The following is a 71,810-nucleotide window of genomic DNA, read 5'->3' as shown; positions in this document are numbered from 1 at the left end:
AGGGTGCTCCGGATCACGGAGAGGGGTCCATCCGCCGTTATTAGCAGTACCAACTGTCGTTAATTTCAAAGAAAACCGACCAGCCCCGTCCGACTTCACGGACACTTCATGTGAATCCCCGCTCCTCGGCTGTCTCTCGCTACGTTTTTGGTCGATGTCTCTCTTCCTCCGCTCCACCGGCAGCGCGGTTGTAAATCAACCGGAAAAACACGGGCAACGGCTCATTAGCTGGAGGCAGCTAAAGGGGAGGAGGGGGAGGGGGTAAGAACCAGGTGAGAAATGAGAAGGGCTGCAGCCACCTCACTCACCCCGGCGTTTGTATTCCGAGTACAGAGACACACAAACAAAACAAGGTAAAAGTCAAGCCGGTGGACCGTCAACAGACAGCCGCAGACTGTCCGTGCTCGGTCCCATCAGAAACAAATCCACACAAGTTAATTGCAGTGAAGAGTTCCCACTTGACTCGCCGCGGTCGCTCGTTGGCGGTTGAACAGTCCACAAAAAACAGAAATGTTTACTTCCCCATCTGAGTTTGAAGGCGTCCAAAATAGATTTCACGAAAAAACGAGGAAAGATGTAGATTTAATTACAACAACTCCCACAACGGCGGCAACAACCCACTGTCTAGCTCTGCTTTACCTCAATGGCAACTTTCTCACGCGGTTTCACGCTCCCCCAGCTAACCGAAACTGTAGGCCGGCCCACAAAAACGGCCCCGGACCAATCAGAGCCGCCGCTCCACGTGGGGACAGGGACGTAGATTATACAACTGACCAATAGCCGCTCTCTAAACTGCCCCGAGTCTGTTGACCTGGTTGAGCTACGCTGATTCTGTCCAATCAGGGCGAAGCAGGGAAGCTGCTATTCCGGAGGCGCGCAAGGCGGGCAGTGTGTGTGTGTGTGTGTGTGTGTGTGTGTGTGTGTGTGTGTGTGTGTGTGTGTGTGTGTGTGTGTGTGTGTGTGTGTGTGTGTGTGTGTGTGTGTGTGTGTGTGTGTGTGTGTGTGTGTGTGTGTGTGTGTGTGTGTGTGTGTGTGTGAGAGAAGGCAAGTCCCACCTGTCAATCAAAGTAACGTGGGCACAGTAGGAGCGGGGTTGAATATGTGCGCGTGCACATACATGTGGACACGCACATGCACGTTGATACACAAGCGAATCATCCCTCTCTCTCTCACACACACACACACACACCGAGAAAGACAAATTATTTATTTCTTAGTAGCTGCTTTGAACCTTCCTAACAAGTGCCATGGCAAATCAACTCAAATGTCTCTCTTTCTCTTCTCTCTCTCTCTCTTTATGTAACAATATAGCCTTCAGCGTGCAAATTAATTTAGTAAGACTCACTTTGTGTTCCACCTCTCTTAATAGACAACAAATCTAATCATACTGCTCATCTGTTGCTGACTATATGTTCAAGCCGTTTATTGCTGTTTTCATCTACATAGAGTGATTGCGCACAGGGAAAAACTAAAATTCCTAGTTTTAATGGAATATTGTGAGGTCCTGGTACAAGTTATGCCACTTCCAAAATGTGAATATTATTTCCACGCAAAGAAAGGGAACTTGCCAAGGGGAAATCCTGAATTGTGGTAATAAAGTTCACAAAATAGTATGTTATGTCATCCAAGCACACAAATCCAGACAGAACCCCTTAAAGGGGTTCCCAGACAAGTCAGCAGTGCACATGAAATAAGGAGAGGAGCCCAAAGAGGTGCAGGTAAGTGAAAAGGCAAATTTAATATTCTGGATTTGTGCACGAGTAGTGGCCCTAAGAAGCAACGGGAACACAGAAAGGCTAGCAGCTACTTTGGATTGAAACACATTTTAAGCCGAGAGCTCTTCCTCAGGCAGCATCAACATGCGTACACTGATGTATATCTAGAAATGAGACATAAGAATGAAGTGACATTACAACTACATCATAGCCATGAACCCGTACACATTCATACATTAGGCATGTTTCAGCTCTGTGCCAGTGTATTTAATATGCTGAGAATATTATACACTGATGAGTTGATAAAGAGGCTTTTAACAAAATTGTTTCTTCAAAATATTTAAAGTGACTCCTGTTCTTGATCCTCTGTTATCACAAGCAATGGCTGACTCTATCTGTTTCAACTTTGGTTATATATATATAATAAATATTATATATATCAGTGGAGGATTAGAACTTGTCCATTTAGTTAAGGATTACAATTTCTAGCCTTTGTCATTTTACTCTGTACTATTTTTTTAATTTACTATTTATGACCCTAACTTCCATATTTCACTGAAATACAATCAAAGCAGCTGGTGATTGTATGCCGTTGGTGTTACGGGAACCATAAACATCCTTTAAAATAAAGACTAAATCCATTGCACATAGCAATCATGAAGAATGTTATTTTGGATAACAAGATAAGAGATGTTCTCATTATTAATCTCCTTTGATCAACAGCTGTAGCGCTCGTCACCAAAACTTCAATCAACAAGCATGTGCAAGTCACAGCTGCAGTCAGAATAATGCAAAATGAGAAACTTGCACCACTCCTAGCCATGTTTTTGTGTGTGACCAGCAGTATCAAGATCTGACAAATCGGAGCAGCATACTAGCTGATGAAATACTAAGTGACTGACTAACAACAGATGGGTTAAAGTGACCATGTCATGATTGGTGAGGTGGTTGAAACTGGGTCGTAAAGCAGGTTGAGGGTTTTTCTGTGCTCCTCTTATCCCGTCTAGAGCCCCGATCACTTCACATGGAAAGCCCCTCAGCCCCTACGCTGACCTGTGATTGGCTTAGAGAGCTCAACCCCTGACCCTGTGACCTCTGACCCATGACCTCTGCAGCGGCTGATCCACTCCATATGAGAGACTCCTGACTGTGACCAGTCCTGACCTTTTTCCCAGCTCTCTCGAACACACATACACAGGTGCTATTCAGTGGGTGGTACTGTTAATCACAGATCACAGCAGCATGCACGTACACCTACATCTGTGTGTGTTTGCTAGTGTGTGCGTGTTTGTGTGTGTGTGTGTGTGTGTGTGCGTGTTTGATCCCATTTTGTCTTTCTCTGTTTGTTAACACTTGTCTTGACCTTCCCACCCTTTCTCCCTAATCTACAGCCCAAACTGGACGAAAACTGAAATCCTGCGCAGTGTTTTCTTTAGTGGCTGAATGTGTACCTTTTTTTCTGTTCTTTTTTAGTTAAACAGAATATCAAGTATAGTTTGGGCAGCATGTTCACCTCTTTTTGTTATTTAAATGAAGCTCATAAGATGGTAATTAGACACAGAATAAGAGAGCCCATGTCTCCTTCATCCCTCGTGCTTTTGATATGCTTAATAGCACTCTGGCTGCATTCCTTGCACTTCACTTGCTTATTTTACACATTTGCACTCTTAGACTCAAATTTCCATTTCCCTGCTCTAGCGTTGTGATTTAATATGTTGCTGAGGTTGTCTTTTGTATTCTGTTATGTGAACCTTGGCTGCAAAAACACTTTCCCCTAGTGGGACAATAAAGGTAACCTTGAACCCTTACAGTTTTTGAATAGAAATATTTTATTATAACCTAAAAAAGTAAGAAGGCTAATAATGTTCTAATCAAGAAAACTTTCTCTCACAGGGCAATTATTTAAACATCTCTTTTTGGTACTATGTTATTTTGAAAAATAAACAAAATATACATGTTAAAGATGATATTTAATCGTCAAATGGCTACAGGAGTCACACATCACAAGCGCAGATTTGTGAATATTCTCTTAGATTTTCTAATGATTTAGTAATGATCTGCTCATGATCCAGTGCACTGCTGGCACCACCTGAGTGTACCTGAAACTTAAACCTGAGCTCAGACAAAAATGTAGTCAAAGAACTTCTCCTCGAGAGTGTGTAAATGGAAATAAAAGCAGAACCAGAGATAATGGCTTTGTTTCCATAAAAAAACGTTTTGGTTCATTGCTTTCTCACTTCAATAAACAGTACTTGTTTTTACTGTGTCCTCTTCGACCCACACAGGAGAACATCATATCACATCTGCACTGTATTAGTTGTCCATTCAGTCACATCATCTGCAACCACCTGGTACAACGTACGCCTGGTAACATCTGTTCTTCACCCTCAGTCCTCAACTCACCTCAAAACTTCCTCATCGCCTGACAGCAGTCTATCAAACATCAAGGTGCAGTAAGTTAGCTGTGGACACATCACTCAAACTGCAACACGGCGCACTTCCTCACACCAAACAACAGCAAGACATGTAAACAAAAGTGTGAAAGCTATTTAAACTACTTCTTATGAAAAATGCAGGAAATCAGGATTTCCTGTCAGTGCTTTTTCTGCATTTTAATGATTTGTTTAAACATTTATTTGAAGTATATTAATTGAGACATATACATTATCCCATTATTTAAATGTAACTACACAGAACAATACTTTTGAAGCTTATAGAAATAAGATATTGCAAAATTATAATAAGGCCGTTTGACAGTCATCATATGTCCATGGGTAGTGGACAATATTCATTTCATTTACTTGTAAAACAAGTTGTTAGTAAACCAATACGGAAACCAAATAACATGTCACCAATATATTTTGATTCTAGAAAATGAAAAGGTGCTCAGTTTTGTGTAGTTTTTTTCACGGTGGTGTAGTGGTTAGCACTGTCGCCTCACAGCAAGAAGGTTACAGGTTCGCATCCCGGCCTGGGCCTTTCTGTGTGGAGTTTGCATGTTCTCCCAGTGTCTGCGTGGGTTTCCTCCGGGTTCTCCGGTTTCCTCCCAAAGACATGCACGGGTTTTTGACTGAAATTGCTTTGAGGAGCACGGGTTAGGTCAATTGATGACTCTAAAATTGCCTGTAGGTGTGAATGGTTGTCTGTCTCTATGTGACCTGTGAAAGACTGGCGTCCTGTCCAGGGTGTACCCCGCCTCACGCCCGATGTCAACTGGGATCAGCTCCAGCACCCCCGCGACCCCGACCCCGGGATAAGCGGTTGAAGATGAATGATTACGTAAGATGATCAGTGTACTTAATTGGAGGGTTGGTTTTATTTTTTAAGAGTTGACACACATCAAGAGGGTTTATTATTTCTTATACCAATGCTAACAGCATACTATACAAAAGATATTCACTTCAATGAATGGCTGAGTTACAGCACTGCACAGTGAGTACAATACGATTAAGGTTACAGGAATAAGTCTTCAAGGTAACCATTAATGCTGACATACAGTAGATAGACGTAGTGTGGGCCAACATTAGGAAAGGTCTTGGTATATGACGTGTGGTTGGCAACATGTCGCAGATCTGCTCATAGAGATGCAACCTGTTACGTCCAAACGTTGTCAGTGATACTTTGTGTTCTGCTTTAGTGATCAGACAGCAACATTCACCAGGCAAATAGGTAATTGCACATGAGCTCACTGGCCTCCTGATTTCCTTAACAAATAGCCCATCCCCTCATCCACTTCAGAAGTCTTTCCCTCTCCCTGAATCATTTGTTTGGAGTGGAGAAGCACACAATTAGCCTCTGCTTTGGATGGGGTACAAGAACCTGCCATATAAGCCTCATTTGGTTTGCAAATGTCCCATTTCTTTCAGATTTTAGTGGCTAAAACAAATGGCTTAGCTTTGTTTATAAAAGAGGAGGGAGAGAGTGGTGGAGAGAGGGAGAGAGAGGAGTGACATGAGGGAGAAGAGGCTATTTTAGCTGTGACCCGGTCATCTTGCCTGTAGAGGAGAGAAGAGGCTCTCCCAGATAATGACTGAACAAGCAGCTTTGTGTGGGACGACAAATGGAGTGATCCCACTCTCTCGTCCCACTTACCACAAGAAGAGCGTTGGTGGTGTAAAGTGTGCGTGTCTTTGTGTTTGTGTGTGTGTGTGTGTGTGTCTGTGTGTGTGTGTGTGTGTGTGTGTGTGTGTGTGTGTGTGTGTGTGTGTGTCTGTGTGTGTCTGTGTGTGTGTCTGTGTGTGTGTGAGAGAGAGAGAGAGAGCTTGTATGCAAATATATGTGTTTTGTTGGGCTGTGCTATTTGAATGTGTGTATATGCGCATTTGGTTAGTTTTGTTAGTGTCAATGTGGATGTGTCTGTGGATGTGTGTGTCAGGAGAGAGTGTGAAAGAGTGTATTCATAGTCATGAGGTGGTGTGTGTGTGTGTCAACAGCAGATGATTTGGGTGAGGGTTCTGGCCAAGCCGTCCCATGGAGCCCTTTTGTTTTGTTTTGACTCTTGTGTTTTTAATGGGCAACCAAGGACATAATTTGAATACCATCAACTCGGCCTGTGTGCCACTTTCTCTGTGTTCTGGTTAAGGGGAGGGCTGGGGGCGCCGGTTGGTTTCCTTTTTGGAAGAATTTGAGTCCCTTTGAGCCAAATCCATTCTTCTTGTGCCCCATTTGGATTGAGGTTCTGCGTGAGAGGAGGAGAAGAGGAGCAAGGGGTATAACTTATATTTAAGCAGAGGTTGGGGGGCACTGTCCTTGGCCAGATGTAGTCTTAATCTGTCTTCTTGAAGGAGTACACTTCACATTTAAGTGTTACGCAGGATCACCCAATGATCGAACCCATGCAGGAGGACAAAGCTAATAATCTGCAGTGTCAACAACTGTTGCCATGATGCAAACGGACCTTTGTTTGCTTCAAAACATGGCTATTTCAGTTGGCAAGTCCGCGGGACAGGCTTACCAATTTTGTTTCTCATGCTCAAATATATCGTACAATTTTTATTTAAATGGAGAGCCTTTTTTATTATAAAGCTAGTCAAGGTGCTCTATAAATGCTGTGAAAGTGTAAAATTGCTCAATCCACAGAGAAATGCACACAGCCCGTATTAAAAAACCTTGACTTTGAACCACTTGTCAGGACTTCCATTGTGATGTCACAACAATACTATGAAGGCAAGTGGCGCTAAAGTGCAATTACAGTCATTTCCCTCCTGCAATGACATTTCACTGACTACAGGTATGAACTGTTTCAGTCTGCTCCTGTACCTTAAGTAAATCTCTGCTGTCATATGTCCACAGAGTCTCTACATGCATGGGGTTTCATGGTCGACTGTACACATGACATCAACCCAACTGTCTCTGGTTTCAAGCCTTTAGAGAGTGATGTTGTGATTACTAAGAAAAACTGAAGCATCACAGGTGATGGTGATAACATATGTGAAGATGATTTAAGGCTGGATTTCACTCATCACGCTACACATTTACACACAAACATCTCCAAATCTTCAATCTGGTGTCATCCCAGTCACTCCATCGTATCCTCCCTTGATCCGTGAAGGGGTACCTTTACCTAAAGTGCAAGATAAAGTCTGAAGGAGTCACCATTCTGATTGTGGTGTCTAAATGTCTATGGTTGACACACTCTAATGCTTGGAGGCACTGTTTAATAGTTTGTGGCTGATTGCATATGGAATCTGATTTGTGTCAATATATACGGTAATCATAGAAAGTGATTCATTGATTAGCATCTGTAATGGTAGACTAGAGCACTGTGAAGTGTGCATAACACAATCTTATTTTCCAGGAAGTAAAAGGAATAGAATATAATTACATTAAAGATAAATAATCAATTATACATGCCAAATTTATTACTAAATCCATCCATCTTACATGTCGGGAATTTGTTTCTTCCTTGTGACTGTAAGGGTTTTCCTCTTATCTGTGGGGAAAATAGCCAAGAATCCATTTATTCTATAGTTCGAGGGTGTCCAAGGTCCAAGCTATGTGAAACAGGTTTTTGGCATTTGTTGAAGCCGCAGTGTGGTGTTCATTCCCAGTTTGCAGAGTACTTGTATAATTTATGACTGTGCATTAAACAGCCTAGCACCAGGCAGCCCATCATGTAAACAGATCAGGGCTTTTACAGGCAGCTTGCCGGCTGTTTAAACAGACGAAAGGAAAAGGAGAGAAGGAGGGAAATTAAAGCTAAATGGAAAACATGTGCGACTGTGTGTGTGTGTGTGTGTGTGTATGTGTGTGTGTATGGGTAAGTGTGGGGGTTGCAACTAGACGATGTGGAAGTGACACAGTGTGAGGTGAAAACGCACACAAAATCTAGCAAACACATTTAAACCACACACATACACACAGACACACACACACAAACAAACACACACACACACACACACACACACACACACACACACACACACACACACACACACACACACACATACATAAACCTATGTACCACAAAACCTCCAGTTTTATCAAGTCCAGCTGTGTGGGGAGTCGTATCAAAGGCAACATGTGGAGAAGGGCTGTGGTGCAGCAGAGGAGATCAGGTCCAGATGGGTTTCAGTCTGCCAGACAGACTCTGCTCTGGTTCACCCTGCTTTGTTACGTTAGCCACTGATCTTTTCTCCCCTGTTCTGTCCCTTTTGTTTTATCATATTATGTCTTTCCTTTGTAAGTGAAGTCAAATGGGTACAGCAGAGGTGACATGCAACAAAACCAATAAGCCGGTTGCAAACCCACAGTGTGTGCTGTGTACCTTGGCTCAGAGCCACCAGGACGTCCGTCTGCGTCTCTGATCACAAAGACAACAAGCCAAACTAGATATTGTCAGGAGAGAATAAAGAGTGTGTGTGTCGTGTGGATGTTTTTTGAGTGGTTTTGGCGGTTAATCTGTGTGTCCTAACATGGCAGTCAGAGCCATGATCTACAGCAGATGGCTGAGCGAAAGTCTAGCTAATCAAGACACACGCACGCACGCACACACGCACACACACACACACACACATACACACACACACAAACACACACAAACACACACACACACACGCGCGCACAAACATCACATACAAGTTCAAAGAACTTCGTTTGTGTGTACATATCACAGTTGATAAAACATAACAAATCACTTTAAAAGCTGAAAAATGACTCTAATAAAGACATCATGTAACTCACAGCGATTAGCACAAACCACATCTGGTCCCATTCATAGGATTTGATCTGAAGAAAGGAGTAGGTTATTAGTATGAAACTCTGAATGAATGCATGTCAGTGAAATGGACAAATATGCTTGCAATTTGTAATGGTGACATAATCGTGCTGCTGTAACAACGTAGGTATTTGCTCTGTTGAACACACGAGAAGGTGAGATTTGAATTTTTTTTTTCGTGTTTGGGGTGTAGAGTCTGCAAACTTGTAAAAGAGGCTTCTTGGGGATGGCCTCTGCTCATTGGGTAGAGAGTATGCCCCATATAGGTTCAGTCCCCAGCAGCGGCCTGGGTTTGAATCCAAGCTGCGGCCCTTTTGTGTTTCTTTCCTTTTCTCTCCCCTGTCAATCTTTAGCCGGTCTAATGAAAAGGAAATAATCATAATAATGTGCTTCACTCATCATCTTAAATGTTGCATGACCGACATCCCGACCACAGACAGCTCTGAGTAAAACAACTGAAGAGGCTGCGTTGGTGAGTCTTCATACCTCAACAACAGAATAGGGTGATTGCCAATAACTCCAAAAACAACTTTTATGACTGTTCTATGTAATGATGTAAAACGGCCGCACTGAGAGGCAAACACGTCACCGCAGAGTAACTGTAATTCACATGTACATAACATATGAACTTTTTTTACGTTGGGAAACAGAACTACTTAAGTTTAAAAAATATGTGGTTAGGGTAAGGAAAAAATCATGGATTGGCTTAAAATGAGTCATGGACGTAACTACATACGCCCTTATACGGCGTCACTCTCCTTCCTTGTATGCTCCCACGATAATTATTTTGGCCGTTAGAGGTCGCCACCTAACATCCAACGTAAATATGGGTCTTATAAGCTGCTTGCATTATTGACCTTGCACCATGGCAGTTTTTTGGGTGGGGACAGTCTGGGTGGGATGATAAAATGCAATATTTGAATGTTGGTTTAAGCATCAGATGAGTTTGAAGCCTTATCAAATATCAAAAAAGTGGTTTAATGAGTGAATTCCATTGATCTACAGACAAACATATTTTACTGAGCTGAATGGTTTCTTAAGATTTATAGGTTTAGGTTATTACAAATTTTTATTTAAAAACACAAGGAAAGGATGGGTTTAAAGTAATTTTCGCATCGTTTTTAATTCCTTATGCACCCAAAAGATATGTTTCCTGCTCTAAGAAGACGCCGACCACCATAGTTAATGAGGTCCTTTTTTAATGAGCATAGCATTGAAAATGTTACAATAAATAAGAAAATAAAAATAAAACTTGAGGGACACCATCTGAACAAGTAATAAAAAACTAAATGGTGTTATTGATTTTTGGTCTGACTTTTAAGTAATACTCAAAATAAATACTAATTACATCCCATTTGGAGCACTGAAGATACTATAGATCGAGGGAGACGTTAACAGCTCTGTTTTGTATCCCATAGGCCCATTTAGAGACACATCTGTCTGTATAATCTGTCAAATTTTTGTTACACTCTTTACCTAACATGCTCTATTGCTGCAGGAAAAGTAACTTGTGTTTTGGATGTGGGACAAAGCATCCTCCTGTTTAGCTAAAAGCTGAAGGATACTCAGACTTTAATCATTCTTGAGCAACATTTGTACATTCATTGTCGTGTTAAGTGCTTAACATATAGTCCTCCAGCATGTGCCCTCGGTTGTAAGATCTTGAGAGCATGTAAGATCAAAAGCTAAGGCTCTCCATTTGCCTTGAAATGTTCTCTGACTGCTTTGTAGGGTCTTACTCATCTATGTTCCCGTAATGTTATTCCGTATAGCACCTCGTGATTTTACAGCACCTAGGAATGTTCAAAGTCTAAAAGCAGAGTCCAACTTTACACCACTGAAGTATTTTTGATCTGTCTTTTTGATCTGCGTGTTTGATGTATCTATTCTTTTTGAAGCATCCTCCTCTGGCTTTCCTCCTCAATTTAACAAGGATAAAACAGAAAGCAGAATTGTAGCTGCCAAGTCGCTCAGCCTTTAAAACATGAAGTCTTTTATGTTTAGTGCAGAATGAAAGATTAAGTTGATCTGCTTCTGCAGCCTCTTAATTTGAGACAATATTGCCTGTTTAAATGCATTCTCTTTGTTGCTGGTTGTGTGCCTGCGTGGCCCTGCATGCACTTGCACAAAGATTTTATTATCTCTGTTGCTGTGAGTGTTTCCTTCATCTGAGTGTTTAGTTTGTGCAAGGCTGCATGCTTAGGTGTGTGTCACTCAGGAAGGAGGAGGCAAGAGTGTGTTCACAGCCATCAGGTGTGCATGTGTGTATGTGTTTTCTTACCGGGTGCTCTCAGACAATTATGTGTGGATATGAACTATTCATGGCTGGTCCTTTGTGTAAAAACGGAACAAAGATGCCTCTCTAGATACACCAACACCCGGTTTGTTTAACAGCCATGCAAACAGGCTTGGGGGAAATACCCACCACGAGTGATAATCAAAGGCTTGTTATGGTCATGGGAATGCAAATAGAAGTGTGTGTGTGTAGACACATACACACAGTGATCTGTTTTTTAAATGCAAATAGAGAGAGAGAGAGAGAGAGAGAGTGTGAGTGTGTGTGTGTGTGTGTGTGTGTGTGTGTACACTGTCCTCGGCTGCCGTGCTAATCCAAGAGACAGGCTTAGACACTGAGACTCTTGCGACCCTTTAAGTAAGCACTAATACTGTTAAACCACAACTGAGCTCTTACACACATTGAGAGAGAGGATAAAGATAGAAGAAACTTCAATGTGTGCACTCTCATTCAAACACACATGCACATATAATATAGATACACATCCTGCTCTATGAACCTCAAATGAACCTCTTACGTATTTAGCAAACCATGCCTTTCAGTTGTGGTGTTGTTGGTTTTGAACATGTGCTCTTTAGAAACCTCAACATCAAAAGCCAATCAGGTGGTACAATACAGAACGAAGACGCCTCGTCATGTCACAGCCATCCAACCTTCTCATGTGCCCTTGAGCAATTAGCACATAGTGAAAAAAGTAGAGTGAGTGTGTCACTAGTCGAACAGTTCTTGGCTAAAGATCCATCAAAATGTCCATTTAAACTACCATTATAAAATATTGTGTAAGGTTTTGAGTTCATTTAGTGGTGTAAAACGAAAGTCAACATTTTTACATTTCCAACCGAATATTATCTTCACCCTTTACTTAAGCTTTGTCTTCAAAAGAGTCAGCAAAAGGAAGCTAACACACAGTTAAATTAGCTGTTCGCTATACCCTTGGCCCTACAACCCTATCTCCTTGTCGTTATACAATTTATTTCCTAGGATGGCGAAGGCATGACCCGCCCTACTCTGCCTCTATTTTCCCTACTCAGTGTCTGATTGGCTTAGCCTGCTATGTTTGCCCCAACCCTAACCAATCCCACTCCTATTGCCTAAACCTAACAAATCCAATAAAAGTGATTTTAAAAAGCCTGTGAATGTTCTCATTTGTCCAGGTCATTGTTATCCCCAGAGCAATTTCAGTCAAAAGCAACTGGACTTGGTTATTTGTCTAGGCAACACCAATCTTCAGTATTTGACGCGTTGGGAGTAAGACTGTGTTGGTCTAGGAAGACGTTTCACCTCTGATCCAAGAGGCTTCCTCAGTTCACCAGTCCCAGCCTGGTCAGTTGTGAACATGAACTGATGAACAAATAACCAAGTCCAGTTGCTTTTGACTGAACTTGCTTTGGGGATGATTTTAAAAAGTAACTTTTGATGTGTGTGTGCACATGTGTTTCTGCATATGTAGGTGCAAGTTTATGAGCTCTTGTGTGTATTGGGGAAGTATTGAGGGATAAAGAAAAAGAGGTGGACAATATCGGAGAGATGCAGGGAAACAGTGACAGTAGAGAGATGAAGGAGGGATGGAGATGAAAAGATTAACTGATGTAGAGAGATGGAAGCTGTAAGTGATGTTAAAGAGGCTTATGAGTCCAGCATCGCTCCCACCTGCAGAACTGTGTGTGTGCGTGTGTGCGTGCGTGCGTGCGTGCGTGTGCGTGTGTGTGTGTGTGTGTGTGTGTGTGTGTGTGTGTGTGTGTGTGTGTGTGTGTTATGGAGGCTGACTTTTGCATAACTGCCAATAGGATCAGTGTGAATCAGACTGAACTAAGAACTGGCGGCTGGCTCTGGTCCTTAGTTTTATGACGGGGGAGGTACACACACACACACACCCACACTCACACGCAGAAGCATTTACAAGCACCTTAACCAAGTGGTTTTGTTGCCTTAATATAACCAAGTAGTTCTACCATATACCATATCTAACATATCTAAGACGTAGAATATCATATGAATTTTTGTGCATCACTTTTCATAACATATCGTACAAACCTATTGATGACAATACATCGCCGGGTTGAAACACTAAAGACAAATAGCCCTTTCACATCGAGGGCTCCACCAAATTAAAAGCAGTACACCAAAGTTCATGATCACAACAAAACCTGAGTAATGTTTGACGAGTGGACTGGCAGTTCTCCAGTCTGTGCAACAGCTCGGACACACTGCTCACGCTAATCCAGTGTTCAGCTCTCCTCCAGGGAAGTGAAGGAATACCATCGCCAGCAGAAATTATAGAATTACATGTAATACCCTCGTGATATCATGGCAAATTATCAGTCATAACAACTGTTACATAAAATTGCATGTTATTTCATTTCAACACTGCTGTCTAAATGTTATAGACACAGTCGTACAGTAGTTCTAGTACAAATACATTTAATGTTACTCTGTGCTTTTTAAAATAAGCTTAAGAAATGTACAGAATATGTACTATAACACGGATGCACGTTTGGGCATGCATGCCATGCTACTGCAGAATTAAACTCTTCGAACCATCAAGTCTGCTGATGGTTGTGTTTCAATTATGATATTGAAATGTTTGAAATGAAGTGGTCATAATATTACAGGCCAAACCAATTCAGATTTTTTTTTTAAATGTTGAAGGTAAGTGTGTTTATTTTTATGATGTAAAAAATAAACACACTGTACAATGAGGAATTTGATGGTGGATGTGTAAAGGCTACATGTGTTTGTGTGTGTGTGTGTGTGTGTGTGTGTGTGTGTGTGTGTGTGTGTGTGTGTGTGTGTGTGTGTGTGTGTGTGTGTTTGTGTGTAAATCCACTTAAAAAGAGCTCTCCATTCATCATCACAACACATGACAACAAAGAGAAAACAGAATGTTTTATGAAAGCACATTATCTGTGAGCTAACCACCTTAGCTAACCTCATCATAGTAACAGCTCTTTTCTTTGACCTTTTATGAACCTTGCTAACTGCTTTACAGCCTAACAGATCAATGATAAGTCTATTAGAACAGATTAAGGCAGTGTGTAATGTGTAGCCCTGAATCTATTGGGATCTCAAGTGTAAATACAGACTAGCATGAATGCCACTATTAGCATTAGGCCAGGCCGGTGCTAAAATCCATTATAAAACAGAGGTAGATTTAACAAGGTCAACACCTCTGGGCCAATGATGAGACGTAGAGAAGGTCACATGATAAAGGTGGTGAGAGGAGTGAAACTGACTGGACGACCAACATGACATATAGGTCAAAGGTGGCACACACAGAAACACAAAACACACATTAAAAAAATGCATCAGACCTGTGATTGAGAATTCAGTTGTCTTTTTGTTCACACATGCTCCCCTGAACTCACTCCTTCCCTGGCCTTTTACTCACTCAAACAGGATATTGAGTTCATTCTGAGATCTGAGATCAGAGTAGAAAAAGCAACAGCAGCGTCATTAAAGATGGTAACTGCTAAATTAAGCCTGTCGTGACAATGACGAGTGCGTTTCTCTCGTTTTCCCAATGTGAGAAATAGTTTTGAGAAAAAACATCAGTATTTTCGCATGTCCACCAGGTAGTTTGTTCCTTCGGATTAGCAAACTGATTACACACCACAACACACACACATTTAGCCAGTCAGTTCAGCAGAGCGGATACTGCTGCAACACTGTTCCTGTCATTCATGTGTGTAATGCATCACATCATTTCTGAGGATGTGCACAAACAGGATACGCATCACGCATGGGAATGTGAAGGCAAAATTATATGGTATATCTATGGCTTTGAAACTCTGATGATCCCTGAACTTTTCACCATCAGGTCAATGTTTCACTTTGTCCATCCTTTGCCTGCTAAACTATTCCCCATCAGCTGTTTTTGTGTTTAATGCTAATTAGCAAATGTTAGCTAAAATGATGAAGCCTAAAGCCTTATCAAGTGGCTAGCATAGCTGTAGCCACTTAGTTTTGTTTTTATTACGAGGCAGACATGTTACTTACCTAGTTGCCTTTTTGCTTTGATGAAAGGAAAATTAGTTGTTGCTAGGAAAGGATTCTTTCCCTTTGAGAAAACCCGAGAGAGACACTGGGTTTAAACTTTACACTGAACTTTGGGCTTTGTCAGTAAAAAAAGGCAGAGCAGTCTTAACTGATTTTCCTCTTGCATCCAAATGTTATTATTATTGAGGGGTTATATTCACAATAACAAGCTTAGTGGTTTGATCCCAACCTGTTCATGTCCAAGCAACACGCTGAGTCACAAAAATCTTCTCAAGAATTCAAAGATGTCTTATTTGTCACACCGCCTCACCACATGATGTAGACTTAGGCTTAGACTTCTCTTTATTGATCCCTTTGGGAAGACTCCTGCAAGGAAACTGGATTTCCAGCAGCTTACAAAAACACTTGTGTAGAAAATAAAGAGGAACAAAAAAGTACACTATAAGATAAACAATAAACTCTTAGCTAAATAAATATAGAATGTTAAACAGTAAACAATAAACTCTTGGTTAAATATAAAAAGTAAAACAATAAACAGTAAACAATAGACTCTTAGTTAAATATAAAAAGTAAAACAATAAACAGTAAACAATAGACTCTTAGTTAAATATAAAAAGTAAAACAATAAACAGTAAACAATAGACTCTTAGTTAAATATAAAAAGTAAAACAATAAACAGTAAACAATAAACTCTTAGTTAAATATAAAAAGTAAAACAATAAACAGTAAACAATAGACTCTTAGTTAAATATAAAAAGTAAAACAATAAACAGTAAACAATAAACTCTTAGTTAAATATAAAAAAGTAAAACAATAAACCCTTAGTTAAATATAGAATGTAAAACAATAAACAGTAAACAATAAATGTACAGTTAAATGTAAAGTCACAGGCATATCAACACATATATTTATCACTTTGGTCAAAACACATTTGCCAAATAGAAGTAATTTAGTGTTTTATGTCAATTCCAAATGTCCTGTGAAATTCCAGGAGGCGTGACGAAGGGCAGATGTCAGATGTTGAGCTCTTTCACACATAATTCAATTGGGCTCACAGTCTGTATAAAATCATGAAATGTGGCCAAGTTTCAAGGGATACATATAGACTGATGGAGATTTAGTTACAGATCCGGAAACCTGGGGGTAATTAGCAAGCCATAATGTGCAAGTTATTCAGTCCACATTGAATTGAATTAGTAGCTTATCATATATCTTTAAAAGAAATTCGGATATATAAAATGTTAATCCACTACCCATATAATCTTATTACACAACCTAATAAACAACTTCTGTTTATTACACTAAATCATACTTCATAAAACTTCCCCTTGACCTGATATTTATCATCATTTCATTTGAAAGCAACACTATGACGGAAAAAAATACGGAAAAGGTACTCTTAAAAGCTGTGAAAAGATGATTATTAATGCCCAACAGTGATTAATCACGCTGTTATCAGCATGACATGACAAGAACACAAGTGTCTCAGTATGTCTGCTGTTAGAGATCACTGAGATTACTGATTAATTGGTATCAGCCAGTAATACTGTGAATACCCATTTCCAAGGTCAGGGCAGTAGAAAAGCATCAGATGCTACCACTAACAAACAACTCCATTGTTCTCAGTGGCCGAAGGTGAAGTACATCTGTTAAGTAGTGTGTCAAAACAGTTTGATTCAAAATCCAGATTCCAGAAGAGGGACTCTGAGGTGAATTTCACCCCTCGCCAAGTCTGCTGCATGCTGGAAGAAGGAGTGACAATGAATGTTGACATGCAACATCCAAACTGTCCAGTGCTCAACAATCACATTGACACAGACGGAAAGAGACCTTAGACATCTGACTTGAGAGATGACTTTGTATTTCAGGGCCTGTATTCGCAAAACACATTAACGCTATAAGTATCTCCTAACTTGCTGATTGAAAACCTCTTTTAAAAAATGGGCATGTCAGCCCTAATTCTAAGACTCTAAACTTTTTGGTCGAAGCTTTTTTCACAATGCGTTTTAGCGCTAAAAACACCTCGAGTCAAAAGTCCTAAAATGGCTGCTACCGGCAATCCATCTCAACATTTTAGAAATCTTTAATGATGGTGGGAAAGACTCATCTATTTACAGGCATATATTTCCTCATATATTTTTTTTAGCTTTTGGCGTTTCAGCAAGTTCCCCAAATGACACTTGTTTTTTTCTTTGAGGTGTTTAATTTTTGACTCAACAAAATCCCTAGAATTCTGACAGCCTCCTTAAATCTCCCCTTAAAGTTGCATTATTCAATATTTTCTATATTAACACTAAATCAAATGACTCAGAGTCATTCCTACAATAAGTCCGAATAGCTTTGCCTCACTGTCTGCGGGTGGTCAAATAATCCTGTCAACATTCGTAATTCTAAACTTTTGCTGCTGTTGTACTTTTATTTTTTATACTGTAGGTAGCACAAGTTGGCCTGTGTTAAACTCAGAAGTAAACATGTTAGTTTGCATATGGTCCTTCTGAGGGTAAACCGTCTGTCATATAATACAGATTTTAGTGGAAAGTGTATGTGTGCTAACATGCATGCAGGCAGCGTATGTGCATATCATATTTGTGCCCTTCTGCTGCCTAATCATCCTCTGAAGCAGCAGCTGGAGCAGTCACTGTACAGTGGTGTGCGTGTGTGTGTGTGTGTGTGTGTGTGTGTGTGTGTGTGTGTGTGTGTGTGTGTGTGTGTGTGTGTGTGTGTGTGTGTGTGTGTGTGTGTGTGTGTGTGTGAGACTGTTGCACTTGCGGTAGTTAAAAAGAAATTTTCTATGTCGAGAACAAAGCTGTACAGTGGCAGAGTGAACAGCAGCAAATACACTGCTGACGCATTAAGTGGGGCTCTGTTTGTGTGTGTGTGTGTGTGTGTGTGTGTGTGTGTGTGTCGTGCGCATGTGTGTGTGTGTGTGTGTATGTGTGTTAAACACTCCTGGGGGAATTAGGGCCTAATGTAAGGCAGACAGACTTAAGTCCCAGGCAGACGTGAGGTAGCGTGACAACGTGCTAATGACTGTTTTCCCTTAAAAAGAGGCAGATTTTTTTTTTACTTTATCACAAACTCACATGAACACTTAACAGAAGAAAAATAAGAATCAACTCTTGTTTTGTACAACCCCTGCCCTGATAACATTGTGAGGGGTAAAAGTCACAATTCTCAGCCCGCAATCTGATAGCTGAAAGCACTTCAGAGTGGTTGGATGGTCGAGTGGTTAGCAATGATGCATGTGACACCGGCGATGCTCAGTTTAAACTAACCTCAGTGAAATTGCTTTTCCACAACCAAAAGCATTCCAAGAAAAAAGCTGTTGCTCAGACAACAGGATGTCCGAATGTGACAGAAATCACAATTATTTAATGTTTATATAAATGACATTTTCAATGTATCTCGAGAATTAAAACTTGTTCTTTTTGCCGATGACACAGATATATTTTACTGTAGCAATAATTATGATGAACTGGGGAATACTGTGAACAAGGAACTAAATATAATTAAAAAGTGGATGGACATGAACAAACTATCCCTCAATATAGAAAAAGCTAAATCAATGATGTTCGGCAGTCTAAAATGTAATTCCGACACTCAAATTATTATCGAAGGTATCAAAATTGAAAATGTGAATGAAAATAAATTCTTGGGAATTATAATTGATAATAAATTGTCCTGGAAACCCCACGTCAGATACATAAAAACTAAAATCTCCAAAAGCCTCTCGATTTTAAATAAAGTAAAACCTTACCTTGATCACAATTTACTCCGTACATTATACTGTACTTTGGTACTCCCATACTTTAACTATTGTGTTGAAGTGTGGGGAAACACGTACCAGAGTACTATTAACCTATTAGTCATATTTGAGAAACGAGCAGTGCGTATCATTCATAAGGTTGGGTTTCTAGATCACACTCATGAATTGTTTATCCAGTCCAAGTTACTAAAATTTAATGATCTTGTAAAATATAATACAACTATAATCCTAGACAACACAATCTACAACACTTGTTTTCAAAGAGCCCATAATCTGAGAGGATATGGAAACTTCACACTACCTAAAATTCGAACTACCCGTAAAAGCTTTTGTGTATCTGTACGAGGTGTGAAACTATGGAACAGTCTGGACGCACACCACAAGCAATGCCAAAATATTCACAGATTCAAACTTGTATACAAACATCTGGTCTGGTCACAATATACAGAGAGAGGGTCTTAATTGTTCTGTACTTCTATTGTTTATGTTATGTTATTTGTCATTTCCTTACCATTGCTGGTATTGTCTATTACCATTGCTGGTATTGTCTCTTATCATTGCTGGTATTGTCTCTTACCATTGCTGGTATTGTCTATTACCATTGCTGGTATTGTCTCTTATCATTGCTGGTATTGTCTCTTACCATTGCTGGTATTGTCTCTTACCATTATTGGTATTTGTCTCTTACCATTGTTGGTACTGTTTATTCATTACCATTGTTGGTAATTGTTGTTACTATGTAACTCTAATGTGTTACCTATGGTAACTCCAATATGTGAATACTCAAACTGTTTAATATAGTGCACAACTTTGTATGAAATTAGTCGAAAGTTGTTGATAGCCATGTGTCACAGTGAAGCTGATTTTTTGTTTAATATGTATTATGGGGGAAGGATTAAATAAGTTTTCTTCTTCCTACTCCCTTTCAGGCAACTATTTTGGTTTATTTTTTATTTTTTTCCTCTTATGAACGTTAGCAATATTTTATTTATTTTTTGTTGGAAACTATGATGGACAAGAGGTGACTTGTGCCCAATGTTTAATGTGTTCCTGAAATGAATAAATAAACAAACAAATAAACAAAACATCCTAACACTGACAAATTTTGACTTTAAAATGATAAGGTTTGAGATGTTTCTGTGGAGTACTGAGAATCATTATTTTGACTTTTATGTAGGGAAATCTATCTTTATAACTCAGCAAGACCCCAGTTGTACTTTCAAAGTGTGATATGCTATCAAAACATGCACACTTTCTTTCATAAGAGGGCTCAAAGCAAATATTCTATTTTTTGCAGATGTTGGCAATAATGTATTCCTCATATTCAGAATGTGGCTGGAGGAATAGTTTGACTTGAAGCAGAGTGGCTGACACAGGCTGTCTGAGGGGCAGGAGCAAAGAAATATATAAAGGGCACCAGCACACAGAAAGTTTACTTGCATGAGGAACCATATGGCACTGCATCACGTTTTAAAGGAAACTTAATCTACTGTAGGGGCTTGTAAATTATGATATTTTGCTTGTTACAGTTACATTTGAACTGATAGCTTGCATATTTACTGTTAACTTTTTCCTGTTTACATATTTATTGGTATTTGACAGCAAAGCTCCTTATAACAATGTCCACAACCTTAATTAAACATATTTATCAAAGTAGGAGGAAGGCAAATCATATTTTTCTGCTGCTGATTCTGTTGATATAAGTGCTGCTGAAAAGCATCCTGAAGAAGAAGAAGAAGAAGAAGAAGAAGAAGAAGAAGAAGAAGAAGAAGAAGAAGAAGAAGAAGAAGAAGAAGAAGAAGAAGACATACTTTATTTATCCAAGAGGAGAAATTACATTTTTTCACTCTGTTTTTAGACATGTTACACCCACACATAGTGTATGCAAACAGGACATACAGTATACACATTCATTAAATTGAGAGATGTCAGAGCAAGGGGGCTGCCCGTGGAAAGGCGCTCTGAGCAGTTAGGGGTTTAGTGTCTTGTCCAAGGGCCCCTCGGCAGTGCCCAAGAGGGGAAAGTGACACCTCTCCAGTCCTCCGCATACTTGGTCCACGACCACTTTGTATCAATAAACTGAAGACTCACAGATAAAACTTAAGATTTGTCGTGAAAACCTGTGCAACTTCGTGTTAGTAATTGACTACAAATGTTGCCATGTTTAGCTGTGTTCATGCTGTGCAAAATAAGCAGCTCTCAAGTAAGGCAATTCTGTGACCCTAACCCTAACTAAGGATCATTATTTTTAATCGTAAATGTACACACAGAGTAAAGTTAAATACAGGAACAATGCTGAACAAAGCAGGTATATCATGAGCCTTATGGCAAACACACACAGAGAAGGATGAGATCAGACGCCAAGGAGGGAATGATATCTGTTTACCTTGGACCTACTAATATTTTTTAATATGGTGATGGTTTTTCGGAAACTCAAATGAATGTTATAAACACTAAAGCAAAAAAGCTGCAATGAAAGAAAAATCAGGGAGATGATTGTCACTTAGAAACATTTGCTTGTATAAAAAGAACTAAATAATGTCTCTTTGAACGTAACCAGATGAGTTCATGCAGGTGTGTGTGAGTGTGTGTGTTTCCCAATTGTGGGTGGGCCCATTAGCCCACAACCTCTCATAGCTTATGGGTCAGTGGTGTAGGAAAAAATGTTCCGAACCACAACCACACTCACACACACACACACACACACACACACACACGGACTAACCACAACACACATAACCACGCCACCGTGCCAAACTACATATACAGACACACACACACTGAAAAAACACCCTGATCGTATGACACACATCATAACAAACATTGCTCACATAAACCAAACACTCTGTGTGTGTGTGTGTGTGTGTGTGTGTGTGTGTGTGTGTGTGTGTGTGTGTGTGTGTGTGTGTGTGTGTGTGTGTGTGTGTGTGTGTGTGTGTGTGTGTGTGTGTGTGTGTGTGTATGTGTGTGTTGAATGAGTCTTGCTTTATTGAAGTTTTATGATGAAACATGAAGACTGACTCTAATTCAAACCATATGACAGCACCAGTGTTTGATCTCCACACGCTCTCTGAGTCACAGAAGGGCTCACGGTGTGTGTGGTCATGCGTTCACTTTGCACATGTGAACGCACACATGCGCACACACACACACACACACAGAAAGACAGAGTAATGCAAGTGAAGAAATATAGCTGAGCGAAATACTATTTATTGGCTCAAAGGATCATACTGTTGTATTTGCATTTAGCTCATTTAGGCAATGTGCACAATGTACTTTCCTAAATTTCCCTACACTAAAGACTTCAAACTCCCTATAGTTTGTATTATCCTGACGATAATACACTCTGTTTGGTGCATTGAAGTGTGAGTTTCAGCATCCGAGCAATAAAAAGCGTTCATGAGCCCTGTTGTTCCAAAATCCAACTCAGGGGAGAACAATAAACAACAATCATTATAACCAAACATGGAATTTACTATGGTTCACTGGTGAAATTTACATCTGAAAATATAACATTGTGTTGTGTAATTTCATTACATCACATCCCATATGTAACAGGTGTGATCGCGGTATAAAGACTCCACAGGTCAGGATTCACAGTTATGCTGGTTTATTCTGGCTATAGTCAAACAGTGCGTCCACTGACTGAATTGTTCTGAAACATGTATTTTCAGCAAGTCGAAACTATGCTATTGTCCGTAGAACAGAAATTAATATGTAAATCTACAATTGCACTTTGCACTTTGTCCATATCTAACCTCCTCTAGGTACAGTATACATCGATCTAATGATACAATTATAGGTTGTGTTTATAGCTTTGTGGTGTTTTGGTACTTTCACAATATATATTTAGCTTGTCGAACTGCTTTATAACTTAAAAAAGACATGGAAATCTCAGTTTTTGCTTTATAGGACCTTTAAGTATACAAGCAAATCTGATTGTGATTATCTGGCCCATGATGGCCTGATGATGGTGTTGTGCAGCAGACAACATACAGAGACGTGTGACGTCTTTGTGTGTTCTAAAGGGAACAAGCGTATTTGAAGAAGGCTGTTTGTGTATGTTTAACCGTGGGAATGGGAACCGTACGCTCAACCTTATCTTGTTTCCACACTTGAGAAAACAAGTACACCCACTGTTGATACGGACATGTCCTCACACTCATATAGTCTACTGTATATCACATCCTCTTGAAGAATAGTTCAACTATCTGGGAAATGATTTGTCATTTGATCTTTCCCTGAGAATAAGATGGAAGGATCAATAACAGCTAGGCTGGTTCTGTCCAAAGTAAATCAAATTTTAAAAAATTACATTAATTTGTGGAAACATAGAAAACTATTTCTTAGTGAATGATCGCTGTCTGCAGTGACTGTACACAGCATCCCCAAGTCATCATCAAGCCAGTACAGAGACCAAATTCACCATCATTAGACCTTCTTCCTCGCTCCTCCTTTTTTTCCTCTCCTTTACGGCCTACCTGACATGTAACCTACCTTGTGAGATTGACGTGAACGTGCGTGATCTCGCGTTATCGCGATAATTCAGCTGCAGCGTAGGGTACCAGACATGCCCCTTCTTGCAGTTTTTCCTTTCCTCCCTTTCTCTCTTTCCCTCTCTACTCCTTCTCATGGTTTCTGTCTCTCACCAGTGATTCTTTTGTGCTGATAGTCTTTTCTCATGGGAAATCTCACAGAAGAGCAGCACAGAGGTGTAAACCCCCCATGACTCTGCCTCTGTTTCCTATCACGTCCTTACAGGATTCACAGAAAGCACACAAAGAGTACATGGCCACGCAACCATGCAATAACACAAAGACAAAGCTCCATAACGTGTGTGTGTGTGTGCGTGTGTGTGTGTGTGTGTGCATGTGTGTAATAGAGCGAAACAGAGAGAACACATCTATCTATATTTATTCCATGTTGACTCTGAGCAACTTTGTAATGATGCTTGTCATGTTCCACTGGGAAAAATGAGCTTACTCTCTCACCCACCCACTCACTCACTCACTCATACACACACATACACACACACACACACACACACACACACACACACACACACACACACACACACACACACACACACACACACACACACACACACACACACACAGCCAATACTCACAAACACAAAATAGATATGGAACATCCAAACCAGCACATGTGTTCAAGCCAATAAACAAACAAACAAACACTCATTGTTGTTCAGGCACAAAGCTGTCCGAGACTTTTGAAGGTGCTGTACTCGAAATACTGAAAAATAAGTTGCTTTCACTGCACTCAGACATTTTGGGACGTCCCTCTGTGTTTGATATCTACACACAAGGCACTCACATGCATGTCCGGACCGCCTATCACAAAAAAAAGAAGAATGGGGCGGCTGGTGGCTGAGTGGTTAGCACCCCATATAAAGAGGCTGAAGGTCCTTGAGGCAGTGGCTGTGGGTTCGACTGCGGCCCTTTGCTGCATGTCTCACCCTCTGTCTCTCGCCCCTTTTCCTGTCTGTCCTATATAATAAAAGGCTTAAAGAAAAACAAACAGAAGAACTCATATTACATCACACACAGAGGGACAGTGACTTCATTCTCTGCTCAGGACGCCATCACTCCACAATATATGTTTTTAAATGTGATTGTGAATGTGTCCCAGTGGAAATTGGTGTAGTATCTAGCTTGTGTAATGCTTGCTTTTTAGCAGCTGCAACAAAATCACAATGGTTAACGTACCTGGAGAATTGTGATGTCTGGTGCTGCTGAACTTTGTTCCTATTTGACATACTGCCACCACTGGTCATGAGCTCAAATGACACTTGCATGGTACGCAGGGCACACAGGCTACATCAGAGGCTAATGTGTTTGTTTCAGCCTATAAGTCCCCGACCACAGAGAGTCAAAAATCACAACAATAAATATACTTATGTGCTTTTATTCAGAAATTTAGAGGACCTTCAGTAGCCTAATGCTGTTTCCAACATTCGTTTAATTCAATGCAACAGCATGAAACTTTATTATCCCAAAAGGCACTATCTAAGTTCCACTTAGTGTAAAAGGGCTTTACCTGCAATTAAGCCATCTTTTCAACTCCTATTTTTTACTTTTATGAGCTCTGTATTTATTCTAGTGTTAAAATCTACAATTGGTGCGGATGCAGGCTCCCTGTAGCTTGCCTTATTTACTAGTTTTAATGTTTGGGCATAAAATCTTTAACACACAAGCCTATCAAAACTACTCTGAACACAGATGGAAGCATCTCATTTGTAACTATGTCTATTTGCAAGCTGCAGCGCAAGGGTGTTTGTGCGTGTGCCTGTACGACCATGTGTGTGTGTGTGTGTGTGTGTGTGTGTGTGTGTGTGTGTGTGTGTTTGTGGGTGCGTGTGCATAGCTCTGGGCTGATGAGGGGAGGCATGTGGTGGCTATTTAGAAGGATTAGAACTGTCAGAGACATCAAGCACGACTAATTATTCTGTTAGCACACTACACTGAAGAAATGTGTGTGCGGTGTGTGTGTGTGTGTGTGTGTGTGTGTGTGTGTGTGTGTGTGTGTGTGTGTGTGTGTGTGTGGCTGCAGGCAGGGAAAAGATGGAAGAAGAGTAAAGCTAGAAAAAGATAAAGAGAGAGATGGAAGACAGATGGAAATGAATCGAGCCAGACAAAAGAGAGCAAGAGAGGAGAACTGAGAAGTACTGTTAATACCCAGAGAAAATACTCTGTCTGTATGAAGGATGGATTGATAGGAACAGAGAGAAGGGCAGATTTGGAGGTATATTAGTGGAAAAACCCTGTGGGGAAATGTGTGGAATGCATAGAGCCAGGATTGGAAAGGAAAGACAACAGTGAAGGAGATGAAATTACAATACTATGCTGTGGAAGGGAAGATTGAGAAGGAGATGTTAAAATGAAAGGAGGGATGAGAGAGAAAGAGACAAGATGGGTGACCTACCTCATGCCTTCATGGATGACTGCGTTTGTATCCAAACATCCCAACATGCACTGCTCTGCCACTCGGGGCGAAATCAGCCTGCAGCACCCAATCAGCCGTGGCCTTTTACCACCTCGCCGTGGGGCAGAGTGTGCGCAAGCTGAGTGAGTGAGTGTATTTGTGTTTGTGTGTTTGCATGTGTGTGAGTTCAAGCGTGAGTGTACACACACATCTGTTTGTGTGTGTGTTTATGGATACAGACCTGCTCACTACACTGCCTCTCCGATTTATCTTCAAACAGACAGCTCAGCCATCTCCTCTCCCACACCTCTCTCCTCCTTTTTCCATCCCTCCCTCCACTCTCTCCGTCTCTCTGATGCCCATCACCGATCCATCCATCCTCCAAATACCTCTCCTCTCTCAATCTAACTATCCTCCCTTCCCTTAATCCATCTCTCCTTCTGCCCATTTAACTCATCCATCCATCTCTCCATGTGTGTCCATATATCCATTCCTCCATCTGCATTTACTTCCCCGTGGGGAAGACAATTTCCTGAATCCCACTGAAGTGGAAAGATTTCAGATTTAATACATCCCCCACTCATGTGATGTGCTCAGGCTTCAGGGGAAGGGGTTCAAAGGAGGAGAGGATAGGAGAAGGAGCAGAAGGTGTGAGAAAAGCTTTAAGATGAGTATGGATGTAAACGTTACCTGAGGTAGCCTTACGTTAATCCTACATATTGGTTAGTCTGATGTAATGCTGCATTCACATGCTCATGGGAAGGTCCCATTTCCCCTAGTTGGGAAGTCATTACAATGACTTTGGTGTGTGGAAATGACATGGACGCTTTCCAAGTGGTCCTGACTTCTGATTAATCTTTCAATTTTAAGATTAATCTGACATCACATGAATGCCTTTAGTCTGTTAAAAAGATAAACATATTGTTTAACAAGACTACGGAGTCTACAGCGATGCTTTTTTGTTTAAATATTTTATCTGTGTGAGGCTGTACTGAGGCACAGCAGTGCTTTGAACTCTTGAAGCCTGCTCAAATCAAAGACCCGCTGTTTAAAAAAGTACTTAGAATTTCAAGCGGCAAATCTGTCGCCATTGAAAGTAGGAGAAAAGTGTTCTCTTTTATTCAGATCATTAATTTTGCCCCCATTAACAGTGTAAACTGTGTACTGAATATGTTCAGTGCAGGAACGGAATCCTCGATTGGCATTGCAACAAAATCTATAAAGACAAGATTTCAAGGGCAGAAGGGAAGATCAGTAAGCAGGAAAAGCAAAAGCAAAAGGGAGGGAATGGAAGGAGGAGAGAAGATGGAGGAGGAGAAAGAAGGGTGGGAAGACAGAGTTTAGAGGAAATAGAAAAAGTCAGAGGGGGAGTGGTAAAGAGGTCATAAGTGAGTAACCCAGTTAAGTGTTAAGTTGGAAAGCTCCCCTCAGCAGAGTCTGACAGAGAGATAGTCACATTTTTAGGTTTGTGACTCTGTTGATGGATGTACAGTGTAAGGCCCACACACTCATTAATACATGCACACACAGAGCAGCCATGTGTCTCGCCTCTGAGGGCTGGTTGTCAAGGTGATATATAATCGTCCAATCAACCTGAGCATCATCGCTGTGGAGACCCTGAAGAAAATCAGCTTCACCCAACCACAGCGTCTCACTTTGTTCTGTTGGGAAAATCTCTGTCCTGTGTTCATGTGCTGTTGTCTGCCAGCTGCTCCACAATCCTTAAACATCACTACAACCATAAACTTGTTGAAAGTGTCAGCAATGGTGTTTATTCACTTTGTAATTTTCTGTCAGCCATGTGAGAAATGAGACGAACTTCACATTTAATAAAGTGCATTTTCCTGTTTTTTCACGTGATGTTCAGATGGTGCTAATGAAAGCTACGGATATTAGCAGATACACATCTGCAAAATGAAATCCACAGCATCTAATGCAGGATACATGTCAGTCATGAGGAAAAATTTCGCTTAAAACTCAGTTCAAGGTAAGTAAATGATTGCGGCAGCCTTCTATGACTCTCATTCTTTAAACATGCCAGGAGCTAAAATTATTTAGCTAGATTTGTAGCGCTATTACAAAAAAATGTAATTGATTCCAGTTTAACATGGATTTAAAACTATCTCACATTAAAACATTAACTGAATATGATATGGAACACAGTCGTCATTAACATGTCATAAATTCTGGGTGAGGGCTTATATAGTATACCCAAAATGTTAAGTTTTTCAAGAAAGTGTATTTTGTTTTAAAGGCCACATTGTTTTGAATTTATCTACTGACTTTATGGAGTCATGCGTTTATTTAATGAATAGGAAAACTATATGGGGTGTGGAGATGGGGAAGGAGTCGGTGCAGTCAGACATGGATGGATGAATGAAAGTATGTGTATGTGTATTGCAAAGGGTGTAAACCTAAATCAAACTACAAACGATGTGGGGGGCGTGAGAAGATGTTGAGGCTCTGAAAACTCACCCAGACTCCTGTGAAAGAAAACAGAACAGCACAGAAATCTAGATTAGAGTTTAAAGCAATGTCACCAATATATTGCTTGCTGCATAGACAGATTTATTCAGCCCCAGAGGAGAACATACATTGGGATTTGGATTACTTTGACAGCAAAATGCATTTTATGTTTTACTTTCTATTGTATTGTGAAAGTCTGTTCTATTATGGCCGATGAATGTAGATCACAGCACATATTTACATATATGGGGTTTGACTTAACTCCATTTTATCAACCCATGAGAGCATTGTATGTTTAAGTTGCTTGCTCGTTTTCCTTTTGTCTTCTCTTGCCTTGTCACTCAATCAGCGAATGAGATTTTGAGAGTTGAAGAGTTAATTCACTTCTGTAACAACTTAGGTATTGAACTCGATGACCATTAATTCCAGTATTTTCTCACAAAGTAAAGCATTAAACACATCACAAAATGATCACACCCTGTTTCATTTTTTCCCCTCCTGCTCACCAGTGAAAAGGACGCCAGTGCAGAGCAGTTTATAGGCTGGGGCTTACTGCACTCTGCTGGTCAGTATAGTGAATTACACTTCAGTCGGGTCAGTATTCCAAAATAACTGTCCCTTCATCAATATTTGTATGCAACCAAATGTGACAATGATAAATAATCATTCCTCTTATTGTGACCCCCCCGCCCTCATGCGTGTGATTCGTCAATATTGTCACTTCAGCCTCCATATTATTTATCTCTCTGTGCTGCTCTTTCTGTCACTGTGAGCAAGAGAAATGGAACTACAGCACAACTGAGAAGTGAAAAGTAAGACACAGAGAATCAAAAGGAAACCATTGGAGGTTAATTAATGGATGTTATTAATTTGAAAGACAGAAACAGAGAAGAGAGAGCTAAACGATGGAAAGGAAAACAAAGAGAAAGGGAGACGATAGACAGATAAAGGCAAATTATAGGAGCATGCCAAGTACATTAGCTGCCAAAAGGGATAATTAATCATCATTTTGCAGCTTGTCAGCAGTTAATATACCAATATTAATTAACAAATTGGTAACCAGTGGGGCATGTATGGTGTGTGTATGTGTGTGTGTGTGTGTGTGTGTGTGTGTGTGTGTGTGTGTGTATGTGTGTGTGTGTGTGTGTGTGTGTGTGTGTGTGTGTGTGTGCGTGTGCGTGTGTGTGTGTGCGTGTGTGTGTGTGTGTGTGTGTGGGTTTAAGAGAGAGATGCAGAGAGAAAGAAACAGCATGCATTAATATTGTCATTCGTGTAGAGAGGGTCTTATGAAAGAGGCAAATCAAGGATAAACAACATCTACTTGTCATTCCAACTAAACATCACAGCAGCTGATATCACTTCACTAATTAGCCACCTCATTAACCGTAGAGGAGAAAATAAACTGAAATGAGCAGCTGTGGTGTTGCAGTTAAATAAAACGTGGACAGATGATATGTTGGTGTGTGATTAAAATAAGGACTGCTTGATGCAATAGCCTGTATATGTTACAAAGTACTTGTTTATATTTATTTCAATTCTGACTGTTAATCTTTAGTTTCCAACTTTCTTTTGATCTATCTATCTATCTATTTATCTATCTATCTATCTATCTATCTATCTATCTATCTATCTATCTATCTGTCTATCTATCTATCTATCTATCTGTCTATCTATCTATCTATCTATCTAGCTATCTATCTATCTATCTATCTATCTATCTATCTATCTATCTATCTATCTATCTATCTGTCTATTTATCTATCAATCTATCTATTATCTATCTATTTATCTATTATCTGTCTATCTATATATATATATATCTATATATCTATCTGTCTATTTATCTGTCTATTTATCTATCTATCCATATATCTATCTGTCCATATATCTATCTGTCTATTTATCTGTCTATCTATCTATCTATCTATCTATCTATCTATCTATCTATCTATCTATCTATCTATCTATCTATCTATCTATCTATCTATCTATCTACCTATCTATCTATCTATCTATCTATCTATCTATCTATCTATCTATCTATCTATCTATCTATCTATCTATCTATCTATCTATCTATTTCTCTATTTTGTTTTTTTTCCACTGGTCATCCTTTCTTTGTGACAGTCTTGTTTAACACCATAAAATACATATTATCAAACTAGGTCGTATCAAAATAAGTTGGATTTGTTATAACATTATAATCATCTATTATATAATTGTAACTGTAGGAGCAGTACATAAAGATATTGATAGATCTTTATTGTCATTGTCTTTTAGGACAACAAAACACAGTTTTAAGCTTTCAAGGATCTGCAGTTTAAATAGCAAAATATAAAAAGCGAATAGAAATAAAAGTAGACACAGTAGAAGCAGTATACTAAGTGGTAGTTGTAAAAGTAATACCAGCACCTCCAGTAATAATAATAGATATTATAAATGATATAATAATAACATCACTTAGTAGCTGGTACAGTACCAGTAGACTAACAATTTTTATTTTATTTTTATTTGCAAATAGGCATATATTATATTCAATATAACACAAGTTCTATACAATATAAACAACCGAGCAAGTGAGTGGCATCAATAAAATCAATAAATAAACAAAGCTAAATAAAAATTAAAATGAAATTATATACTAAAATTAAACTCAAATCGGTCAAATATACAAGAGGTTTCAAATGGATTAGGGAGGTCATGAGTCATGTTCATTTAGAAAAAAATAGATGCAGTGTAAGAGGGTCCACTTATTTCCTTTCACAAGTAGTAATCACACAAACTCTGTGATAAACACGCTACAAGCCCATGGCCCGTGTTACGCATGCGCAACGCGCCATTGGAGGAAATGGTGTGAGAAGTGCGTGAAGTGGGTCGGGACTGGACACGAAATCTGAGATTTAACCTGATCCGCGCTCTAGTTTTGAGGATGTACGGCTACAGTTTGGTGCCAAGGAGTTTAATACACCCTGTTTATGTAAACAGCTGGTAGAATTCATGAGGACAATCCAGGAGTTATACAGGATTTGTGCACACCCCACCGCTGGCCTCGTCTGCACGGTGACTCCGGGCAGAGGCAGGGCTCTTCTGCTAGCTGCCACACCAGCTAACTCCAGGTAGCGCTGAGTGCTAACGCTAAACTATTTACATGGCTTTAATTCGTGTTTGGTTTTAAACTACGCGGCGGTCATTTTCCAATCAATGCGTTTCATATTTGCATATAATTATTTTGTCGAACTTAGTGGTAAATTATTTATTGTGCCGCAGCAAAAAATGAACAAACACGCCTGCTAATTTAGCATGCTACGTTAGCAAGTTTGCTATCAACAATCATTCGTGCTAGCGGGTAGCTAACAATCCGATGTTTCCGGTGTGGCTCTTCAGAGTAAAGTCATACTTGAGTAGTAAGCCACATAGATTACAACACCTGATAGAGAAGTAATGCACCTTTTACACTGAGTAATAAGTGACAGACAGATTCACTGCCACAGACTAACATAGTTTAAATCAGATAACCCCCTTCCCTTCACATAGCACGTTCGATATCTTATATAATATAGAAATTCATACTGGTAATACACATTATTTTATTTTTTTATTGAAAAGATTCAATAGGCCTTTTCAATGGAATTCCATTGCTAGGAACAGCTATGTTCCTTGTTAACTTCCTGTCTGCCGATGTCATTCACATGCACTGCAACAGGAAATAAACTAGGACTGGTTTGCAATGTTTATGTTTACATCTTTGAAAAGGTCCATATAAACATTTATGTTCTTACATATTCCAGATTTATGCACAATACCAAAAATTTATTTCTAAATGTAGATATAATGACAACATAAATTAAATCGCACAAAGACAGTCAAACATAGAAAAGGGAATTACAGAAATTTATGGGGTCTGCTAAACTGAGGGAGTAAATTTGAAATGTCAAAAATAAACTTATAGTTTTTACCAGTTTATTATTTTTTGAGTTTTACATTTTTTATAATGGTAAAATAGGATTTAAAATCTGAATCTTTAAAAATATAAAGGAAGTGTAGTTTGTTAAGCAAAACAATTTTACGTATTTTGCTAAAATAATGATCACATTTATTCTAATACACCTATTGGGTTTGCGTTCCAGAAGCTTTATTTTGAAGACTGGAGTGTTGACATCCTGTTAGTTGTGTCCGTGTGCAGTAACTATGGAAACTTCACCAGACTAAAGGCAGCCAGAGTGGCGCCGCTAACGTTAGCTAGCAAGAGGCAAGCGAGCACAACAAGAGGCACAACTACTTAAACCTCGTTTTATCCTAGAATAAACAGCCCTGTGGTTTTTCTAAACGCAAATGTAGAAACTGCTGTTTTATGTTAGAAGGTCGTTGGCGAGCCAGAGTTGTCATTACACTGCCAAAAACTTGCTAAAACGTGACGTTATAACGTTAGTTTCTGGTTCATGCCCCCTTCCAGCAGCCACCCTCATCCAATCCGACATATTGTGTTTTATTGTTTTTCACTACAAAGCTAATCTGTCGTCCGAATTTTTCTCACTCTACTTTATTTACTTTTTTTGTTATATTTATTTATTTAATAAATATTAATATTTAATCAATACGTTTATAATTTTAGATGAATTAAAATAAATATATCGTATATATTTGATAGGAATATATGAAAAATAAATTGCATTTTGTAAGATACTTGATGAGTTTAAAAAAAAAAATCTTGAGTTTGTAAAAAAAAAAAAGAGAAATAAAATAAATGCACAATATCAAAATGGTAGTGACTGAAGGCCTCTGCTTAGAGGGGGAAAACAGCGGTAACAATAGTATACGAGATCTACACTTATTTGCCAGTTTAGCAGGCTAGATACATCTAGCTACAACGTATGCCATCTAAATAGCAGTTAATATCTAAATCAATGGATTCTGGCATGTAACATTAGGTTATTATATTCAGTTTGTGTGTAATATTTGTATTCATTGAGGTGGACAGAATATTAAATACCTATGTATAATGCTGTACAACTCAAACTACAGCCTGCTAAACCACCATAAAGTTGAACGAACACCTCTCTAAAACAGTTTGATCAAATATGTGCATGTTACCTCTCTTTTCCAGATCTTGTCGCCGTTCCTCCTGATGCTGAGAGGTTTGTGTGGTCACACGTCAACTACAGCTGGATTGTTGTGAAGATCGTCTCGGCTCTAGCTTCCTGATTACGTGAAACTGTCAACAGCATATATATATATATTCTCAGAAAGTGCAGTCAAGACACAGAAGTCAAAATGTCCATCACCAACACACCTACCAGCAATGATGCCTGCCTAAGCATTGTGCACAGCCTGATGTGTCACAGACAGGGTGGTGAGAGCGAGACGTTTGCCAAGAGGGCCATCGAGAGTCTGGTGAAGAAGCTGAAGGAGAAAAAAGACGAGCTTGACTCCCTCATCACAGCAATCACCACCAACGGGGCCCATCCCAGCAAGTGTGTGACCATTCAGAGAACGCTTGATGGGCGACTGCAGGTAGGACACAGTTATCTGGATCATTCATTTAATACAAAGGTATATGATTGGGATTTCAATTTACACAGTGTTGATGCGTTTTGACAAGTTCATGTAAATAATGTGTCTCTTAATGTTTGAAGATTGTTTTCTAGTCTTCTAGGCCAGGCATCAGATTAAGATATTAAGTTACATTTAAGCAAAAACACCAAAAAACATTCAGCCTCATTAATTTTTGTTCATGAATTAAAATAAAACCCATGATAATCATTTATTCAGCACAATATCAATGCCTGCTGCTAATGGCTGTTGTCAGTATAGGTTTATCTGCACGTTATTATATTAGAAAATAGTGAAAAATGCTTTTTTTTTTGCTCATGGAGATGTCTTCATATTGCTCGATCTACCAGGTGTCTCAAACTGATCCAGTAAAGGGCCGCTGTGTCTGCAGGTTTTCATTCCAACCAAGCAAGAACACACCTGACTAGACTTATTCAACCAACTGAACCGCCTTCACACAGTTGGATTTGTTGGATCAGGTGTGTTCTTGCTTGGTTGGAAAAAAACCTGCAGCCACAGCGGCCCTTTACTGGATCAGTCTGAGACACCTGAGTGACCAGAGCATATTCAGTTAAGTAGCACGTGTGTTGAGTAAAGCATCAAAGCCTCACGTTTTTAGAAGCTGGAATCACTGTTTGGTATGTTTGGTCGCACAACAACTGAAAAAATCATTCAACTTATTATATTATTAAGCTTAAAAAAAGAAGTTAAGACAATTCAGGTAATCTTTCTGCAGTGGACATTTTTTTTGTGTGTTTTTGAGCCATTTTTGAAAGTATTTTGACCAGTGTGTATTTGTCGAGTCAGAACATGCTGTTCAACAAAACTGTTGAAAACAAGCTGTATTCCAGTAATTGGCGCTACGTTTGACCTCAATGCATTTTCTCTATTTTGTTGTTTTGCAGGTGGCTGGACGTAAAGGGTTCCCTCATGTAATCTACGCCCGGCTGTGGCGGTGGCCCGACCTTCATAAGAATGAACTGAAACATGTCAAATACTGCCAGTTTGCCTTTGACCTCAAGTGTGACAATGTGTGTGTCAACCCCTATCACTATGAGAGGGTGGTGTCTCCTGGCATAGGTGAGTAACCGGGAGGTTTTCAGTTAGTGTTTTTAAATCTGTTAAACTATATGGGTTCAATAAAAACCATTGAAATGCAACATAACTATAAGAAATTAAGCAACGCATTTTTCAGTTCTCTGTTATAGCATAATGAGGTGAACTGAGAATAAAAGCTGCCTTTTTAAAGGAGGAAATTAATGTAAATACTGATTTTACTATTTCTTTAAGGGCTAAAACATGCAGAATTACTGGTGTGGTCCTTTTTAACTTTACTTGAAATCCTTAAACTAATGAGACTTTCCTTGAAGTCTACGTGCCATTGCACTGTGCATGTGCCTGGTGAGGCATTCTCAGTAATTTGTTCCTCCTTCTCATCCTTTTCCTTGGTCCATAGATTTATCAGGACTGACGCTGACCAGTTCTGGACCCAGCTCTGCACTGATGGTTAAGGATGAGTACGACTTTGATGGACCCCAGAGTCTGCCCTCAATCGAGGGAGGGCACTCCATCCAGACAATCCAACACCCCCCGTCTGCTGGCCGCCCAGCCCCCTCTGAACCATTTGGGACCCCAAACCTGCTCCCACCTGCTGAGGCCTCAACCTCTGCCTCAACATCATCTTTCCCTGCCATTTCTGCTGGATCTGGCAGTAAGATACAGTTGTAAAATCTTCCTTGTGTGCTTGCTTGTCTTTATGTCTGTGTATGTTTGTAAATGCAATGTCTCTGTTATTGAAAGTTAAGACTTTGTGTAATTTTTAAAGTTCTGACTTCAGAAAGAGAATGGTTTTTGACACGTTCACTTGAAATCATTGACATTTATGGCATTTTCTGCTTCGGTTTTGTGAATTGTTGTGACGGCAGTTAATTTGTGTTACATTTGTACTCTTTATCGGTCCATCTGTGGATCTCTTCTCATCATTTTTGTTCTCCTTTTCTTCTCAGGTGCTGGCTCAACGTGGTCTAGGAACAACAGCTTCACCCCCAACATACCCCACCACACCAACGGCCATTTACAGCACCACCCTCCTATGCCACTTCCGACACACTACTGTGAGTACACACTGTCACTATAGATGTAAATGAATCCACTGACAAAATTGCATACTTAAATTTCTAAAAAAATGCTGCAATTACTCTCTCTCTATATCTCTCAGGGCCGGTGCATAATGAGCTTGCCTTTCAGCCTCCTATATCCAACCATCCAGGTGAGAGCACACGATCCACCAGTATATAAACTATATATGAAACTGAACAGTATATATCTTTGCAAGGTTTTGCCGTCACTTAGAATCTAAAGGCTACGTTCACACTGCAGTTACAAGTGACTTAACTTAACTTTAGTGGCTTTCTGAATTCTAATTTAATGCGACTTTGATGTCATTCTGACCCGCGCTGCACTGCATTAATGACTAATAAAGTTCATTGGGGAAAAAAGTGTGCCACAAGATGGAGCCAGGAACAGAATCAAAACAAACATTGAGGACAGCAGTGAAGCAGGCTATTGCTCCGCATAGAGCCATCACTAAAATCTGAAATTTCTTTCTCAACTTCCTCCTTCGTCATATCACCCGCTCACAAATTTGCCGGCTGCCGCCACGCACTGTTTTTAGCATTAAGCCATAAACTCCTACAATAGCAGTTGCCGTTCCCATGTTTGCTTCCGTAAACACGTCGTGGTGTGATCAACGTCTGCGCATGCGGGTCACTTCAGGAGCAGGTCTTGAGACACAAAGTGTTCTGAGTGCAGTTCTACTGCTCTTGTTCATTCTTGCTAAAGACAGTGTTGCCCCTTCAACAGCCTCAAACGGTTTGAGACCTGATTAGATAAAGCTGTGTTTATATGCTCTATATGCTTAGTGTCAACTTTTGATTGTCATAATTTACATTTACAAATTACCTTTTGTATTACAGCATGTAGTGAAGTAATTTAATCCAAAAGAGGGTTTTTAAATTTGTTCAATAATTGTTTTAATTATTTATCATATGCCAATCTTTTTTTTTTTATCTTGTATCTAAATAACTTGAAAACAAAAGTTAAAAAAAGGTTTAATATTACAGTGTCAAGGAGCATTTTCCATTAATGACGTACAACCACTGACATTAGATTCTCTCCTCTGTTTCAGCTCCTGACTACTGGTGCTCCATTGCCTATTTTGAGATGGACGTTCAAGTCGGAGAGACGTTTAAGGTGCCCTCTTCTTGCCCCATCGTGACAGTGGACGGCTATGTCGACCCCTCGGGAGGAGACCGGTTCTGTTTGGGCCAGCTCAGCAACGTCCATCGCACTGAGGCTATTGAGAGAGCGAGGTACCCTTAATATTTAGAGCAAAACTGTTAAAACCTGACTGCTATTGTACTCTCTGAAATCCCACCATTTTAAGTACAGAAAGAATCATGGAGCTTCTTATTTTTTTTTTTACATTTGACCCAGAAACAAGCTTCTATAATAACAACAAAAAAACATGTGACATATTTGTCATTGATGGTATCTTTACATGTGTGTTGATGCAGATTATGGGAAGAAGCATTTCCATATCTGTATGTTTTGGTTGGAGTAGTGGAGATACATAGTTGTACTATCTACATTTGTTGAGACTCAATATCGTTGCCACGTTATGAGTTGAAAGCTCAGTCACATCATGATTCAAGATAACAGAACGCAAAATCTTCTTTACATTTGGTTCCTTTTTATTTATTTCTGTTTTTAAAAAAAAATAACCTGTGGATTTTCTTGTTACTACTTGTGGCGCCACAATGTTTCATGAGCAGTAGGGCTGCAGCTCACTATTGTATTATTTTCATATCCATCAATCTGCAGATTCTTTCCTGCATGAAAAAGACTTTTTATTTTAATCAATCATCAAAATAGTTTGATTATTTTTCTGTTATACAAGTTCTTCTGTCCCAAACCGAGTATTTTATTTTATTTTGAATAACATACAAAGGAATAAACCAAAAACTTAAAATACAAGACACACAAGTAGTTCACTATGAAAAAGCAAGAATACGCAAAATAAATAAATAGTCTTAAATAAATACTGCTGTCCAAAAGGTAGTAGGAACACGCAAAATGCTTTTCGGGTTCTACCCCTTTTTGAAATGTCTATACTCTAACATCTTTAATTACAAAATAATAATAATAAATTGTTTTCAATTAATCGTTTTTCAATAAACAACCATACAACCCTTTAACATTTCTATTCCATCATTTCTTTAATTATATAAACTATTTATGTTCCATACTTGAGCTCTTTACTGTACCTTTCCATCCTCTGGATGTGTGCACTTTTGTGAACTTTTTCACGTTTTTGTTTTTCTACCAACATGTTCACAAGAATCCACAAGTTGTAAAGAACATTTAGAGTAACTGAAGTGAACGCATTCAAATTCTGTATTTTTGCTGGTCCTTATGGATACAGGCAGTGTCCTCACAATCATTAAATGTAAACTAAAATTGGGTTTGTTTACTGTGCTAAACTATAACTCACATTCTTTCCCTGTTTCCTTTATTGCCCTCCTGTACTCTTTCCTCTCTTCAGGCTTCACATTGGAAAAGGTGTTCAGCTGGAGTGTAAGGGTGAGGGAGATGTGTGGGTGCGTTGCCTTAGTGACCATGCAGTGTTTGTTCAGAGTTACTACCTGGACAGAGAGGCAGGCCGAGCCCCTGGAGACGCTGTTCACAAAATCTACCCCAGCGCTTACATCAAGGTAAGCACATGGGTCATTGGCTTGTACAAAGAGGACATCCCTCAAGGTTGGCGTTTCATAACATGTTATTTTTCTTTTTGGAAACCGCTTAGTGCAAACTCTAAAACATGCCTCTCCACACAGTCTCTTCAGGCATTCTGCTCTTTCAATTGGGTTTTTAGTAGTTGTGTGTTTTGTCACATAAAATGTCCCCCATACTGCCTCAGCTTGTCTCACATTAAGGGAAATTATACCTCTTCACACAGCCCAGCTCTTACTGAGGCTCTCCCTGCTTGGCAGCCTGGGGCGGTATTTACGTTTCTCCTGTGCAGGGGGCTAAGAGCTGCAGAATGTACAGTATCTAAACTCTCTTTTCTCCTGCCAGGTGTTTGACCTCCGCCAGTGCCACAGACAGATGCAGCAGCAGGCTGCTACAGCTCAAGCAGCAGCTGCAGCCCAAGCAGCCGCTGTGGCTGGAAATATACCGGGACCTGGATCAGTTGGAGGGATCGCTCCAGCTATTAGTAAGTAACTGCAAACACGGATTACACACATCAAGACAGTGGCATAGAGGTAGCATGATTGGATGTAAATTTCGCTGCATGTGTGAGCTATGTGTTATGAGCGATATGGAAAGAACAAAGACAGTTTTCAACCTAATTTTCATTCAAATAAAATAAATCAATAAGAATGGAAGCATAATGCTCTGGAAAAAGCGATTTGATATCGCAGCAGAACAAGATTATATCGACTCGATCAATATTTTGTGGCTTCAATGCTGCAAAATGAGGCTGTTTTTGTTAGAGACAAGTTGTTAGAAACAACAAATGACTGTTTTCATTATTGATCTATCTGCCAATAATGACCTTGATTAATTAATGGTTTGATCTTTTTATTCTTATTTCAAAAAACACAGCACAATTTCCTTGTTTTGAGTTTGACATTTTCAAATTGCTTGTCAGTCCAAAACCCAAAGATATTCAGTTTACTGTCATCAGAGTCTAAGAAAACCAGCAAAACTTTACATTTGAGTTACAACCAGGGATTTTAAACTACTAATAAATTAACTAAAAGGTTCTTGACAGTTGACTTATTGTTTCAGCTTGAGTTAATATGGGATTTTTGAGGATAACAATTTTAGAGAGAAAATTTCACAGATTTCTAATATAGCGGCTGATATAGTTCAGTTTTGAGCTGGAGTGAAAAAATGCCTTTTCTATGTGGATTGTGCATAAATAACTCTGCAAAGGTACTCAACGGCTACTTGTCTAAACTTTATAAAAGAATATTATACATCATATATACAATGTATAGCATTGTCAAACAATTCTAGAAATGAACTTAAAGAAAATAAAGACCAGCGTATGTTAAGTATCACTCAATTACTGACCTCTCCTTCCATCCTCTCAGGTCTGTCAGCAGCAGCCGGTATCGGGGTAGACGACCTCCGGAGGCTGTGTATTCTCAGGATGAGTTTCGTTAAGGGCTGGGGGCCCGATTACCCCCGCCAGAGCATCAAGGAGACCCCCTGCTGGATCGAGATCCACCTGCACAGAGCTCTACAGTTACTGGACGAGGTTCTGCACACTATGCCTATAGCAGACCCTCAACCTCTGGACTGAGATCATTGCAACACACTGCAACGTGCAGTGGCAATGGAAAGTCTTCCTCTGAACTGTTTTGTGGAGAAGCCAGTGAAACAGCTGTCACACTGAACCTGTCCCACATGAAAGAACAACTTTCAGGTGTGTTTTGAGGCACCTTTGTGCACTGTGGCCCCTACTTTTGCTTTTTTTAAGGAAGGGTGACACTAAATTGAGCCAAAGCCATATATTAAAGATATATTTATCTATATTTTTAATAGATGGCTTTGGACTGGAATGATAAACTGTAGGACTAGAAAAAGACATCACAGTTAACTACAGTTACAAAGCACCACAACACGCACATAGATCCCATGAACCTGGAATGTACATCGACTGCTCAGCTCACAACCACCAACTACTGACAGCCATTAGATTCGCTGAACAATGAAAGACCATCTGAGTGCTGTACGTTTGTGGGATGAGATGGCTCTCGTATCCAGTGTCTGGGCACCAGTAGAGTAGTGCTGGTTTTCTGTTGTGTCAGTGTCCATTCAAGCAGATGCTGTCCCACACCTTTGATGACAAGCAAGTTCAGTCAACTGTCAGGCTGAAAAGAAAAGCAACAGCACTCAGAGGATCACCCTGGCTGTTGCCTCTCAGACACTGGACAGGTTTGAGGATCACCCAGCTTGGACCAGGTCTAGACATTTGCATCCATCCACAAATATCACAGAATGAAATGAAAAGCACCATGCCTAAAGCCGACTCAACCTCTGAACTGAAACAAGGTCAAGTCTATGGACTCTTCAAGGTCAGGGATTGTCAAAGTACAGGTTTGGACCTTTGAAACTGGTTGAGGGCGTGGTGGGTATCCAATAATAAATCCATTTCCCCCCCTTCTCAATTAAAAATGATTTTGGATCAAAGGAAGGAGGTTGTGAACTTGCCCCTCTGTGGCATCATGACATAAAAAGTTGAATTGGACATTGATGATGCATTGTATCTTTTATTACTCACTGTGATTATGTCATTTCTTCACTCAAACATTGTGATTACAAGATGCTTATTAATGTGATCAATTATCATTGGTCACGTTCCACCATGGTCGCCGCCTACATGTTTCAGGTATGGTTACTGTTTTGGGAAATGCCCTCTTTTATGCTGCCACAAAGGATGGATCTCATACACCTTCTGCCAACGCCTCGCCTTTTCTTACTTTCACGCTGAGAGCGAAAACAGCTGGAGTGCTTTTGGTTCAATAAGATTGAAGTAAAAAAGCACAGAAGAGGCAGACAGTTGGTCTTAGGTGTCTGAGATTTAATCACAGTACAAGCATTTATAGATGTTTGGCAAACCAAAGTACCTTGTACTCCGAAGCATACTGTAACAGCCAAAATACATGGGGTGCATACATAGCACTACCCAGCTTCACAAGATGCTCGCAGCAGAGTGCGTCCATTATATCTTATTCAGGTTGTTGCATGGACCACAGAAGCTCTCAGCCCTATTTTTATGCAGCTTGTCTTTTTTCTCTCTCTCTACACCACCCTCCAACAGGTAAAAACTACATACAACTGTGTAAAAGCAAATACAATCTGTTGTAAAATGATCGAGATCCCACACCTTATTGTACCAGAGGGCAATGTGAGACAGCACATCTTCCAAACCCTGTATAACCAACTGCATTAAAACTCAGTATGCACATGGTGAAGCTGGCAGCAGCCACACGCCTGTAGAGTCTGTGTAGCTGGTAAAAAAAAGAACTTGCTGCGCCCCCGCCTACGTGGGTTGTGTCCGTTCCCCGTGTGTTTTGGCTCTAACTCTAGTGAGATCATGAGATCCAGTCAGCTGGACTTTGCCCCACGTACATTTATTTGGAAGATTGACTTTTAGATGACTTTTTTGTTTGTATTTTTTTCAATTGTATTGATTTTTATGTACAAACGTACCAGACGAACGCTCCACGTTAGTTGAGAATCATTGTACTTAAATATCTTATGACTTGCAGCCCACTTATATACTACTTGATCCAGATCTCTTGTGTATAGTTTACTGACAAAGACAAGAGAATTTAAGACAGTTTCCCAGCAATACAGATATATTTTCTTGGTTTTTATTTTTCTTTGATTTGTATTATATTTTTTAGCACTTTACTTTTTTTCCTTGTTTTTAATTCACTAACCCTAATTTTGAGGTGGTTGGTTAAGGGAGTGAATAGGTTGGTTCATATTTTATGTACGATTGTGTGCAGAGGCAATTTTGGGATGCATTTGTGTTGAAAACATCTAACACTAAGACATCTTTTTAAAATCTGTTTTTTGCCATTTCACTCTACATTGGCATATGTTTCTTTTGACTGTTCCGTTTTTCTTTTTTTGATTTGCAGTTTCATTTTTTAATCCATGTAAATAATTTTAGTATAATGCATGTCAATGTTTGCATGAATTTAAAGACAGACAGACCCCTTAATCCCTACCCCCTTTTTTAAAATGGAGTACTTCACTTGTCCTGCATTACACAGGGAAACCTGACTATCTGAGCAGAGTAGAAACCAGCACCTGTTGAGTAATGGTGTGGTGTGTTGCTGGTTTATGACGACTCATAACTGATGGAAATGAACCCATTTAATTTATATACACTCAACCTTTTAGCAGCCAAGCTCCTAAAGAAGGCCACGTGTCTCCTGCGGCCTAATATGTATAAGTTCAGTGATCCTTCAGTTATTAGTGCACAGCCTCATTTTCAAAGTGAAATAAGTAGGAGCATATTTCTTGCAGGAAAAATGAGTAAAGTAGATTGACAGTAATAATCAGATTTCAATTTCAAGTCTCCTCCGCCCCCTCACTGCATGTGATACATGTTACTATTTTTTAAAGGCATTTGTTATGGATTACACACCGATTTGGAATACACATTTCATTTCCTCGCCTCATGTTGAGACTCATCTTCTCATGCTTGTTATTTTCCCTCACCAAACTGCCATGCAGTATATTCTTTCTGATCATCTGTACATGACGAGAAATGTATGTCCCTAAATAAGGGTGTTATGTTTTGTACAATGCTGTCTTTTTGGGTTACAGATTAAATGAAAAAAGAAAATGGTTTTGTCAAGGTTGAATTGAAATTTGCGGGGTTTTTTTAAGTCACAGGAAATCATCCACTTTGCTATCCAGTTGATTATGCAAAACTTAGTGGGTTGCTTTCTCTCCCCTCTGTCCCATCTTTGATTATTTCACTATAATATGAAAAGCATTGTTTAAAAAACAAGTTGTCAGGGATTAAGAGTCCAATTTTGGAATGTATTCACCGAATTATGCATCCAATTGATCGAATGGCAGGAAACAGGATATTTAATGATTGTTACAGAAAGAACTGCTGCTGAATTCTTATAATTGCTCTGTTCTGTTGTGCTTTAAGGTGGACAGATGTTTTTATATTACTTAGAGGTATAAGAGCCCAAAGACACGGCTCAAATGACTTGATGTTGACAGATTGCAGATATAAATTTTACCGGTATTTCTTATGAGTCTAAATTAAACATGGCCTGATATCCTCTAAGTGGTGACCTGTTACTTCCTCAACAAGGATGACATTAGTACAACTTAAATGCTGTTGTATTTAACATAAGACATTTTAACTTTGGATGATAACGTCTCTGCTCAGGTTGAAGTTGGGTGGAGCTCTGCTGGGAATTACATGTACTGTAGTTCAGTTACCAGTAGATCTTTCCACAGCAGACATTTTGACATGTCATAGCAGGAAAAGCAGAGCTGTAATTGCTTGAAGCTTCTTAAAAACATGAATAATGTAAGCATTCCACTTAGGGCAGGGATTATGAAAGAAATGCTTGCCAAAGCTCATCAAAAAGGAAGTGAATAAAGTATAGTTATCCATAAATAAACTTTAAACATCCTGAAAAGGATCCTTCAGAATATGGAAGATGAGTGCAAACAACATTAAAGCACAGTTTTACATAATGAATGAATCACACCAGTCGGACACGTCTTAAAATGAAACCGTCTTTATTAAGTAACTTTAATATCAGAAAAATAAAACTCTTAAATTCTCTTTACAGCAAATATATATCAGTGCTTTGGCCGCAATAACTTAAAAGGCCGTTATAAAATATAGTCTGCTTTTAAACTCCTGACTCAATTTGAAGAATTTATATGCCATAAGACTCCCCTACATATACATAACAAAAATGTAGTAAAATTAGCAAATACTTTGAACTGTTGGTACAGCTTAATATATGTATTTATATATAGATAATCTAAGATACATTTTACAGTATACCGTTCTTAATTTGGTGGCGTACAGACATGACAGGCAGCTTGAATCCTTGGCCTTTTTACAGTTGCAGTGTGACATTTTACATTGGCGGTACATTATAAAGACATGCTCGTGATGCACATTCCATTTTCCACTAGGTTAAACGGCAGCTACCAATACTATTATCATCAATACTGTAAACTAATAACTAGACTACAAGCAGATAGCATCGACACACTCCTCCTGCAACATTTCTGGGTTTCCAACTCTTCATTCACTTAATCACTCAGAGAAAAGTAAAAAACAAAAAAATTAAAAATCTTATTGTAAACATTTTAATATAGATATATTTATGTATATATATGAAATGTAACAAAATAAAAAATAAGTTCTGTATATTTATCAGTCATTAACAGTAATATATAATACCTACACAAAAATGTCAATTGATTCATGTCAATAAACTGAGGGCTGACAGTGTATTGCATTCCCTCAGAGAGAGAGAGAGAGAGAGAGCAGAGAGATTAACTCTTCGTCGAGCTGAGAGAAGTCAAATAAAAGGACGGAGAGAAGACCCAAGGAGGCCGAAAGAGGATGGGGTTTTTGCACTTTTAGGACTTATTCGGTTCCATTTCCTCAAGAAATCTCAATCGTCCACGAAAGGAGACTATATTAATGAAACAGGGCCAAGCAACAGAATAACTCCCAAATACTGTTTACTGGAATGCTAGACGGACTGCAGTCCAATGTCCACAGAGTAAAGCAACAGTATTGACCTTATGTAGTGTCAGCACAGTCCCAAGATGAAATCATTCCAGCCGCTTCCCCTTCGAGATATCCGTCAAATAAAGTAAAACAATGTCTAGAGTCTGTTTAAAGCTAAGATTTGAGATGAGTTCCACTAATTTGTACCTTTTCTTCACTTTCCAGGCAGAGGAATAGACAGATGCACACACTGAAGGGGGGCACACACAAAAGTCAGACTGTTTTTGGAATCCAAACTTGTCAATAGTGTGATAAGATATGGCAGAGTGCTGTGCTTAGTAGAGCACAGGACAAGAGCAAATAAGCTGATGAGGCATGAGAAGCAGCGTGTGTGTGTGCGCCATAGAAACATCTCACCAATGTATTAGCGCAGGTAATGAAGGTTAACCGGGACTGATCTGTAGAAGTAAAAACAGAAGGGATATGTTCGTCTACAAGTTTACGCCAAAGATAGTTTGAGCTCTGCAATTAAAACCCGAGGATGTTAATTTATCTAGTGCTTCCTCGTGTACTTAACATACTGAGATGATTTTTGCATAGGCCTGGTAGACGAGACAGGGGCAGCTGTCTCAATTTTGCATCCTAACTGCTTACCAACAAGGACACAAAATGGCTGCGATGAGATGGCCACAGGGTGGAGCAGTCAGAGTGAAAGAAAAGGATACTATTGAAATGGCTGAAAAGTCTGTCAGGGATTTGTTCCAGATTACAGCGGTCTTCATAGTAGAGTTTCACAGACTAGCGAATCTTTTGGCTCCCAGGTAAGGTTTTATAATAACTTGCCATACTTATACCGGCTACAAAAAAAACTGCAACACAGGAGAGGAGGAATGTTACCAAAGGGACGAGCTGTGCATGTCTTTCTGGCTGAAAACCAGCACATGGTTTCCCCCAAACAAAGATGTCATCAAAAATAAACAAAAAAAAGCAAAACTACGGAAACAGAAATAAACTAAATGGGAGTGTTGGTGCTAAAAGGAAAAAGCAATAGGTGGTAAATACTTGAGAAAGGCTCAAAGAAAATAGGAAGCAAAAGAAAGCATCCCTGTGATATAACCTTTGTTCCACGAGACGCATTTAAGAGACTGAACTTCGAACAACGAATACATTAAGACCTCAGTCTGTTAGCTTGTGTTCTTTCAAGCCAAGATCCTGATTTGTAGATAGTGTTGACACTTAATTACAGGCTTTCCAAGAAAGGCCACAAGTTTGTTTTAAGACAGAGCAACGATGTGCGCCCGCTAAACCAGTTGTTTCTTTTTGTTTACTCAGAACTGAATTAGGCACATGTTTACCGTAAACAGTTTTTTAGAAGTAGAAATGGAAAACAACATGGCGATACTGAAGGGGTGTAACATCCTGGTACTCTACAAAAAGGAGCTACCCAATTATTGGTGCTAGTCTGGGAAAGAAAGAAAACCTGACGCAACCAGAGGTTGCCATTGGAGTGTGGTATCTTTGCAGATGTGGTTTTGACCCACTTGGTTTAAAAACCCTCTGTGGGCGTGTTTGCATGCGTATCAATACAATGTTAATATCAGGATTACTGAAAAATTCTGATTTAAGATGTGGAGCATGTAAACATCTGTTCAAAGTAGCACAGATACACTTTGCGAGCGTGATGTTATTTCAAGATAGAGGGCCATTTGCCAGGATAATGTAGCAAGTGTATATTATATCCAGTTTACTGCAGTAGGCATTCAAATTCTGTGGTAACCAGGAGAATACTATTAGTTTGTACATATTCATATGTGGGACTCACTGTATGTAAACATGCTCACTTTTGTTTTTTCCTAATTTTGCCATGAGCACAATAACCGTGAGGCAAACGGACCGGGCCAGATTTCAGCACATAAAAACAACTGTAGCAGCGATTTTTTTTAAATGGCCAAAACTTTTGAGATTTAGACAAACAAAATGTTACATTATGTATCTAATATAATTCAAAGTCCATTTAAAACTTTTGATAAAATATAGGTATGCAAAAATCTTATAACGAGATGCTTCGAGGAGAAGAAAATGTAAATCAAAAATCATAATGAGCAAGAAAATATATATATCCCATCCCACCCAATGCTACACAGAGGGTTTCCAACCCTCTCATTGATAATTAAATCAATCAATCGTGGAAGAAGACTTCACAATAGTAGGCACATGAACGGGCTGAACACCCTAACCCATGCCCTAAATACAGATCATTCCTAATTCACCTATTCTTCCTCACCTTTGTCAACCAAACACCAGCTTGGACAAATCGGGGTATGGACACACCTAGACACTGATTTGGGGTCAGTTTTGTAATTTCCCCGCACATGTTATGACTTGGAAGTGTTGGGGAGACTGATCCGTCATCAGCCATCAAAGTAAATGGACTAAAATCACATATTGCGGAGCTGAATGGCCTGTGTGACGGGGGACAGGCACACAGGGCAAACGGCGTCTGGAGCCTGGCATATATGGGTGGCACAATCTAGACAGAAGAGGTTATGGCCACAGGGAACCAAGGCAGCGATCACCTGGTTATCCATACAGTGGATGCATATCTCCTGTCCTCTCCCTGCTGATCCGAGCCCCGGTCGATAGGAGAGCGATGATTCAGGAGGGGAGGAAGAGGAGGCTGTGCTTTCACTGGAAGAGGAGAAGGCCGAGCTATAAGAGGGGAACCTGTGGCCATCGATGGTCCCTGCTGAACCAAAAGACCCTCTGAGAACTCGCTGGGCCTGAGGGTGCTCCAAGGCTTCTGTCCCAGAAAAGGTTGGAGAGAGACGGGGCGTCCCAGGCAGACTGGTCTAGAGACATCAAGGACAACAGTCGTTAGAGGAAAAGAAGAAACAGAATCTTGAGAGTTCCTGTTTAAGCTTCAAAACAAATGTTTCTCGAATTTCTTAATCAATGTTATGGATCATTGGTGATCTAGGTCGTAAGTGTTTCTGCTCATCGCAAAGACTTTGTCCTTGTTGTTTTCAGAAAAAGGGGAATGGTAGATACAAATAGCAACTGCCACATCTTTGTTAAAATGTAAATGTGTGAAGCACTAAACAGCTGTCCAATCTGTGCATGTGTCCAGGCCAGGGTTTACATTACTGTGACTCCACAGTGATAGCTCACAAAACGTATGTATAGTAGCAGAGACAGGCATCAGCATCAATATAAAAAATTGTTATTTTTTTAAATTGTTTCAAAAATAATAACTGGGGCTTAGAGGCACATGCTAACCCAGTAGACTTGAGTATACTGTTGATGTTAATGTTAAATGAATAACCGATTGCTTGCACATTAGACAAGGAACTGGTAACTGTAATGTAATGACTGTAATAATGCACAATGCACATTATCTACAATATAGTATAAAATGGCAAAAGCTCAAAGTTAAATTGTTGTAAAATGCGAGATGCTCATAAGGAGGCCATAACCGTATGCATCTGTTGAAATTCACCTACCTGAGATTGACGGGCATCGAAGGCCTGGGGGGGTTGGTGGTCCACAAAGGGGCTCCAGATTGGTGGCTGTGCAGCAGGGTGCGAGGCTTGGGCAGTTGAGATGGTTAACGGGTCAAATCCTGAGGAAGAGCCTCCCAGGCTAGCCAGCTCTTCAGACCCCACAGGAAGAAGGCCTTCGCCAAACCAGAAACTTGCACTGCCGCCATTACTGTTGTTGTTATTATTAGCATTGGCATTTAACTGACAGGTCGGGCTTAAATCTGCCACCCGGTTACCATTACCGTTACCATTACCATTACCATTACCAGTGCCATAGACTGAATCAACTGAGCTGGAGCCGCTGCCCAGAGAACTGGAGCTGTCGTTACGGTAGGTGGAAGACATCCTGACACCACTGTTAATATTGCTATTGAGTCGCTGAGTACCATTGATGCTCATTGGCAGCAAGGCGGCAGCACCACCACCACCACTCTGTGATGACGCAGCTGCATGAAGCCACCCTGCCTCCCCCAACCCAACTGATGTTACAGAATTCTCAAAGCTAACATCTGTCCCGTTGAATTGAAAGTCATTGTTATCTACACCAGGAGCCTCAATGCCTCCGCAGGTTCCTGTGCGGAGGGCGATGTGCGCCTCTATCTCATCCTTCGCCCGGTCCACGTTCTCCGGCATCCCAGTGACCTCGAACACCGGCTCTTTGTCACGACTCGGCGTCACTATGTAGGTGTGTGTCTGTTGCTGAATACGTTTGATAGTTGCCCCTGAAAGATATAAACAGACCAAGACCCTTATACTTACTTACTTACCACTTATACACAGTTTAAATAACTGTTCTGGTCACATGGTTACATAAATGTCAAAAGTGTGCCATTAAATTTAGTTTGACACATGATATGCATGACAATTCTTGAGAAATATATATCTATATATAATATACATCGAATAGTGCTGGATACATTAGCTGGAGAACAGATCTGTGTACTACTGAGTTTATCAAGTTAACAATATCAAGCAGAATACTACTACATTAACAGCAATATGCATTTCCATTAAATACTTGTTTTTCCCCCCCAACGATAATATCTGACATTCAACTTGAAAGAAACACGGCTGCGCAATAATAATTATAGCACTGAACTGCAGGCTGTGGTAGTGACTCAGCTAGCTAACCACAACACTGAGCTTCAGTGTTGTGTAGGAGACGTTTGTAAATGGCAATCCCATACTGGGAAAGAGATTGGATTACCAGAGACTAAATTAATGAACTGAACGAACACTTTTTTTATCTCAATGGTTGTAAACACAAAATATTGAATATTAAAATGTGTGTGTGAGTGTGGCACAACATTTCCTCACAGATTTCCAGATTTGTTGTCATTTTGACTTGTTACCTCATCCTATCCTGCCTAATGGCACATGGTTGAGAACCGCTGCACCTCAATTAACAAATCAACCCAAGGACTTTCTGACACTGAGGTGGTAATGTCAACAGGGCGAGGGGTTAAAGACTGTGAGATCAAAATGTGACCTTCTGGAGTAAAGCTGAGCATATTAAAACTAAGTAACTTAAGACACTTTATTATACAATTCACAATTCCTTTAAATGCTCAGAAAAACAAAAGGCTGAATAGGCTTTTTTAGCAATGTGACTCATTTCTTAGTCAGAAACCAAGCACTGTATTACTTTCACAGTAATCATTTAATATGAACAAAATCACTTTTTAGGAGTAAACATTTCCTATTGTCCCAAACCTCAATTTCATAACTTGAAAATAAACTAATTAAAAAATATATTGTCTTATTGTAAACACCTTTGCTGTTCCTTCCACTGTGTAAAACAAATAAAAAAATGTGGTACAGCTTCCAGATTCTGCATAGCAGTGCATGCCTGTGTTTGCTAGCATTTCACAGGCTTAGTATCAGTATACACTAAAAGAAAAGCACCATCAAAACAAATACCAAAGCTGGAAACGTATTTACTATATTTAAGACATGAAGTGCAGCAACTGGAGCCAACAACATTTATCTGTATACAGGATGAATTTAAAAAAACCCACCTTTGGGACCCACAACCAGCCCTACAACACGATATGGCACGCGCACCTGTGGGGTTGAAATGACACAGGGTAACTATACATAAAGACACAACCAATAACATAAATACACACAGGCTTGGATGGCAACATACAACACTTAGTTATTGTGACTGCACTTAATGTTGCACTCATAAGAATGTCTTTCATATATGTAACCCTGAACAACACTATGATTCATAATCACATGCATGCTGACCTGAATGGTTGTCTGTCCAGGTAGAGAGGGGGTCCCTGGACCAGTTGCAGCAGCCAGAGGCCCTGTCTTGTTTCGAGAGGCTCTTATGAGTGAGAAGTGCTCGGCTGCAGACATGATCTCCCTCTTAGCCATGGCCACATCTTCTTTGCGCCCCGTCACAACAAAGACAGGCTGCTCTCCCCTCACTGGTGTCTTAATGTAGGTGTTGGTCTTGGCTCGAAGTGCCTTAATCTTACAGCCTGTCAGGGGCAAGAGAGAGAAAAAGAGACAAGGAAAAAATGAGGGGAATGTTGCATCATTACATTATCTACACAACATATTAAACTTTGATGTTGATATAATAAAAAGATAAGGACGTGCAATTTAACTTTCCAGTCACTAATACCATTTAAAATCCATTTACATAGCTTATAAATTAAATATTCCTTTCAGCTGTGGTTGAGAGTCCAGCATCATTACCAGAGCCATTTCCTGTTGTTGTCAACACTGCAGTCTTTGAACCCTCCGCCCCCAACTGGTCTCAAAGACGACATAATAACACTCTCCCAACCCTACCACTGAGTTATGTAAAAGTTTATGTAAAAGCACCAGATACCTGCGTTGGATTTCTAAAAAACAAACAAAAAAACAGGCCATGTTTAAGGTGAACTGAGAAGTCTTGGCTATGTCAGAGAGCTATAACTATAACCTAACAGCTGATGTGGCATAGCAATGGTGACCAACAACACACTGTTTTCTCCTTGTTCTCTCCTTCGAGACAAAGCATGCCTGGTGTAGCACGGCACGGCTCAGGACAGGCTCATAGACAAAATACCCACAATACAGACAAGCTGTCAAAGCGAGAAGACACAGAGGGATCTTGCTGGTTCAGAAAACTTGTGATGCAAACTCTTGTTGGGGGTGTTTCGTTGGCGAGTGTGCCGTTGACCCAGTTAGCAGGAGACGTGCTAAGCTAACTATTGTTGATGAAGAAGCCAAATGACAGTTTGCTCCAATTTTTACTCCATCTTTTAGCGTGTGCAGTATACACAATTAGTCAAAACTGTAATTTGTATGAATAAATACATTTAAGAAATATTAGCTTATTGTGTAAAATAGCGCGTGCTCGTTAATGCTCGTGCCGACCATAAGTTACTAGTTAGCTCATTAGCTAACGTAGGTTCCCACTGGCGACACATTAAACTATAATTTACACACAAAACCTTAAATGTTTAATCGTAACTGCGTTCTCTTTATACTCTAACATAATGTCGCATTCATTTATTACATTTACTGCCCTTATTTTGTTTTTACTTAACTATCTTACCACCAAGTCTCGCCCCAACTCCCGTTAGCAACTTTAACGTTAATGAAGCCAAACAAACCAAAAAAAACATCCGAAAGACAAGGACCACTCACCCTGCCTGCCCACAATCTCCGCGACGTGCTCGGAGCTCGGCACCGCCACACACTCTGTCGTATTGACGCTCTTCCGCCGAGCCAACAGCGAAGCCTCGGCCTCGTAGCCCGACTCCCCGTACACGCCGGGCGGTAGCCCGGCCACGCTGCCGGCTGGTGGTAGTAGGGCGCTGCCGCCGCCGATCCCGGTATCGTCCCGCTCGTCTCCATTGTACAACAAGATCGTCTCGACGTGCGGTGGCTCCATCCCGGACGGCATCACGGAACCGCACGGCCCCGATGGGAGGTGTTGGGGGTGGCGGTGGGCCCGCGTTAGCAGCGAGGACTCTGCTACAACTTCTGGTTCTTCTTCGTCCTCGGGCGCAGCCGTCGCGTTCACTTCATCTCCCGAGGGCGGCCGATGCAGAGGCAGGGGCTTCAAGTCCAGGACTGTACCGATGAGGTTGAAATGAGACACCGGGGGAAGCTGGTGGTGGTGAAGGTGGTGGTGGTACGGGAGGCTCTCATCTATTTGTTCGGGGGTCTGACTCTGGGTGCCCTGGTGCTCCTCGAGGCCCATACCGGTGAAAGCGTGCACTAGCGGCGGTGGGACCTCGGACTCTCCCTCGTCGGCTTCCAGCAAAGATGTGCTACTCGGCATGATGCAAAAACTTTTATAATACTGGCGTTGAACGGAAATCTATACGAATAATGAATCAAATATGTTTTTGGCTTTAGAAAAAAATAAAAAGCGACCAGCGCCTGTTGGTTGAAATGTGTGGCTTTTGTTTTGTCTTTCCAGTTTTCCATGCAGCCCTCCCTACACTGTAATCTCGTATTGCTGGTTCACGCGAGACTTTGTTTTGAGGTCAGACGTGCATTCACAACTGTCAGGAAGACGCACTGAGCGCGCATCTGTAGTCTGTCATGAGAATTATTCGTTATGATATATTAATTCATCATCTATTTGTGCCATGGGCAACACATCTCAAAGCATTGGGGAAATATTTTAGTGAGGTCTAAATAGAATTGAAATAGTTTGCAATAATATAGAACCACTGTGGCATTTACAAGCTATACAGAGATGTTATTGGAGACATCAATAGAACAAAGCAGAAAGAAGTAATGTTTTATTATATGGGTTGGATTGAGGGAAAGCTGCCAATAGACCAATTTGTGTCTGACCCCATGCCACCTACCATGGTTGTATGCTTACGTCATACATAAATGTCCAAATGTGCTGTTCCTCTAATTGCAACAAGATGCTGGTTTGATGAAAAATGGGTAGGACCACAACCATATATGGCAAAGTATTCCCCAACTGACTTTTAAGGACAAAGCAACCTCAAATACAACAGGGAGCTGATATAGAGAAAGTACAGTCTTTAAAATAATTAGTTGTGCGACAACAAGCTGAAGAAGTCTGAGCCCTCCGCAGAAAGGAACTGAGGAGGAATTTGGAGTATAGCAGGCTCTAGACATTCTGTGGTGGAAACAAGGTATGTTTCCATAGAGGACATGAGACAGAAAATGATGATTGTTCATACCACGCCCTACAGTATATGAAATCCGAAAGAGGTCCACTGCACGTGAGGCACTGTACTCGGTTGTCAAGTGTACTAAGTCAATCATTTCCTGGGGCCTTTATCATCAGTATATGGAGGACTTAACATGATTTAAATCTCAATAAATTAATGCATGTATAAATAAATGAAATAATAAATAAATTCTTTACATTTATTTCTAAATTATTTCACCTACATTTACTTATTTCTGTATTTCTGTGTCCAGGTAGGACAGGTGTGAGGTAGGAGCATAGACTGTATAAAAAATTAACGTAGCATACCCGTCGTTCTCACAACTTGATCCAATTGTCCTCACCTACAGGAGTCGCCATCTTGTCTGACTTTGACTCCGCCTCATTTCCTCTTACCAAAAAAGAGCATGTATGTGACGTTGGTGGGAGGGAGATAGGTCCATCTGGCTGACGTATACCTCCGAGGAGAAGTGAGGACCAGCAGCTAGCTGTCACTTGAGAGGCCACGCCCCTAATTGTTCATAAACTTTAACCTCCAATAAAATAAAAACTAGCCTGGTACAAAAAACTTCAACCCCCTCAGTGTTGTCATGGAGATATGACCTAAACATACATTACATTTAGCTGACGCTTTTGTCCAAAGCAACTTACAATAAGTGCATTAAACTGTTAGGGTACAAACCAGAAGTTAAGTATTTGTGGTAGCTTCAAATAAGCCGATCTATAGAGTGCTGCATATAATTCTTTTTTTTTTCTCATAAAAACTTAGTCGAGTTACTCTGTGATCATACAGACTAGAATTTTTTTTCGTACCAGGCCTTAAATAAGTATAATTATGCTGTGAAAACAGCCTATTTAACATGGGGGTCAATGAGAAACCGCTCTACTATGAAACCTGCCCCTAGTGGACACTCAGTGAACTGCAGTGTTTGGCACTTCTTTATTGGGTCAACACAGGAAATCGCTGTGGTTGGGTAGGAGGTCCCATTTATTCATGCATTTATTTATGCATTCATTAATGCATTCAGTTATTTATTGAGACTTAAGTCATGTTTAATCCTTAAAATCAGTATCTTACACATAGACTAAATTTGAATATAGAAAAGCAGTCACAGTCAGTTTTGTAATTCTGGATTTTTGATGATTTAAGTACGTTTTCAGCATATCAACTTAAATTTACGTTATCGTGTAAACCACAAAGCAACAGTGTATTGAAAGCATGAAGAGGAACGTACCCTTGTCTAGTATGTGGACGTGGCCCACGTGATCTCAAAAGCGCGCCTCCTCTTCAGAATTGACCAATGAGAGGAAGCAGGGGGCGGGTTTTTGCCGATGACAGCCAATGCCGTGTCACGTTTGTAATACGTTACTGAGCATCAGTCGCATCCGGGTGAGCTCGTTGAGGTGAGTAGCTAATGCTAATGGGTTTGCTTTGTCACCACTTTTGTCTCTTTTTTAGCCTTCATCACTATTGATTTTAGTTTGATATTTTCTCATGTTTATTTCATCAGGTCATCTCGGGGTTTTACTTTGAAGCTTGGCTCTCAATCTCCAGGATGTACGGATCCTTTCGGGTGCTGTTGCTGGTGCTGTCGGCCCAGCTACTGTTTGTGTGGGTGCTGGGCTCCGAGCTCACTTTTGAGCTGCCAGACAACGCCAAGCAGTGTTTCTACGAGGACATCATTATCGGCACCAAATGTACACTGGAGTTTCAGGTGCGTAGGTCTTCTTATAAGTAAACAAATAAATCTTAGACTGGTCTGTAGTGTTAGGCAGTCATTTTGCTGCTACATTAGTCTACACATTTGAGACTTGGTTCTTCTGCATAAACAACATGTCTGTCTATATGGGTTACATAACATAATATCCAACATCATAAATCTGAATGCTGCATGATTAAATTATTGATGACATATAGATAGAGAAAGAAAGGGGTGTTCTACATTTGACTGATTTGGATTGATTTGGCAATCATGAAATGAGTGTTGTCGTTATTGTACCCCTCATGTCTCTGTACTACTTGAGACAATGCTTGATGACTTGGAGAAAAAAAAGAAAACTAAAACTAAACTGGTCCTCCTTCCTTTCTTTATATTATCCTAGGTGGTGACCGGTGGCCATTATGATGTGGACTGTCGTTTGGAGGACCCAGAAGGCACTACACTCTACAAGGAGATGAAGAAGCAATATGACAGCTTTACCTTCACAGCAGCCAAGAATGGCACCTACAAGTTCTGCTTCAGTAACGAGTTCTCCACCTTCACACACAAGACTGTTTACTTTGACTTCCAGGTCGGCGATGACCCTCCACTCTTCCCTAATGAGAACAGAGTCACTGCTCTCACTCAGGTAAGCTGTGTGTATAATGATGCACAAGAGTAAACGTTATAAAGTATAGAGCATACAATTGTAAACATTATTTTTGCTTTGTGTAACTCTGACATATGCCTGCATTTTTTTTGATCTGACTAAAGCTGATTTTAGCACGCCTCACTGCAACTGCCCTGACAATCAATTACCATTATGAGCATTTCCTAAGTTGTTTTTTAAAAGCGTCTCCTGACATCAGAAGTTCAGCACGATGAAGCAGCGGAGCAAAATTTGTGTACGTTCACGTGGGCGGAAACCGCTTCATATCCCTACCGCCGCGATCAAATCCGCTTCCCCTCTGTCGCCTCCCCTCTTTGACATGACGGGAGGCGGCGAGTTACCACACCGCAGTGTGAAAGCCCCTTGAGAAGCTACAGCTTCATTGTAATTGTATTTTACATGATTTCATGTGACAAATTGCTTTATTGATTGAAACAGAGAAAGAGAAAAGGGCTTCTTGAACAGTGTGTACTGCAAGGCTGGAGGTGCTGGTAACTGCAAGAATGAAGATGTCAGAAAAAATAATAAACCACAAGTATTTGTGGTAGTGAGCAAACTGAACCCCTGATCATATTTCTGCTAGCTTTTGCACTCGCTACCATACAGTCCGGGTTTGATATATATTTTATTTTAAATCAGATGAAACTATATTTGAGAAATATAGAGGAATAGTAAACTCAATATTTTATAGATATATATTAGGGGGTCAAAAAGTCTGATTAACAAATCTTTGCCTCTGCATTTAACAAGTTGAAGGACGTTTTAACACTAGCTGCTGCCCAAGTTGTCTTTTGTTTGAGAATCAAATTAAGATTTTTTTTTCTTGTTAGTTCATCAATCATTCATTTTAAGTCATAATCTAGATATCTTACATTGGTCTTTGCTTCCTGGTTTGTTTTTTTTCCCATTTCCAGATGGAGTCAGCTTGTGTGTCTATCCATGAGGCCCTGAAGTCTGTCATCGACTACCAGACTCACTTCCGCCTCCGTGAGGCCCAGGGACGCAGTCGGGCGGAGGACCTTAACACCCGTGTTGCATTCTGGTCCATCGGAGAGGCCATTATCCTTCTGGTGGTCAGCATCAGTCAGGTGGTTCTGCTGAGAAGCTTCTTCTCTGACAAGAAGACCACTACCACACGTGTCGGATCGTAACAGTCTCTGAGCCGCAGGATCTGATTCATCACTTTCTTTATCCGTACTCGGACTCATGTGCATAGAGTAGGCTAGAATATCAGTGCTGATCTGAAATTGGATCATATCAAAGTACCAGGTCATACAATTTTGACAAGTCATTCAGCACTGGTATTCTCCCAAACTTTATGCAAATGGATCTTGTGCTGAAAGGTTATGTAAGTTTCAAATGTTTTTGTAGGGTAAAAGAAAATCTTAAGGAAGGCTTACTTGTGTTACTTGCAACTATATGGATTGGAGGCAGTTCAGGAACATATAGTTAAAGCAAACCTTCAATACTTTAAATATTTGAAATAATTTCTGTGTTCTTATTATATTTCTGTTTTTTTCTGCCCCCATCATCTCAAGTCTACGCTCCATGATCTGTTTCATTCTTTAGGCCAAACTGCACTGAAATAACCAAGAGAGTGGACTTTGTGACTAAATGTACTCATAATGTAAGGGATATGGTTTTGTTTTCCTTACATGCAGAGAATCGGGTCTTTAAAACCACAATAGCAAGACAAAGAGTGTTTCCCCACAAAGGTTGCATTTGGTTGTGAAAGATGTTTTTTTTTCTTTATTAAACCTCGCTGTATAAAGTGAGAGGGTAAATATTGTGTTGTGTTTTTATCAGCTTTGTCATTTTAGATGAGTTATTAGAGTATGCTGTATAGAGAGTACGCCATCCTTAATCTAATATTACTAATATAGCTTGAAAAGGTTTGTATTTGGGGTTGAAGGATTGAATGTAGAGTTACAGCTGGTCTCCCTTGAGTGGATGCAGACCCAAACCCTTTTAGGAATTAGTTCAAAGTCATGCTTCAGTTATGAGTTATCTCCTAAAAATGTTGTAATTATCTATGTGACTCAATGTGTGGAAAGCAGAAAAGAAATAACTGATATTATTGTTTGTTTGAAATTTACACATTTTTTGTCTTGAGTGGCAATCCCAGCAAATTTTATTGCACCAACTTGTTATAAAACTTGTCTTTCACTGGTCCCCTTGTAATGTTATATCTAGTTCTGCCCTTGCTGTTATGAAGTGGAACAATTTCTTCTCATACTGCTCAAAACATTGCTTTTATATACCATAATTCCAGCAACCTTTAGTTGTAATTTGAAATTGTATTCCCTGACTTCCTGCTTGATTTTCCAATGGAACAGGAAGGAAGATTTAGACAGCTTAAATATTTGCTGTCTATATAATATGATGGTTCTGAACATTTACTACATATAGTAGTTGCCAGCTCAGTTAAACCTGATTGTGTTGCTTCAGCCATAAATCAAGTAAAAGTCAGTGGGTCATTCTGTCTCTTGCTCTTAGACACAGCAAGCATGATGGCTATCTGTGAAATCTTCACAATACACAACATCAAAGAATGGGACTCAGAACAAAACACCTCCTGCAAACCTAGAATACATCACTGTTGTAGTGTGAGATAAATGTAACTTCTACATTCATGACAAAGACATACTTTTACACCTAATCCACTGAAAGAAACCAAAAGTTATTCACCTTTTATAGTTTTGTCTTATGTATCTGTCAGAACAACTATACAATTTATTATATTTTTTCTGATTATGTTTATTGTCAGTTTTTTTTGGTGCACTGTTGGCATTTTAGTTGTAGGTTTACGCGCTGACAGAATTCCACTTCGGTGCATTCTGGGGAATTTTTAAGTTATTGGGATGGCTTAATAAACTTTATGTTAAAATATCACGGTGTGCTTTTATTTAATCACAATTAATAAACCCTTGATTTTCAGTGAGGGATAAAGTTTGTGGATACATCCTCTGGTCATACTTCTTTCCTCCTGTAGGGAGAGATATAATCAAGGCAGTAACAGTCAGATTTGTTCCCATACAATATCTTAAAAACATTTTATCCGGCAGATACAAAAGGTATTTAAGGATTTCTCTTGACGTTGGTTTCTCAATACATGGTCATTGTTTATTCATAAAGGCCCAGGTTCCTGAAGAGCAGCATTCTCGATTTTATTGACTACGTCATAGTCTACCAGCCCTTGTCATTGGTCGTCCCACACGTCAATCATTTGAACTGGTTGAGAAAAAAAAACTGCGTTGGGGTTTGCGATTTGACAGAAACTGAGTCGTGATCATCCGGTTGAGCCGTGGGTGGATAGTCGTCGCTATTTACCTTCCCTTTCGTTGAGATTACCGTCGTGCCAGTTTACTGTGAGTGCTACATGGACGACTGTAATTCGCCGTTTGGGGGGTAACGACTCTCGCTTGTTTCTCGACGCTTGTGTGTGTGTGTGTGTGTGTGACACTGGGGGATATCCCCTGATTGTTTGAGCCGAACAAGACACCGAGCGTCGTGTTTCCCAGGCTAAGCTAACAGCAGTACGGCGGAACGGGTGGGGGTGGATTTCTATATTTCGGCCCTATAGGAAAAATCGAATATAAATAACGTCTTCAGGAGTGTGTTGTGGGACAATGCCAAGCTCTGGGAGCAGATGTAATGGAGGGGAAGACATGTCAGTGGATAAGTAATCGGTTAAAGTAGTTCAGCTAACGCGAAGCTAGTCGGTGTTAGCTTAATTGATCAAGGAAGTTGATTTAGCCACGTTTGCTAACTCGGCGACAAATGTATTATTGGACCAAGTTTCGCCTCAAACGTCTGAGTTATTAATATATTTATAGATTCAACACAATAGGCTTGTGATGCCAGTTTTTTTAAAGGTGGAGTTTAGAAAGTCTGAGCTTTTTAACCACAACGCTAGCTAACGTTAGTTGTTTTGACCGTTAGCTCGTGAGTCGGAGCTTGTAAACAAAGGGTCTCGAGCTCCACCTGTCCCCAGCAGCGTCACACACCTCGAGTTGTCGTTGCCTCTTTTATTTAACGGTGAAACTAACGCTCAAAATGGATTTAAAGACCGCAGTATTTAACGCAGCTCGGGACGGTAAGCTCCGGCTGCTTCAGAAACTGTTGGAGAACAAAGATGGACACGAGGTGACTAAGTTGATGGGCGAGAAGACAAACGGGGCCACCCCGCTCCTGATGGCCTCCCGGTACGGCCACTTGGACCTGGTGGAGTATCTACTGGAGTGCTGCAGCGCTCCTGTCGAGGTCGGTGGTTCGGTGAACTTCGACGGGGAGACCATCGAGGGAGCGCCCCCCCTCTGGGCAGCCTCGGCGGCGGGTCACCTGAAGGTGGTCCAGTCCCTACTGGGCCACGGAGCTTCTGTCAACAGCACGACCCTGACCAACTCCACGCCCCTGAGGGCAGCGTGCTTTGACGGTCACCTGGACATCGTGAAATACCTGGTGGAGCACAAAGCTGACCTGGAGGTGGCCAACAGACATGGCCACACGTGTCTTATGATTTCCTGCTACAAAGGACACAAGGAGATAGCCCACTACCTGTTGGAGAGAGGTGCAGATGTCAACAGGAAAAGTGTAAAAGGTGAGCTAGCATATTTACAGCTATCAACAACAAACGTCATCTAGTGGCAGGTGTGTATTTTTCATAGTTCAATATGGCTTGAATTCAACAGTGTGTTGCCAGACACATGATAAATCAATAGATGATAAAGTGTTCATGATCTTATAGCAATTTTTTTGAGAAAAAATCTAAAGAAAGCAAATTGTAACAGTTGATAATGATTTGGCACCATGATTTTGCACTATAAAAAACACACAAATATCTAAATATACACTTCAGGATAAGATGTAAGGGTCAACAATATCTAATGTTAATTCAAGAACTGAAAAACGACTAAACAGAATAACAAACTTGATTTCACAATGGAAGGCTGCGGTGATGACTAGTCAGCTTGCTCTGATTCTGTGGGTGTGTCATAAGCTCCTTTTGGATGGTATTTTATGAAAACATGAGAACCAGTGTCCATCTGTGATTTAGGGTTTTGTATTATGCGCGAAGACTGGTGGGATTGCTTGAAGAGAAAGGCATTAAAGTGATATCCTGCATTTAATAGTTTTGTGTATCAAACACACTGTTGATCACATGTACAGCTGGCAAGTGCTTTTTATATATTGTTCCTCCCTTTATGGTGCACAAGTGCTGTGGTTAGTTTGAATTCATATGTGTGTTACAGGTGATTTTCAAAAGTCACCTGTTTTTATGTTTTGTGGAAAATGATCAATTTGTCCTTAAAAACATAAAACTATCCACTCCGCTTGACCTCTGACCATCTCCATGCCCACTGATGAAGCCACCTTGGGCTTATTGGTTGACAGAAAAGCATTCACTAAAGCCATAACACCAAAGAGACACTAGTTCTCCTAACCAGTAGAAAGGCGGGCAGGTGCTCTATTGTGCATACAAACCCATGTATGTGCCTACAGCGAGCTTGACAGTATCATGTGTGGTGATTAAGGCAGAAGGCTACTAGCCCATTCTTCAGACTATTTCTCTTTCTGCAACCATATCAGAAGCTGCACCAATGTGGCCAAGTATGATAAATGTGTGATTTATATAGTTGTTGTGTGTTTTTATATTTAACTTTTGTGAAGTGTCTGAACATTATGAAGAGTGATATACAAATACAATGTCTTTCCCGTAACAGCTGAACCAACAGGAAGGAGTGGATGTATAATAGTAGATATGAAGTGGCAAATTTCCCAAAACAATGGACCTTGTGTTGATGGAGGAAGGAAATACATTTAGGGGGGAGGGGCAGGACACTACAATCACAGCTGATTTGTACTACTAAATAAGATGTGGTCAGCTCTTGTCCTCCCCAGACAAACTTGCACTTAAGTTATTAAATTCGTTCAGTACAACACCTGCCTCTGAGATGCCCTCCTCACTTCGGCTTAAGGTAGTCTAAATTCTGTCTGCAAGCGCATCATGAGTAATTCAGACTAATCCCTGTCTTTGGAAAGGATTTCCTTAGTTTCTGGATTTAGTTGTTTTGTTTAGTGGAAGAGAATTGATCATCCAGACCAGCAAAGCTCAACATATTCCCTTTATCATGTAAAACTATTGATGTGGAACATATTCTCCCAGACGGTGTCAACCTAGTGGCAGCTCATTTTGAGTAACATCCAAAAGAAACAAATTTGGCAAATGAATGGCTACATAATGATTAAATGGTATAATATTAATTTGTAGCAACCAGTTAAATTGATATCTGAAAAATATTAAATTATTGAATCTACAATCACTTGCCTGTTTGAAAGCACTAAGCTATCCAAAATCATAACGGCAATGTTAATAAATTCTTCTTCAATGTAAACCCACCTTGTCTTCTGCGCTACTGCCCCCGAGTTTTCTTTGGAAGATGAAAAATAGAATCTGATCAGTGTAGTTTTGGCAGAAACTGCAGAGTATAAATAATGGTTAATCCCTGACTAACCCTGTTTGGTCTGGTCTGCTTGAATATGGATTAGCCTTGTGTACTGAGAGCGGTCAGGCAAGTGAAAGCAAAGCAGCATTACACAGAAGCATTCCATGGAAACGATATGCTGCTATTTTTGTCTTTTTTATTTCATATGTACATTTGTCTTGTGATTGATCCTGAATCCAGCGTTGAGTTAGCTATTTTAAGGAAAACTTTGCAGGACAAACGATAGGCAAGACATGCCAACATTTAGTAGTGTTCTACCTCCAAACTCCGGCACTGTTTCTCATACAGAGACCAATGATGTAGCCTTGTGAGACTATCCTGATCTTGCAAGCTCCATTGTATTTTACTCGCAGATCAGTCTGATGATTTCCTTTCCTACATGCCTTAAGTGACGATGGCTGCCAGTGGTGCGGAGGAAGTTGCGTAGATAATTTCTGGAATGCTTCAGTAAGCTACGTAGGCTCGTCCGTGTGTGTGTGCAGGTGAAGAGAGACTGCGGATGAACTCAGAGCAGACAGCTGAAGCTGGTGATGGTCAGAGCAGAGAGAAATGAGCAGTTAAGTTGTTACATTTAGTAAATGGAGTGATTCATATTTCCTGACGCTTTGTGACGCCTCCACAAACAGAATGGTATTCATCATATGTACGAGGAATATGAATAACATGAGTTTTCTGTGCTCATGTAAACACTATATCCTGAATATGACCATAAGCCTCAAACCGGATATTCACGTCCATGTAAACGCACTTATTTGTGAATTTGCAGAGATCTCAGCTTCTGAAAATATAGATATGATAGTTCAGTCAGATATGAGTTCAGTCAGTGTATCCTTACATCCTTACTGAGCAGTCTTGGTAAACTTTGTTTAATAACAGGCTTCTGGTCCAGCTGCAGTATTGTTATTCCCCCCTTTTTGTCAGGCACCTTGCCTGGTTAAAAATTGTCCAAACAAATACGATGATAAAGCAAAAGAAAAGGCAACGGTGTCTGTCATTTTTGTCGTGGTGCCAAAAAGTTATTTCAATCAAATAAAAAGGTATTTGCGCAGATCAAGAGACAGGGTGGGCTCTAATTTATATACAAGTGTAGCCTAATAGATGCCTTAATGACATAAATGTCCCCCTGATCATGCGATAAACTTCAAATGCGATTGTGATTATTCAGCTACAAGAAACATTGAGAAAAAAAAAAATATATATATATATATCTTTGCTATACCCACAGACATAGCTATGTATATTTGCATATTATGACCCAGATAAAAGCAGTACACATGTCAGAGCCTCTGTCCATCAAAAAGTTTTCCTTACAGCCCTGCACCACACATTGCTACCTGGTCTGTAGCAAGACAACAGCTACTTGTCATTAAGCAGTGTCACTCACGCACAATAGTTTGTCTGCTCCAGATGCATAAAGTCTACTTGCTCTATGCATGAAACACTGAAAAGAGGTCAGTGGGCAACAAGTGTACTACCCAGATTGTAACAGTTCCAGTGTTAACTTAAAATTCAGTAATCAAAAAAGAAAAGTGTGCTCCATTACGTGTTGATGGCGGTTTAGAATTAGACTGTCTTAAATCTCACCAGGTTTTGATGTGACACACTCACAGAGTGAAAGGAAACAACTCTGACTGTTTCAAAACGTGCACAGTGTCGAGAGAGTGCATATTATTTAGTGGATCAATCATTGCCAAGCCTTTTCACTCGACACCTGCACATGTTTGCAGCAGCTGAGCGTACATCCCGGGCCGTAAACTTCTATTCAGCAGGTTAACCCTCTATACTAGAACCAGAGGAAGCATGACCTGCTATTTTCTATCTGAATGAGTGGTGTTGAGAATCACATGCACATACTGTGAGCGTTACAAGTCTCCTCTGATGCGTAATCATTGGGTGGAATTGAGCATGTAACAGATATTTTTTGTTTTTTGTTTAATACTAAATCTAATAATATTTTAGTTAGTAATGGCCAGTTTGCAAACCAACAAGTAGCAGCAAAACATTTATGCTTTATCAAAAATGCTTTGGCTCAGCTTGGGTTTCCTCATGGTCGTATAGCATTAATACAAGCCGCAATTACCTCTTCCTCTGGCAGCATGGATATACAATCTTCAGTTAAATGTATCTGCTTATCATCTAGTATTACTTGTTTATGCTGACTACTTCAGAAAGGTCACCATAAATGGTCAATTGTTCACACAGGCAACACGGCGCTCCATGACTGTGCAGAGTCGGGCAGTCTGGAGATCATGCGGATGTTACTGCAGTTTGGAGCATCCATGGAGCAGGACGGCTATGGCATGACACCTCTGCTCTCTGCCAGCGTCACAGGCCACACTAACATTGTAGACGACCTGACGACGCATCAGCAGGTAAGGGGCCCTGTCACTTCCAGTGGATTTTGTCTGCATAGATGTGTGGGAGGCTTAGATGTTTTAAATCTATTGGATATTTATCTTGAAAATAAATAAAGATGTATGTACAAAAACAGATTCCATTCTTTCTGCAGACCAGCCACAAGGAGCGCATTGATGCCCTCGAGCTCTTGGGAGCCACATTTGTTGACAAGAAAAGAGATCTGCTTGGAGCATTAAAATACTGGAAGAGGGCTATGGACCTTAGGTACATGGACAGTAACAACATTGTCCATAAACCAGAACCCAAGCAGCTGATCATGGCATACGACTACGCCAGGGAGGTGAGTATTCCTTTGAGTCTGTCTTTCCACGAAGCAATCCCTGAATGATTCCACAATGCATTTAATGCTCTCTTGAAATAGTTTTTTCTATTGCTGACATGGTAATAATTTGCTAGTCAGCACATAGTTTAGCAGTGTGACTGCTTGTATATTCACTGTGCACGAAAAACCTTGAAAGTAGCACTCTTGTCTTTCATATTGGAGAATATGTGAAGGAATGGAACCAGGTAACCAGGTTGCCATGCGCTACCCACAAAAAAAGTTTTCCGGCACAAAGACAACAGAAAAAACAAATAAATTCAGTTTAATACACAGAACCTACTGCAGCAGTCCAGTGTCAAGTCTTCTAAAATGAATTACTTCATCACGTCCATGGAAACTATCACCTGCCTTAATTGCTGAACCATGCCATTATCTTGACCTTGTAATCCTCTCTCTAGGTAACAAATGGAGAAGAGCTGGACGGGTTGATATCTGACCCGGATGAAATGCGCATGCAGGCACTGCTCATCCGTGAGAGAATCCTTGGCCCACAACATCCAGACACGTCTTATTACATCCGTTACAGGGGTGCTGTCTATGCTGACTCTGGGAACTTTGAGCGCTGTATCAATTTGTGGAAGTATGCACTGGACATGCAGCAGAGTAACCTGGACCCCCTTAGCCCCATGACGGCCTCCAGCCTGCTGTCGTTCGCGGAGCTCTTTTCCTTCATGCTGCAGGACAGAGCCAAAGGGCTCCTGGGGACATCGGTGTCATTTGAGGACTTGATGGGGATCCTTTCCAAGAGTGTGTTAGAGATTGAGCGGGCAGTTAAACAAAATGGACCGATGCCTCCTGACCCTGCCCAGCTCAGCAAGGCCCTGTCAATCATCCTGCACCTCATTTGTCTTTTGGAGAAGGTGCCCTGCACTGCAGAGCAGGACCACTTCAAGAAGGAAACCATATATAAGTGAGTTTCAGTGTAAATTACTTGTATTCGCAACAATTTGTCTTCAGTTAGGTAAATTGCCTCTGCAATTTTGAAGTGTGTCTGTGCAATACAAAATATAGTACTTTTGAGGGAAATGTTTTTGTGGCAGTGATTTTCTTTGACCTAATTTCTAAAAATGCCTTACCTTGTATTTGCTTTGGTAGTGTGAACTGGCTCCAGTCAGACCACTTTCATATCCTCTTTTCAGTAAATGGTGTCAGTTGACCAAACAATACATTCCACCCCTGCCAGAGGACTTTTCTAAATTTCTGTCAATTAATTATCATGTTCATAAGTACAGGGTTTTTTCTGCATTATAAATTTTGAGGCGGCCTCCTCGTTGAAATTGTCTGCCGCTGCACTGGAATATTGATTGAAAATCTGTGTAGTTCTATGGAAGCTCAGTGACTGTTTTCAACTCGACCGCAGCAGAAGGGGTGCGTTTAAATTCAGCTCCGTCTCCGGGCTCATATAATAATAATAATAATAATAATACATATAATAGGGGCTCCGCTCCATTCAAATACTGTGCTGAGCGTGAACGCACCCCACTGGTGCAGAGCGACATGGTGGTTTTATCTGCTGCTTGGTGACAGGAGGACTCCGGTTCATTTGAAACATAAAAATACATGGTTTCATACAAAACCCCATGTTTCACCCATATCTTATGCTTCACAGACCTCATAATGTCGCGGAAAATCAGTTATTTTTTTAATAAGAAAAGAGCAAGAGAGGATGAGAAGGACAGCAGGTAGGTCAGGTGGATGTGGTTTTGTGCACATAGCGTTATTTCAGTATTCAGTGGCTGGGCACTTCATGCACGTGTTACTTGACGAGTGTGTAGTTTCGGATCTCGTGCACATGCACGTATTGCCCACCTCAGCCCAAATTTTGGCCAGAAAAAAAACCTGAAGTCCTCATTGTCTGTTGGGAACACTGTCAGTTGTAGTTCATTGTCACCTTGTTGCTCTTCTTTGACATCTTTCTTCATCTTCACAGATTCCTGAAGCTCCAGCCCTGTGGCAAGAATGGCTACAGTCCATTGCACCTGGCAGTCGACCGCAACACCACCTGCGTGGGCCGCTATCCCGTCTGCAAGTTCCCCTCCCTCACAGTCGCTTCCATCCTTCTTGAGTGTGGGGCAGATGTGAACAGCCGCGATGAAGATGACAACAGGTCAGTTTTTTTTTTTTCTTCTACTCTACTTCCAGCTCTCATAATTGTTCTTTTACTATCATGGTTTTGTTTTTTTACCAATATTTCTGTTATTAAGAAACAACACAGTAGAATGTGTTGAAAAGTAATGTTATTTATTTTGTCTGTAAACTGAGAACATAGGAAAATGCCTAAAAATAAATGAATGAATTTTAAAGCTCCTAATGGCGCCATTATTACAGCCACCAGTTAAAATGGCATGAACACACCAATGATAACTTGTTTTGTAGCATAATCATATAGCAGATCTATTATTTCTTCCAACCCACCAGCCCCCTTCACATAGCCGCATCCAATGGTCACCCTGACATCATGAACCTGCTGATATCATGCGGGACTCACTTTGACAGCACCAACGCCTTCCAACAAACAGCCTGCGATCTCCTGGACGAGAAGGAGCTGTCCAGGAATATAATCCAGCCCATAAACCACACTACGCTTCAGTGCCTGGCCGCCAGGGCCATCGTCAAGCACAGCCTCGTATACCGGGGAAACATCCCAGAGAAACTAGAGGCCTTTGTCTTACTCCACAGATAATGACTGTGAAGGAGTAGAGGGGTAATGGATGGATGAAAAGAGGAGAGGGTGTGATCACATAGTGTAATGGACAGACTGAGGAGCATTATAGTTCAAGGCCTGACCCACAAGGTGTTTGAGGTGCTGAAAGACACAATTTTATGGGTAAGGTTTGAAAATTCAAACTATTTGGAAAGTATGAACTTGAAGATTTGTGTGAACAAAAATGTCCTCCTTCAACCAGGATAAACTGAAATGACTGGAGTAAATGGAGGAACAAGTTACCGTTTCCTTCCTCCGGTTCTTTCATGGAGCCACAGCTCTGACTGGTCACAGCCTGATCTGTGGGGACGTATTACGAGTGGATTGCAACATGGACAAGCACAGTTGTACCTCTGGATGAACTCAAACAAGCGGTTTACGTATTTTTGCTTTAGAAAAATTAGGTTTTTTTAAACTTTTTTTTTTTTTTTGCATATTCCACTATGCTATTTATTGAATGAAACTTGAGAGATATTTCTCCATGCTGGCTCCAACCCAGCCTCAACTTTGCCTGCTTCTCTCTTCTCAAAGCAAGGATTGAGGCATTTCTACATATGCTGGTACTTCAGGTTTTTTTTTTTTGTTTGTCCCATCACTGTTGCCAACAGTCATGGACCCTTCCTCATTCATCATTAGGTTACTCTTTATTTTTTGTACTTTTACAAAACCTTTAGTTATTGTCATGCAACTCTGTATATCTGCCAACTGGTGTGGATTCTAGACTCATTTGTCGTTCCCACTTTAGTGTATAACAAAGCTTTACGAGAAGGGTTTAATGTCTGCGAACACCATAAGTGCTTTATTCTTCCTATGCACAGGCTAGGCTGTTGGAAAGAGAGACTGTTGTATTCTGTGCCGGCACTTGTCTGTGCAATATCTCATGAGTTTTTGTGTTTACCTCATTGCTGCCGTTTTCTTCAATATCCCTCTTACTTCACCCAGAGATGGGGGAAGGAGGGTGCAAAACCATTGTACTGATTGTTGTAAGAAGAGTGAATGAATTTGAGTGAATGTGTATGTATGTGTGCGAGTGCCACGCAGTGTGTTCTTGGATGCCGAGTGTTGTTGAGCTTACACAAGTTATTGAGGACAAGATTTTGGTGAAGTGGCGCTCATGGAGATTCCATAATGCACATGACTGCCACTAGAATCCACAGTGGCTGTCTACAACCGCTGGAGTGTGCAGGCTTGTACACAGAAGTGACCTCTTAACGTTCATATTTGGCCGACCTTTAAATGCCATTTTTCTTTTAATATAAAAAAAAAAAATCTAGGTAGGTTACCAACTTTGGCCCCACTGTGCATGTGCAGCAGCAGCATATCAACCAACCAATCACTGCAGAAAACCTTTCATGAGAACTCCTATGCTCCAAACCAGGCTACAGCTAGGATAGTTCCGCTCATTTTGTACAACTGTCGTCCAATTGTATGAGTACTGAAGACCGAAATGAGTGGGACGACGCCTCGGCGTACAGAATAGTGAAGCTTTGTGAATTATCTTGTTTGCACATTAGCTTTTAGATGTGTGGGGTTGAAAAAAGGGCTTTTCATAATTCATAAGATTTCATATTGCAGTCTATTTAACCTGACAGTTCAAATCCAGACATAGAAAATGTATGACGACTCCCAGGGCAACTTGATTTAAATCTGCACTTTACTACAGCGGAGTTTAAGATTTGATACGGCATTAATCAAGTTCATGTCTTAATAACCATTTTGACAATAAACCCATGTTGCACTTGTCTCCTTGTCCAAATGTCTTTTATTTCCTTATTCTGTTTATTTTTGTGGTTGATAGGAATTTCAACAAATGTAAATGATTCTAAGGGTTGATGGGGTGGTGCCTTTTAGCCGTTTTAGGTGCCAACTTCACATGGCTTAATTGATGAAAGGCAGTCAAACTATGTGATCCTTCACACCACGAACCATTTCATAGAGATTTGTGAAAAACTCATATCGCAGCATTTGGCAAAAAATGCAATTATTACCACAAGTTACTTTTGAACCAGTTGGTTTTGTTGCTTATGTTTCTGACTAAGATTGCTCTTGCTACTTACACCACAGAGTCACTGAGCAGTAAACTTGTTCCAGATAGTTGAGCTGAGAGTGGGTATACTGCGGACCCCCTCTGGACTGGAATGTGTCCAGAGAAACCTTTGACATTACAGGAGGGGTAGCTCATATTGTGCATGGAGTCACTTCCAAGAACTGTCCCAAATTAAAACATGATGATTTATGGCTTGGTTACTCAGTGCTCATTGCTTTAAGCCATAAAAGAACAGCAGGTGGCTAACTAGGTGCGTTGCAGGGTTTTCCTTGTTAAGAGGTTGATTGACATTACCCACAGCCATAGATAGGGTTGCAACCAACAGTTATTTCCATTATCTATCAATCTGACGTCTATAAAATGTCAAAAATAATGGTGTTCATCTTAACTTTTAAAAGTTCAAGGTGACGTCTTTTGAAATGTCTTGTTTTGTCCAAAACTCAAAGCTATTCTGTTTAATATGATGTAAAACAAAAAAAGAGTTGAAAACGGCAATAATCAATTATCAAAATAGCTAGCCATTAATTTTCTGTCAATCAGTCTATCTTTGCAGGTCTAGTCATATTAACTATTGGAAATATTCTTGCTTCTGGGCATATTACAAGAAATGAAAAATGTTTTCCATATTTGTTGTTTAGCAGACTTGTGCTCAAAAATGTCATGTCATTACTTTTCATCATTGTTGTATGGTTTATGACCAAATAGCTGTGCTTAACAACAGCCTCACACCGCTATGATCATGGCTGAAGACTTTTACACACTAACCTAACCTGGTATTAAAATGAACTACAGCCTTATCCTTTAGTTTGTTCTGTTAGAAACATATGTCGTGGTTTATTCTGAAGTGGATCCCAGTTGGTATTTTGGTTTGAAACTGTCCATCTAACAACTACACGATGGTGTCTTGCATCATATAAAATTAACAATGGAAATATGTCTTGATATTTAACAAATTCAAATGCAAAGAGGAAAGTTTTTCCCACCTGTTTCTCTCTCTCAGTAAGGATCTCACCTCCTGTTTCCTCCACACGTAAAGCAGCAGCAGCAGGTCCCAAAATGTCATACCTATGGTTTATCATCCGATGAGTCACTGCCAGGATCTCTAGCAGTGGAGAGTGGGAATTTCTTAATGAGTCACTCCTTGTGCGTGTGATCGGTACATGTGTGTACGAGTCCGCTGAGGTAGAACAGAGCCGGTTTGATTAGATATTTTTTACCATCTGCGTGGGTCATAGCAGAACAAGAGTGCATTTTGTGATTTGTAAACAAGGATTTTTGCAAACTCTGGGGACTTTCTTTCAAACAAGCACTCCAATAAATGTGCAGTAGGCAGCCACTTGAAACCATACTGTATACTGTTATTCTTACATAACAGAAACAGGACTATAACTACAGAGAGCTAAGCTAACCTGCAGAAACTAGTTAGAAAGAGACACACGTTGCTTTTTGATGTGTTTTTGAGTTCATGTGGTG

At 40.2% G+C, this 71,810-nt stretch overlaps 5 protein-coding genes across 5 annotated transcripts in view; 3 read left to right on the top strand and 2 right to left on the bottom strand.

Moving 5' to 3' along the window:
* LOC310946118 (transducin-like enhancer protein 1) overlaps positions 1-85 on the bottom strand; it is a 20,702-nt gene extending 20,617 nt beyond the window's left edge. The window contains exon 1 of the mRNA XM_083912448.1: positions 1-85. This exon is cut by the window's left edge and continues 108 nt beyond it. The gene's annotated coding sequence lies outside the window, so the exon portion shown is untranslated.
* Positions 86-31,253: 31,168 nt separating this feature from the next.
* Positions 31,254-43,739, top strand: LOC310945872 (mothers against decapentaplegic homolog 4-like). The gene is made up of 10 exons (XM_083912128.1): positions 31,254-31,516; positions 33,505-33,911; positions 34,856-35,030; positions 35,407-35,661; positions 35,957-36,064; positions 36,169-36,219; positions 37,138-37,321; positions 38,554-38,722; positions 39,087-39,225; positions 40,112-43,739. Exons 2-10 carry the CDS (start codon positions 33,672-33,674, stop codon positions 40,321-40,323), a joined length of 1,533 nt encoding a protein of 510 aa, XP_083768254.1. The 5' UTR covers positions 31,254-31,516; positions 33,505-33,671; the 3' UTR covers positions 40,324-43,739.
* Positions 43,740-44,362: 623 nt separating this feature from the next.
* On the bottom strand, positions 44,363-53,203 carry LOC310946312 (RNA-binding protein MEX3B-like). The gene is made up of 5 exons (XM_083912754.1): positions 52,455-53,203; positions 51,057-51,295; positions 50,822-50,867; positions 48,765-49,525; positions 44,363-48,113 (listed from the first exon to the last, which is right to left on the bottom strand). Exons 1-5 carry the CDS (start codon positions 53,092-53,094, stop codon positions 47,703-47,705), a joined length of 2,097 nt encoding a protein of 698 aa, XP_083768880.1. The 5' UTR covers positions 53,095-53,203; the 3' UTR covers positions 44,363-47,702.
* Positions 53,204-55,340: 2,137 nt separating this feature from the next.
* On the top strand, positions 55,341-59,229 carry tmed7 (transmembrane p24 trafficking protein 7). The gene is made up of 4 exons (XM_083912717.1): positions 55,341-55,374; positions 55,482-55,685; positions 56,074-56,319; positions 57,255-59,229. Exons 2-4 carry the CDS (start codon positions 55,527-55,529, stop codon positions 57,489-57,491), a joined length of 642 nt encoding a protein of 213 aa, XP_083768843.1. The 5' UTR covers positions 55,341-55,374; positions 55,482-55,526; the 3' UTR covers positions 57,492-59,229.
* A 409-nt stretch (positions 59,230-59,638) lies between these two features.
* Positions 59,639-70,023, top strand: fem1c (fem-1 homolog c). The gene is made up of 6 exons (XM_083911749.1): positions 59,639-60,940; positions 65,049-65,218; positions 65,356-65,544; positions 65,985-66,496; positions 67,517-67,693; positions 68,005-70,023. The coding sequence occupies exons 1-6, from the start codon at positions 60,397-60,399 to the stop codon at positions 68,267-68,269; spliced, it is 1,857 nt and encodes a 618-aa protein (XP_083767875.1). The 5' UTR covers positions 59,639-60,396; the 3' UTR covers positions 68,270-70,023.
* Positions 70,024-71,810: the final 1,787 nt, after the last annotated feature.

The sequence above is a fragment of the Echiichthys vipera genome, assembly GCF_963691815.1.
Source record: "Echiichthys vipera genome assembly, chromosome: 4".
Classification (NCBI taxonomy): Eukaryota; Metazoa; Chordata; class Actinopteri; order Perciformes; family Trachinidae; genus Echiichthys; species Echiichthys vipera.
The sequence above is the reverse complement of the archived record's forward strand: the minus strand, read 5'-3'. Positions and strand labels throughout refer to the sequence as shown.

Excerpts from the sequence above, each read along its gene's own strand:
- LOC310945872 (XM_083912128.1), top strand. The coding sequence starts at position 33,672 with ATGTCCATCACCAACACACCTACCAGCAATGATGCCTGCCTAAGCATT. Across the intron at positions 36,220-37,137 it reads TCCTATATCCAACCATCCAG|CTCCTGACTACTGGTGCTCC; the intron begins GTGAGAGCACAC and ends CCTCTGTTTCAG. Across the intron at positions 39,226-40,111 it reads AGGGATCGCTCCAGCTATTA|GTCTGTCAGCAGCAGCCGGT; the intron begins GTAAGTAACTGC and ends CCATCCTCTCAG.
- LOC310946312 (XM_083912754.1), bottom strand. The coding sequence starts at position 53,094 with ATGCCGAGTAGCACATCTTTGCTGGAAGCCGACGAGGGAGAGTCCGAG. Across the intron at positions 50,868-51,056 it reads CTGGACAGACAACCATTCAG|GTGCGCGTGCCATATCGTGT; the intron begins GTCAGCATGCAT and ends TCAACCCCACAG. Across the intron at positions 48,114-48,764 it reads TCGATGCCCGTCAATCTCAG|ACCAGTCTGCCTGGGACGCC; the intron begins GTAGGTGAATTT and ends TGATGTCTCTAG.
- tmed7 (XM_083912717.1), top strand. The coding sequence starts at position 55,527 with ATGTACGGATCCTTTCGGGTGCTGTTGCTGGTGCTGTCGGCCCAGCTA. Across the intron at positions 55,686-56,073 it reads AATGTACACTGGAGTTTCAG|GTGGTGACCGGTGGCCATTA; the intron begins GTGCGTAGGTCT and ends ATATTATCCTAG. Across the intron at positions 56,320-57,254 it reads GAGTCACTGCTCTCACTCAG|ATGGAGTCAGCTTGTGTGTC; the intron begins GTAAGCTGTGTG and ends TCCCATTTCCAG.
- fem1c (XM_083911749.1), top strand. The coding sequence starts at position 60,397 with ATGGATTTAAAGACCGCAGTATTTAACGCAGCTCGGGACGGTAAGCTC. Across the intron at positions 60,941-65,048 it reads CAACAGGAAAAGTGTAAAAG|GCAACACGGCGCTCCATGAC; the intron begins GTGAGCTAGCAT and ends TTGTTCACACAG. Across the intron at positions 67,694-68,004 it reads CGCGATGAAGATGACAACAG|CCCCCTTCACATAGCCGCAT; the intron begins GTCAGTTTTTTT and ends CCAACCCACCAG.